The 70,881-nt window shown below is 44.1% G+C and overlaps 4 protein-coding genes and 1 long non-coding RNA gene across 8 annotated transcripts in view; 2 read left to right on the forward strand and 3 right to left on the reverse strand.

The window, feature by feature from the left end:
* Positions 1 to 699, reverse strand: part of LOC130117404 (uncharacterized) — a 5,408-nt gene extending 4,709 nt beyond the window's left edge. Inside the window, exon 1 of one of the 2 annotated variants that reach the window (XR_008810678.1) lies at positions 582 to 699. This is a non-coding gene — a long non-coding RNA (uncharacterized LOC130117404). The remainder of the gene's footprint in view (positions 1 to 581) is intronic. The other variant, XR_008810679.1, reaches the window with a different exon arrangement.
* LOC130117378 (ADP-ribosylation factor-like protein 3) overlaps positions 1 to 4,527 on the forward strand; it is a 5,801-nt gene extending 1,274 nt beyond the window's left edge. Inside the window, exons 3-7 of one of the 2 annotated variants that reach the window (XM_056285556.1) lie at positions 575 to 718; positions 2,183 to 2,299; positions 2,756 to 2,806; positions 3,198 to 3,383; positions 4,055 to 4,527. In XM_056285556.1, coding sequence (XP_056141531.1) covers positions 575 to 718; positions 2,183 to 2,299; positions 2,756 to 2,806; positions 3,198 to 3,383; positions 4,055 to 4,102 — 546 coding nt within the window. In that variant the 3' untranslated portion in view covers positions 4,103 to 4,527. Of the gene's footprint in view, positions 1 to 574; positions 719 to 1,992; positions 2,056 to 2,182; positions 2,300 to 2,755; positions 2,807 to 3,197; positions 3,384 to 4,054 lie in introns of those variants that run through there. The other variant, XM_056285557.1, reaches the window with a different exon arrangement.
* Positions 4,528 to 11,622: 7,095 nt separating this feature from the next.
* Positions 11,623 to 22,525, reverse strand: LOC130109792 (soluble guanylate cyclase 88E-like). Its single transcript, XM_056276771.1, has 18 exons — positions 22,406 to 22,525; positions 22,028 to 22,168; positions 21,470 to 21,609; positions 21,224 to 21,358; positions 20,866 to 20,989; positions 20,649 to 20,768; positions 20,428 to 20,512; positions 19,999 to 20,085; positions 19,588 to 19,705; positions 15,623 to 15,752; positions 15,308 to 15,454; positions 14,903 to 15,049; positions 14,519 to 14,675; positions 14,329 to 14,438; positions 14,011 to 14,100; positions 13,087 to 13,245; positions 12,175 to 12,312; positions 11,623 to 11,769 (listed from the first exon to the last, which is right to left on the reverse strand). Exons 1-18 carry the CDS (start codon positions 22,523 to 22,525, stop codon positions 11,623 to 11,625), a joined length of 2,295 nt encoding a protein of 764 aa, XP_056132746.1.
* Positions 22,526 to 26,451: 3,926 nt separating this feature from the next.
* myoz3a (myozenin 3a) lies at positions 26,452 to 31,663 on the forward strand. 2 transcript variants are annotated; one of them, XM_056282854.1, is made up of 6 exons: positions 26,452 to 26,532; positions 27,186 to 27,330; positions 29,006 to 29,166; positions 29,562 to 29,715; positions 30,254 to 30,434; positions 31,470 to 31,663. In XM_056282854.1, exons 2-6 carry the CDS (start codon positions 27,249 to 27,251, stop codon positions 31,654 to 31,656), a joined length of 765 nt encoding a protein of 254 aa, XP_056138829.1. In that variant the 5' UTR covers positions 26,452 to 26,532; positions 27,186 to 27,248; the 3' UTR covers positions 31,657 to 31,663. The 2 variants fall into 2 exon arrangements, with proteins under 2 accessions (XP_056138829.1, XP_056138834.1); XM_056282859.1 differs by having other exon boundaries at positions 26,457 to 26,532; positions 27,240 to 27,330.
* Positions 31,664 to 32,673: 1,010 nt separating this feature from the next.
* Positions 32,674 to 41,043, reverse strand: rbm22 (RNA binding motif protein 22). Its single transcript, XM_056282845.1, has 11 exons — positions 40,982 to 41,043; positions 39,038 to 39,091; positions 38,226 to 38,255; positions 37,398 to 37,530; positions 37,178 to 37,278; positions 36,863 to 37,035; positions 36,359 to 36,559; positions 35,604 to 35,768; positions 35,369 to 35,457; positions 33,265 to 33,393; positions 32,674 to 32,828 (listed from the first exon to the last, which is right to left on the reverse strand). The coding sequence occupies exons 1-11, from the start codon at positions 41,033 to 41,035 to the stop codon at positions 32,674 to 32,676; spliced, it is 1,284 nt and encodes a 427-aa protein (XP_056138820.1). The 5' UTR covers positions 41,036 to 41,043.
* Positions 41,044 to 70,881: the final 29,838 nt, after the last annotated feature.

Below are 70,881 nucleotides of genomic sequence, written 5' to 3' on the forward strand. Positions count from 1 at the left end.
GTTTACATGCTGTGTACCGCTCTAATTTTTGAAGCGTCTATCTATCTGTTATTTCATGCTGGCATGAAGTCGTGTTGAGAGAGAAAATTGGTGTAGTTATTTCTTTTGCATTGTCTCCTGTTTGATTTGATACATCAATATGTGCAAGTTTAGCACATAGTTTGATGCCATGGTGATCACATTACTGTCTTTTTTTATATATTGTTATAACTCAACCTACTCGTTTATTTTTGCATCATTGCAACCTCTGAACAGAAACACAATAAAAGTACTTTTTCATCTCAAATCACTCATTACAAAAGCAGGTGATAATGCAGGTGGAAGGTCCAGACATGATAATCCTGCACAATATATTCTCACTAAGTGGTAGTAGGCTAGCTCTTCTCAATCTAAAACCTAAATGTAAACGAAGATGTCTACATCTGTGTTGGCCAAAACAACTAAAGAAAGCTGCCAAGAATGTTGTGAGTGAGTTTATGGTCTGGCTTTCTTTTCTTTTTTTCCCCCTCTTGTTTGTTTGTTTGTTTGTTTGTTTGTTTGTTTGTGTAATCAAGTTGCACCTCCCCCCATGCAGGGCTTACTCTCAGTCATTCAAAAGCTGAAGGGTTCCACGGAGCAGGAGCTGAGGATAGTGCTGCTGGGATTGGACAACGCCGGAAAGACCACCCTGCTGAAGAACCTCGCCTCGGAAGACGTTAACACCATCACACCCACGCAGGTCAGCAGAAGGTGCAGGCTAATAAACACATCTGCATATTCAAAACAGAAAGCACGCACATGCATCCATGCACAGTGACCTCTGCACACACACAGCAACACACACACACACACACCCATTCTCAAACACACAAGCAAAAAAAATTTTTTTACTGGAAAACACACACACACACACACACACTCCATCAGATCAAGAAAGGCCCTCTGACGCTACTAAAGAGTGAACCACTTCTATATCTATCTATCTATCTATCTATCTATCTATCTATCTCTACATGTATGTGTGTATATGTGTGTGTTGCAACAACAATTTTCATGACTTTGAAACACACAATATGCACTCTTTTTCTGTACCAACCAACAACTTCAGTTTCTACCAATTTTCCAAGGATAACATTTACTTTTAAATTTCTGTTGTGATTGCGTTCGTTTTTTTGGTTTTGTTTGTTTTTTTGCACTACTAGTACTACCGTTAAATATCTTTTATGCATTATTTATGGAAAAATAATTCTGTCTGGTCTTGCCGAGACCCGTTGGACCCGGTATATGCTCTGACCTAAAAAAAAAAGACGAGATTCAAATGACCTTTTTTCTCAACACTGTTTTTTGGAGATATCTTGGCCTTACTACACAGCCACTTTAAGTGCCGCTAATGAAACGGGATAGCGATGTTAGGATCGTAGCTCATCGTGTTAAACGTTAAACAAAGTGTTATTAGGAGGAGATAAACCATATACTCACATGGTACATATTACCTAATATTTGATACGATTATCCATCACCCTGTAACGGAGCACAGTTGAGACGAGCTTCTGCTCAGATAGACGCTGCGCTGCAGAGGACGGCGGCCGCGGTTACCACAAATCAGTCAAACTTCACATGTAAACACAAACAGTGCAGTTGATCCCGCCGGCCTCATCCTCAGATCGGCTTCTTAGCCCGCCTGCAGGATAAAGGCATTATACAACGTCGTCCCGCTAAACCAGAAAGAAACGTGTTGTGGGGAAAAAGGGGGGGCCGCGGCCTCAACGGATGCGTTGCTATCGAGTCAACACCGAGCAACACACAACACATCCGTAACGAACACATCCGTGGATGTGTCGCTAGCGAGTCAACACATCCGTGGTCCTTACACCGTTACATCACTTTCACAGCATTTCCGTCGATCTCCCTGCGACCGCTGGGTTTATCGAGTTGCCTGTAATGCTCTGAGTGATTTTAAGTTCAGTCATGCAGTTCATATGGCCAGGGGCTCTTATTGTGAAGGGTGTTCATGACGCTCGGTTACACCGCCGTCAACGCGCTCAGCAAGTGAGCCGTGGTCACAGAAACGTTGTGGTAAAGTAGCGTCACAGACTTGTCAGAATTGAACATCGCCTTCCTGAAAGAGACCCGAAGGTGCTATAACGAGTGTTAAAACCAGGACAGTGACATGCAGTAATCCCGGCTTTGTATTTGACCCCAGGGCTTTAACATAAAGAGTGTGGCCTCTCATGGCATGAAACTAAACGTATGGGACATCGGAGGGCAGAGGAAGATCAGACCCTTCTGGAAAAAGTACTTGGAAAACACAGACCTGCTGGTGAGTGGAGACTGTTTAACATGTGTTTCAACCTGCTCCTCTTCACTTCCATTTTAGAGGCTTTCCCTGGTTCAGACAGGGAAACGATGAAAACACCCAACGGAAGTACAATGAAACACATGGCAAGGCAGCAATATCGTTGCTCATCAGTGCAAAATACTAAATACCAAATCAAGCAGCACAATTATACCCGAGTGAAATCACTTGGTGTGTGCAATATCAACGTTTCTGGTTATGTTTTTTAAAAAAAAGAGTGGTCAAACTCTTGTCTTGTACTTTAAACAACTTCTAACTCTCATTAATTTGTCATCTGTGTAAGTATAGCTGCATGGTAGGCCCAAGAGACCCAGATACCTTGAGAGTTTCACACATCCACAGTACGAGTAGTAGTAATGAATGTGAAGGAAAACATTTTTTTATGGAAATTAAGTATGATTTATATATTGACTCTTTCAGATCTATGTCATCGACAGTGCAGACAAGAAGCGGTTTGAGGAGACGGGATTGGTAAGCCCTATCTACAATTCTAATACCAGTACGCAGACAAACAATGACAATGATGACAAGTGAAAATTCATCCCTAGCAGAATTCACATTATGTGAATAACATTTTGAGATTGCTCTTCAATTTGCAAGGGCATGGCCTTAACTGATGAATCCAATTATGTGTGTGTGTGTGGGGGGGTGGGGGGGTGGGTGTGTGTGTATGTGTGTGTGTGTGCATTAGATATATAAGCTGTCATTCAAATCTGGGAGGATGCATCTTGTTATATGTATTAGTGTGAATGTAGACTTACACTTACATGTCACTTTCTTTTGTTGGTGTGTGTGTGTGTGTGTGTGGGGGTGGGGGTGGGGGTGGCATGCATGTGCATGTTTGGGCTTCATTTATGTGCAGGAACTTTCGGAGCTGATCGATGACGAGAACCTTAAGGGCGTACCGGTGCTCATCTTTGCCAATAAGCAGGACCTGGCCACAGCATCACCGGCCAGTGAGATTGCTGAGGGACTGAACCTGCATACGTACAGGGATCGTGAATGGCAGATTCAGGCATGCTCGGCTGTGTCAGGCGAAGGAGTTCAGGTGAGGTAGTGTCTTAGCTTTTGATGAAGTCTCTGAGAAGATATGAAGTACTTCATTTCGAAACTCATCAGCGAAAGCATGTTCCTTGGTACTTGAGTTTACATTCATCCCAAAACATGCAATTAAACTTGGCAAACATTTTGTTCTGTTTGGGCATCCGGGTGGCGTGGCGGTCTATTCCGTTGCCTACCAACATAGGGATCACTAGTTCGAATCCCCGTGTTCCCTCCGGCTTGGTAGGGCGTCCCTACAGACACAATTGGCCATGTCTGCGGGTGGGAAGCTGGATGTGGGTATGTTTCTTGGTCGCTGCACTAGCGCCTCCTCTAATTGGTCAGGGCCCCTGTTCATGGTGGAGGGGGAGCTAGAGGAAATAGTGTGATCCTCCCACGTGCTACGTCCCCCTGACAAAACTCCTCACTGTCAGGTGAAAAGAAGCAGCTGGCAACTCCACATGTATCGGAGGAAGCATGTGGTAGTCTGCAGCCCTCCCCGGATCAGCAGAGGGGGTGGAGCAGCGACCGAAACGGCTCAGAAGAGTGGGGTAATTGGCTGGATACAATTGGGGGGGGGGAGAGGGGAACAATTTGTTCTGTTTTGTTTTCAACTATTCCCTAATGGTTTATCAAGTTAATTTTGATACTGATGTTTTCCTTCCTTTCTCCCAACAGGATGGCATGAACTGGATTTGCAACAACATTGTAAAAAAGAAGAAATAAACCAACATCCTTACCTGCATCGACCAGAGTGAAGCAGAGAATCGGTGTCACCCTTCAATTCTGCAAGGTGTGCTTGTGACATTCTGCTTCAGTGGAGGAAGACCGTACCCCCTGTTCCAAATTTGAATGATTGTTTGTTTTTACATTACGTTTTTATGGACATTTTCGAACATAGCAACTCAAGTCAAATTCTGTAGCCACAGTACCCGATTTAGACACTAAGCTCTTAGTGTTATCTCATCCGAGTCATATATGTTTTGTCTCCGAAGACCTTCCTCTGAAGAATATGTGTGCTTTCTTACTTATCTTACTCTATGGGAGAACCAGGCTGTAGACACACTGAGTCGTTGGATGTAAGCAGTCGTGTAGACGTGAGTCCAGTGTGAGTGTAAAGTGTGTGTAAAATGTGTTTATGTGTTTGGAGATTTGCGACAATAAAATGATTAGTCATTTCTTTTCTTTTGCCTCTTTGTTTTCAAACACACTATCCCGCAGCAGTTTGCAATGAACACATTTTGATATAGGATAGTGAAAAGCCTATCTATCTATCTATCTATCTATCTATTTGTCTGCATGCCTGCATTGTTATCGATTTGTTTAACTTTTTATATAGATTCAAGCATGTACACACAATTAACATAGTGAACATTAATTGTTAAAACAGTTAATGGAAAAAACCTACAAAAATGTATTTTATAATATATATGACTTTTATCATATATATATATATATATATATATATATATATACTGCTCAAAAAAATAAAGGGAACACCTAAAAACAATATAGACCTCGATGAATGAAATATTTCAGCTGAAAATCTTTATTTATTAGACAGAGGAATGTGTTTAGAGCAAAATAACCTAAGAATGATCAATGGAAATCAAAATCATTAGCCCATTAAGGTCTGGATTCAGAATCATACTCAAAATCAAAGTGGAAAATGAGAACATAGGCTGATCCAACTTCTGTGGAAATTCTTCAAGATGATTCAAAATGAGGCTCAGTAGTGTGTGTGGCCTCCACGTGCCTGTATGCACTCCCTACAACGTCTGGGCATGCTCCTGATGAGACGACGGATGGTCTCCTGAGGGATCTCCTCCCAGACCTGGATCAGGGCATCGGTCAACTCCTGGACAGTCTGTGGTGCGACATCACGTTGGCGGATGGTACGAGACATGATGTCCCAGAGGTGCTCGATTGGATTCAGGTCTGGGGAACGTGCAGGCCAGTCCATAGCATCAATGCCCTCGACATACAGGAACTGCTGACACACTCTGGCCACATGAGGATGAGCATTGTCATGCATGAGCAGGAACCCAGGGCCCACTGCACCAGCATATGGTCTGACAATGGGTCTGAGGATCTCATCCCGGTACCTAATGGCAGTCATGGTACCTCTGGCTAGCACGTAGAGGTCTGTGCGGCCCTCCAAGGATATGCCTCCCCAGACCATCACTGACCCACCGCCAAACCGGTCATGCTGGAGGATGTTGCAGGCAGCAGAACGTTCTCCACAGCGTCTCCAGACTTTCTCACGTCTGTCACATGTGTTCAGTGTGAACCTGCTCTCATCTGTGAAGAGCACAGGGCGCCAATGGCGAATCTGCCAACCAAGAGGTTCTCTGGCAAAGGTCAATCGGGCTGCACGGTGTTGGGCTGTGAGCACAGGCCCCAATTGTGGACGTCGGGCCCTCATACCATCCTCATGCATTCTGTTTCTCACTGTTTGAGCAGAAACCTGCACATTAGTGGCCTGTTGAAGGTCGTTTTGTAGGGCTCCGGCAGTGCTCCTCCTGTTCCTCCTTGCACAAAGGACCAGATAGCGGTCCTGCTGCGGGGTTGTTGTCCTCCTGCGGCCCCCTCCACATCTCCTGGTGTACTGGCCTGTCTCCTGGTACCTCCTCCATGCTCTGGACACTGTGCTGGGAGACACATCAAATCTTCTTGCCACAGCACGCATTGATGTGCCATCCTGGATGAGCTGCACTACCTGAGCAACTTCTGTAGGTTGCAGATACCGCCACATGCCATCTCTAGCGGTGAGGGCACTAGCACAATGAAAAACTAACCAAAGATCGGCCAGAAAAGATGAGGACAGGCAAATGGTCTGTGGCCACCACCTGCAAATCCATTCCTTTTATAGGGGTTGTCTGGCAAATTGTCTAATTTCCACCTGGTGGAAATTAGACAATTTACCAACAGGTGAAATTGATTCACAAATCAGTGTTGCTTCCTAACTGGACAGGTTGATATCTCAAAAGTGTGATTGACTTGGAGCTACATTGCATTGCTTATGTGTTCCCTTTATTTTTTTGAGCAGTGTATATATGTGACTATAAATAGAATTCTTTTCTTGTTGGAAGTAGAAAAAAATAACGTGGTCCACCTTTGCTCAGCTGCTTATCTCCTCACCATGAAGTGACCAGTGTTTACACTGCACTGTCTCTCCATATTTCACTAAAATAATCCAGAATAGTGGATTTGTCCATGCAACAAGAGGAAGAAAATGTGGATATAGAGAGAGTATTAGGGAGGAAGATGGCAAGGCAAGATATCGATTTGCTCTCAAGGTACCATACTGTTTTGAATCTAGAAGTAATGTATGATAGATGTTGCAAGAAATTGCCACGTAGAAGAGCCTGTAGTGAGTTTTTATTCCCCCTCAAATTCTTGTTTACTTTCCTAGCTCTTCTAGCGATGTGTGCAAACTCAATCTCTCAACACCATTTATCAGGGTCATTGGTTCATCCGTATCCCCGTTCACAGAGGTACTTGGCTATGTCACGCACCGTCTCGTTGACCATCTCACCATGTGGTCCATGTTTTCCTGGCAGAAATACTAGCGTCTTGATAGTCAATCAAGAGGGAAGTGCTTTCTTTTTCTTTTGTCTTGAGGTCCATAACGGGAATGTCTCTATTCGGGCCCATCATGTAATCTGAATGACTGCGACCTTCCTCTCTCAGGCTGTGAACCCTGTTTTCAGGAAACTTGCTCTGTCTTCCACCGCAAGGTTTTCAACCTCTCCTTGGGAGATAGCTGCCAAAAGCCCCCCCAGTCTTGGAGGCCCACACAGCTCTTCTATCATGGAGGAAAACAATGTTGGCATCCTCCACATTTTTCCCTAAGAACAACCCTTTACTGAGTCATTTTGGCTCTGCTTAGCTACAGTTGGTTTTAATGGCTCTATTGTTTTCACTTTCCAAAGCTACAGTTAATGGTCTGAAAGCACTCAGCAGTCCCAAACAACTCTTTTACATGAAATTATGCTAATGTATACCGTTGTGTTTTGTTTTCTGTTATTTGGAGACAAGCAAATACAAAGCTGTTATCTAAATTTTCCTGCAATTGTGTTACCATGGCAATACAATTTGAATATATTTAGAATAATTGAGTAATTTCCATGGCAACAAAATTCTGGAAGTAATGCTACATTTTTTTTTCTTTTCTTTTCTTTTCTTTTCTTTCTTTTTTTTTTTTTTTACCAGAAATCACCTACTATTCAGGGAGCATGGCAGGGGGTGTGAGAATTAGAACATCTTGCACCCAAGGCTATTATTCCAAATAACTTTCACAGTCAAGACTGCACAAAAATGTGACTTACGGCAACGTGTTACTTTGATGTTGTGCACCATGTTTTACCGACAGGTGGCAGTGTTAGAAAGCCTGAAAACCTTGGCGTATGCGATCAACGTGGCCCCTCTCTTGGTATAAAAGATTTGACATGCACAATTGTGTGTGTTTTTTTAAGAGCTTTTTCTGCCATTCCAAAGCTCGGGAATGAGTCTTTACAGGTGCAGCAGCCTAAAATTTCCACCCTATTATCTACCCCCGATTTTCTAGCATCTTTATCAAATTCTCCTAATGTGAAAAAAATCAGCCTTTGATATGAAGAAGAAAAAAAAGTCCCTGATTATTTGCCAATGAATGAAAGCGGTAGATTTTTCCCTCGGTTCTGTGTAAGATGATGTCACATTAATGGATGCGGCCCCTGAGTAAGGGTTGCCATAGCAACCCTCCGTTATTCTTGGTCCTCCAGCCTCTCTCTCCTCCAGTCACTCCCTCCCTCTTGTGTTCTCTTTTGCTTTACCACCGCTGTGCTCATCAAAAAGAAACTGAGTGGTGTACAAAGAGTCTGGACACCTTTGTATAAAGACGTTGCTGGTAAGAACAAAGAAAATGGCCTTGTTTAAATGTTTGCTCTAAGACAGAGTTAAGCTGCCTGCTTTAACGAGATAGCGGCGACGCAGCAAACAGGAGGATTGCACAACACTGCCCACCGGCTTATCATCTAAATTGTACTCCGTAGTCGATTTACCAAGTGTTTTTGCTGTGGGAGACTGTTACTGACAAAAATCTATGAGTGTTTTAAGACAAATGTATCTTCTAAATATCACATATATACAATCTATCAAAACATGTTCCTTGGTATATATACCAAGGAACACGTTTATATATTGTATATATGTTCCTTGGTATATATATCAAGGAACATAATCTATCAAAACATAATACTGTTGACTCTACTTGCAGTAACTCACTTTTTTCTTAGCAATCTGCCTAAGTGAAAGCAAGACACTAAGTGTTTAATTGAGCATGTGGAGTTACATTCCAAATATCTATTTTGTTTTGTCTTCTTCGCAAAGTAATTTGCAGCTGGACTGAGAAAAGTGCTTCCACCGGGAGAGGGTAAAAATTATCCCATCATGTCTGAAGTTCCCTACCTGGTCTCCAGGGTCGCGGGGTCACCCACAGTGACTCCTAACCCATATTTGACCCCTACCTTGACTTTTGGCCTCATACCCACTGCTCTCGCCCCAAGGGAAGATGGGTACATGCAAGTGCATACAATGTTGGTCGTCATAATGTTTTGCATGGTTTGCTTCCTTCTCCTTGTGGCCTTCTTCTACGCCTTCTGTCTAAGTTGCTTAATTGAGCAAATACCGAAAGACTCACAAGCAGCCTCTGGATGCAGCCTTGAACGTGAGGACGCCACCTTCAGGCGCAGTTCCTCTGACGGCCAGTCTGTGGGAAACGTGGTATGACTGACATGATGGGCCAGGTTAAGTCATATTTTTTCTCTTTTTTTAAAATTTTATTTTTCCCTCCCCAATTGTATCCGGCCAATTATCCCACTCTTCCGAGCCGTACCGGTCGCTGCTCCACCCCCTCTGCCGATCCGGGGAGGGCTGCAGACTACCACATGCCTCCTCCAATACATGTGGAGTCGCCAGCTGCTTCTTTTCACCTGACAATGAGGAGTTTCGCCAGGGGGACGTGGTGCGTGGGAGGATCACGCTATTTCCCCGGCAGTAAGTGCAGGACACATACCCACATCCGGCGTCCCACCCGCAGACACGGGCAGTTGTGTCTGTAGGGACGCCCAACTAAACCGGAAGCAACACGGGGATTCGAACCAACGATCCCCGTGTTGGTAGGCAACGGAATAGCCCGCTACGCTACCCAGACCCCCTGGTTAAGTTAACAGTGAAGTGCGGTTACTGTAGCTGTGCTATGACTACACAGTAAATGGTAACTGGACCAGATTAATTTGTGAGACTGTATCTAAAAGGTTTCTAGTCACTGAGCCGTAGCCCAAATGTAAGCAAACTGTACACAGCCATCTAAAAAAGCATGCATTTTAGGATACGACAGACAAGACTCTAGATTCGTGAATAAAACATGGTCTCGGATTATGTAACGTGGTTACTTGAGTGTATTGACAGAGAGGCACTCATACACACAAACGAGGGGCGTCCGGGTGGCCTGGCTGTCTATTCCGTTGCCTTCCAACACGGGGATGGCCGGTTCGAATCCCCGTGTTACCTCCGGCTCCGTCCCTACAGACACAATTGGCCGTGTCTGCGGGTGGGAAGCCGGATGTGGGTATGTGTCATGGCAACTGCACTAGCGCCTCCTCTGGTCTGTCGGGGCGCTACGCCCCCTGGCGAAACTCCTCACTTTCAGGTGAAAAGAAGCGGCGGGGGACTCCACATGTATCGGAGGAGGCATGTGGTAGTCTGCAGCCCCCTCCGGATCGGCAGAGGGGGTGGAGCAGTAACCGGGAAGGCTCGGAAGAGTGGGGGAATTGGCCGGATACAGTTGGGGAGAAAAAGAGGGAGGAGGGAATCCAAGAAAAAAAAGCATGCATTTTAGGACACGACTGACAAGATTTTCGTTTCATGGATTAAACGTGGTCTCGGATTATGTAACGTGTTTACTAGAGTATACTGACATGACAGGCATTCAGACAGACAGATTGTTAGATGATAGGCGCACACACACATCCATGTTCACAGAATAAACATGTTTATCAGATCAGTGTTGAAAATATGATTTATAAAAACATGGTTAATGAAAGAAAAGTATGAAAACAAACATGTGTAAGTGTATATGTGACTGTAAATCCAAACGCTGTTGTGAGTGACATCAGAGACAATAACTAGCCGAACCACACCTGCTCAGCTAGCCTCACTTTATTTCCACAGTGAACTGACAAGTGCTTTCACAGTGAAGTGGCTGGGCATCTGACAAAACTAACATGCACAAGAGGATTCGACCTCACTAGAAGAGGGCGGAGAGACTACTGTCGGAGGGGACGAGTGGATATATGGCAGGTGTCTCACAAGGAAGAGCAACATATTTCATATATATGTCCATTTGTGCAAACATTTGCAGTAATTAATGACCACAGAGGCTGTCTGTGACAGACACTTCAGTGATGGATGTAGTAAGCTCGTGTCCAGCTGAACCATCTGGCAGTGAACACATTTTGGTCCCAAAAAAACATTATACCTGACACTTAATGCAAATAAAACGAAATTTGTGGTTTTCTCGCGATCCAAAAACATGAGACTACTGTAATACTACTGCATATCTCTACTGTCAACGGTTCACATATAGACTCATGAATTCTCTTGCAACGTGACCTAAAACTGAATACTCTTATACCTCCTGGTCGCTTTAAGAATGTACTTAATAACCGTACATTACCTGCTTGTAACTGTTCTAACTGACTTTGTTGTTGATTTGTATGGTTGTATGTCCCATGGTAACTATTCTAACTGATTTTGTCTGTTGATCTTGTTTATCTGTATTTTCCATGGTGTAATCTTGGGCATCATTGTAAATGAAGGTCACCCTCAACGATCTCTCCAAGGATCTTAAATAAAGATTGAATGAAGCTTTGGTTAAAAAGAATAAAATTCTATTTCTTGTCTTCTGACAGCAACACAACAAAATGATAACATGAATGGCCACTGGAAACCTATAGTTTACTACTCTATTTACAATTACCGCATGAATGGGTAATATCATGCAATGGCCAGATCAACTCTTGGCACAACTATTGTTGATGGATATGGAAGGAGCAACTGCAGAAAAGAAAAAAAAATCTCATTTAGCATCTATCTTAGCCTTATGTGTTATATATAGACCTTTATTGAGGGTAACATTACTGGTTACTATTTGCCTTTAGCATCAGAAGGTATATCTTGTAGAGTGTCTGAGATGTAATGGTTCATGACACAGAGCACATGACACTTTTCTCAGAGCAGTGGGAGCCATCTGGGGACTCCATGATGGAGTCTCTACCGTCAAATTCTGGGGAGTCCAGCGCCAGGTGGGGATCCTGGAGACCATCTTGCAAAGCATCCTTAAAGTGGGACTGGAGACAATGGGAAAGGTTAGAGAGTGGAAGATAGCAGGACATTTTATTTTTGATGATTTTCAATGAACCATCAACCTTCAAGCACATATGAAGATGGTTCCCTGGATGGACGGCATAAAACTCTTGCCATTTGAAAATTTGTTTGGCAAACATAAACCAGATTCCAAAGGTGACTCCAACTGTAGATAGCAAATACAAAAGTACACAAGCAGCATGTGCTCACATCAACACAAGTAGAAACATGTATAGAGAGCTCAGAGGCAAAGGGAGTGGTTCAGCATCTAATACGATATAATATGACATGTATAGAGAGCTCAGAGGCAAGGGGAGTGGTTCAGCATCTAATACGATATAGTATGACAGCTTCGCAGACAGTCTAGCTGGAAGTTCTCTCCATCTCACCTTGTGAACAGACATCTCCTCCACTCTGCATTCCTCTATCGACTCCTCCAGAGAATGGCCTGAGATCTCCATCTTGAGACGATGGAAGCGGATGGACTTGACATCATCCTCGTCCTCTCCTGCTACAAGTGGGAAGATCTGGGCATATCAAACAGACTGTGTCAGGGAGTTCGCAAGGATGGTGACTGGGTATGGGGCATATGAGGGGACAAGAAATGCTTAAACACACATTAATATAGTTTCTCTGATTGTCGTGCTCCTTTTTTTGGGAGGGGGGGGGATTTTCCCTTTTTCTCCCCAATTGTATCCAGTCAATTATCCCACTCTTACGAGCCATCCCTGGTCACTGCTTCACCACCTCTGACAATCCGGGGAGGGCTGCAGACCACCACGTCTCTTCCGATACATGTAGTAGTCGCCAGCTGCTTCTTTTCACCTGACAGTGAGAAGTTTCGCCAGGGGGATGCAGCGTGTTGGAGGCTAATGCTATTCACCCCAGTTCCCCCTCCCCCCGAACAGGCACCCCGACCAACCAGAGGAGGCGCTAGTGCAGCAACCAGGTCACATATCCACATCCGGCTTCCCACCCGCAGACACGGCCAATTGTTTCTGTAGGGACACCCGACCAAGCCGGAGGTAACATGGGGATTCGAATTGGCAATCCCCGTGTTGGTTGGCAACAGAATACACCGCCACACTACCCAGACGCCCCATGCTCCTTTTTAACATAAACCTCACATGCCATACAATTGACATCACCTTAGAAAAAGTTCCATAATGGTAAAACCTGACACAGCTATACACTTAACATGATATATATTTTACATATTCTTTTACTTTTGCGAATCTTACCACCCGTGTGGAGTTTAAAGCAATGTGTTGGATTAAAGGATGTCTTGGCTATTGCCTTACCAGTCCCTCCTCATCTCCAGCGGCCTCCGGGGCTGAGATGGTAGCCTTGCTGATGGCCTTACTGATTGTCTGGGTCTCAAACTGAGGACATGCTGCTTGGGCGTTCCCATCCTTGTCCCTCTTCCCCTTCAGCCAGTAGGTTTCAATTTCTACATTTCCCTAAAAGATGGCGAGCGGCAGGTGAGGAGAAATATACAGAGTTTTAGTTGGAAAACGTGACGCCTGTGATACAAGCACACACACGCACACGCACACACACACAAACACACACAAAGCACCACTATACACAGAAACCAGCTGGTCTTTGATGACCAAAAAGCCTTTGACAGCAGCATGAGTCACTGCAGCTTTCTAAAGCTTAGCACCTGTAATCAGGAACCCCCCTCCAGGGACCATCAGGAGACATTACCATTATCATTGGATACACAGACTCTACGTTAAGACACAGTCATGATGTAGACTGGCAAATCAACAAGCCAGATGTAATTACCAGACGTACACACTGAGCGTTTTGGTTCCCTAGGGCCAAAACATTGTTGCTGTTTTTAAGAGTCACAAACATTTATCTCGAAAAGATGTCCTGCCTCAATTTTTGTTATCGTCCTAAGTTGCAAATTTGTCTGTGGACAACAACTAAATGTTGACAGAATATTTCATTTCCCATGCACACATACCCCATTAACACTGATCTAAATGTAATGACAAACAGTGCCACAACACTGGGTCTCAGCTAGGTCGTGCATGGTGTGCTGATGGCGTCTATTCTCTTCTGAGAGGAGACAACACAATCTCTGTTGCAGCCCTGAGTGACCCTCAAACGTGAAAATTGTGATAATCAATTGTCAGTTGCTATGGCAACTGGGTTAATGAAGCTAAAGTGATGGACATGGGCACTATATTGACAATTATTTGCTGACCCCTGACCTTTATCGTGATGGTCCCCCTCCTTTCGAATATAAAGTGACTTCCTTTCAGGTGCTCATATGTGGCACTGCTGAGCTGGATGTGCATCTCCTGTTTGGGACAGAGATTATAATTGATCACAGTGAAATCATAGACATATTTCTAAACTGCGGCATCACTTTGTAGTGTAGGCAATAGTCATTCAGTCATTAAAATGACAGACAATATGGTGATTTTGCTCCTCCTTGTTCTTTTAATCTTTTTGTGAGTCTTGTTCCCTCGCTCAATTTGAGTTGCTTTTTGTTTATTTTCTCCCTCTTTTTCACCCTTCGTCCTTGCCTTGCCATTGCTCTCCATGGCAGATGCAGTGTGGACTGTGTCACCATGGAGACCGTAACGTGGCATCTTATGGCCTACCACGCCAGCCACCACCATCCCAGAGTGGATCCCTGGAACCAGGCCAAAGGTCAGTCCAATCACAGAGGTGCATGGACATGCACACAAATGCACACAAATGCACCGAACTCACCAACGCGAATCTGTATGTTGTTGCCATTGGAGGGGTCTTTGAGATGGTCTATGGAGCGCACCATGTCCAGAGCCATGTCACAGATGTTATGGGCATGGTACTTGGTCTTCTCTGGTGCTCCTGCAACTACCATGTAGGCATCTCCAATGGTCTCAACCTGGAGGGATCAGTAACAATATATCTATCATTTTTTAAGTTCATTCTTAGGTAGGTTTTCTATCACTTCATTCTTTCATCAATCACAGTATCAGAATATGCTGCGCTGCGCATATAGAAATAGGAAAGTAAAAAAGATAAGTTAACAGCATTATAAAAGGTTTTAGCAAACCAATATTATTCATATATAATGCTTTTCTTATACAAGAAACACACATACAAACAAACCTTGAAGACACGGTGCTTCTCACTGAGCGTGTCAAAGAGAGTGTACATGGTGTTGAGCATGGACACCACCTGCATGGGAGTGATGTGACTGCAAATGCGGGTGAAACCCACAACATCGCTGAAGAGAATCGTCACATCAGGAAATACCTGAGTAGGGAAAAGTAGGGTCAGGCGTAACCAGGTAGACTGACTCACTGTTCATTGCCAACATCAAGGTGAAAAACCTTCTCACAAGAGAATGAACCAAGAGCAGGCCATTACAACAGTAATGTCTATGTTGTTATGGATCATTGAGCTGTGACATTAAAATTCTGCGATGACATTGATCCATGATAAACATGTGTGTTAAAATAAGTTTAAATAAGGCCATGAACACCCTCTTGTCCTCCGATCTCTAAACCTGACCTCACAGGTATTGACGGCAGGCTCTCCTTTGCGCAGCCTTTTGGCCACTGGCTTTGGTATCATTCTGTAAAGGAGGTCATCAGTCTTCTTCATCTCATAGTCCAACATCTTCATGCTCTCCTCCAACTTGCTGGACTTTTTCTGCTCCTGCTCTCACACCAGGGAATGAGAGAGAGGAGCTTGTTGGATTATGTGTTGATAGCTGCCCTCCCAATTTGGTCAACACATAACAGAGCACCTTTGTGTCAAGCACAGTGACAGGTGAGTTTCTCATATACATAGCATGCAGGGGCACAACTGTATATGTAAGTATACCTGTAAGAGCGCTCTCTTAAGCTCCTCTGACTGCTGTGTGCCTGCCAGCACCAGGTCTCTGCTGGAGTCATGCATGCTCAGGTCATTGATGTACAGGCCTGTCTTAAACATGGCACTCAAGCTTTCCATCCTACACAGGTAAATATGCATGCATATACATGTATACACACACACATATGAACATAGACACACGCAAAGAGATACACACACAATGCAATAATGTCAATGGAGATCTCATCATAGCAAAATATAATCAATGAAAAAGTCTGAAAAAGAACATTTCTTTAAACGTTACTGTGACTCTAAATGCAAATGCTGTCCTGAGTGACATTTATGATAATAATAATAATAATAATAATAATAACTATATTTATATTGCACTTTTCTAAAACAATGTTACAAAGTGCTTTACAAAGAAATAAAACCAGACAAGGTAAAAGTGAAAATAAGGCAAAATAAGTAAAAGTAAATATAAAAACAGTATGAATAAATAAAAACAAATATCAAACATTTGTAAAAGCTTTCACAAAATGAAAAGTTTAAGACTTGATTTGTCTTAGTTCAATAGGAAATGAGTTCCATAGTGTGGGAGCTCTAACAGCAAAAGCCCGATCACCCTTTGTGACAAACCGAGACCCAGGAACATCCAGCAGGGCTCCATCTGCGGCTCTTAATAGTCAAGAGGGTGTATACCAGGTCAATATAACAGAAATGTATGTAGGAGAAAGACCATTTAAGGGCTTAAAATCAATTTGAAATATAACAGGGGGCCAGTGTAGGGAGGCAAGCACAGGATTGGTATGGTCATGCCTCTTTGCCCTGGTAATGAGCCAAGCAGCAGCATTTTGTACCAGCTGCAGACGGTGGAGGGAGTCCTTGCTGATACCTGAGTAAAGTGTGTTTCAACAGTCAAGCCCAGAATAGAAAAAGCATGCACAACTTTTTACAGATCGACAATTGATAAAAATGACATAATTTTGGAGATTATCTTGAGCTGGCGAAAGTATGACTGAACAACATGTTTGATCTGATTATCAAAACTGAGGTTATCATCAAATATTACCCCAAGATTCCTAGCAGCCTGCTTAACACTACCTGACAGACCACCAACATTAGTAACAAAACGGCTGATGGAAATTGGGGGATCGAACAGGATGACCTCAGACTTATCATTAAATTTAAGAACATTTTTGGACATCCAGGATTTAATGTCAGAGAGACAAGTTGTGAAATTTGCTAGGGCACTAGGATCTGTGGATTTTAGTGGAATGTATAACTGGGTGTCATCAGCATTAAAATGGTAAAACACATCGTGATTTTGAATGACCTAACCAAAAGGCAGCATGTTTAAAGAAAACAGAAGGGGGCCAAGAACTGAGTCTTGAGGGACACCACAATTCAACTGAGCCATTGAAGAAGTAGTTACCCAGAACGACAGAAAACATTCTGTTGGTGAGGTAAGAGCGTAATAAACTAAGAGCCAAGCCCTTGATGCCAACCCAAGTCTCTAAGCGATGTTAGAGGATGTTGTGATCAACTGTGCCAAAGGCAGCACTTAAGTGTAAAAGAACTAAAATCGAGCAGTCACCTCTGTCTGCAGTCAACAGTAGGTCATTAGTGACCTTAACTAGAGCTGTCTTGGTACTATCAAATGCTCTAAACCCAGACTGGAAACTGTTAAAACACAATTAGTGTTCACAAAAGAAATCAATTGAAATGAAATTACTCTCTCCAGAACCTTAGATAAAAAAGACAATTTGGAGATTGGCCTGTAGTTACTTAGGGACAGGGGATCTAAATTTGGTTTCTTGAGCAATGGGTGAATGATGGCATGCTAAAAACTGTCTGGAAAAGAACCAGAGGCTAGAGAATTATTAAGAATTTACAGAATAACAGGGCTAATAGTTGAAAATACCTCCTTGAGCAGCTCAGTGAAAATGATGTCTAATATGCAGGAGGAGATCATATTGGAGACTGTACTCTCTAACACTGAAATTGTAATTGGTTGAAACTGGGTGAAATAGGCAGAATTAACATGGGGAATGGAATGAATGCAAGGGCCATGGCTGGATTTGGGACCTGATATTCTCCACCTTAGTTACAAATGAGTGAGAAATTTTCCAGACAACTCAACATCAGGTTCAAAAAAAGAAATGGAGGGACCATTAATAACAGAATCAGTTACCCTTAAGAGAACTTTAGGATTGTGGTTATTTCTTGATATTAGTTCAGAGAAGTATGCTGATCTCGCATCCTTAACTTCCTTCTGGTAAATTAACATTTTAAGGGTGTTACGTGCTAATTCTGACTTGTTGACCTTCCATTGTCGTTCTGATTTTTTATAGTCTTCTAAGGGCACGAGTGTGATCGTTCAGCTAGGGGAGGTTATTTGATTTTTATTTCCTAGTTTTAAATGGTGCAATTTGGTCGAGGATGAATAGGCACTGATCATTGAATGAATTTAATAGTGCATCTGGATTAAGGGGGGGTATAGAGGGATTAAAGGACAATGAATTAAAAGCATCACAGACTTTAACTGCAGAGCCAGCATTGAGAATGCAAGAGTGTGTTTTAGGATAGTGACTAGGAGTAGCGAGCTGTAGTGGGACTTTGAAAATTACAGCTTTATGGTCAGATACAGGCATATCCACCAGATTAAGACATGAGAGAGAGAAACCAGATGAGAGTACAAGGTCTAAGATGTGGCCTTTGGAATGTGTGGCCCCTTTAACAGATTGAATGAGGTTAAAAGAGTATAAGATACAAAAAATGTGAAGTCAGGGAATGGGAAGGACAACGCACGTGAATATTAAAATCATCAAGAATCAGCACCCTGTCATATTTTGGAATGACAATAGATGGGTCAGAAAACTCGGAGATAAAACTGACTGAATTAGGGGGCCTATAAATTAAGATGCGGAGTAAAGGGTGAGGGCAAGTGATTAAAAAAAACATAAAACCTCAAAGGAGATAAAATTACCAAAAGTAACGGGATAAAACTTAAGACCTAACTTATAAAAAACAGCTAGGCCACCCCCTCTTCCAGAGGGCCTGGGAATATGAAAATGTGCAAAATCAGGGGGCCTAGCCTCCATCAGGAGAACAGTGTCCCCTGAACATTAGACAGTAACAGTACAACTATACACATAGGAATACATGCCACACATAAAAATACATACACACACGTACATACGTACACATACCATACACATGTACACATAAACACCCAAAGCATATACATACATACATACATACATACATACATACATACATACATACATACATACATACATACATACATACATACATACATACACACATACATACATAGACCCAAATTACACACACACACACACACACACACACACACACACACACACACACACACACACACAATCATATACACATTCACAGAGAGTGAAACAGAGAGCAAAAACATGTCAGTATTATTATCAACACAAAACAGAACAGACATTTGGACATGGAAAACAAGACAGAGAATGGAAATATCATGATAAAGTATCTAAGCTGTCTAGTTTTACTATGTGAAATGCATTTATTTGGGAAATGGAATGTTTTGGAAAAGCAAGGAGCCGTTTTTGTAATTTATTCTTTGGAAAACACTCATTTGCAAATGGGCTCCCATTAGGCTTACAAGAGCTGTACTGCCTGATTACAAGCTAATTAGCAGCTCATTTCATGCATGGTAAGTGCTGTTGGAAGCGGTCCCTGATTTGATTCACTGCAAAGGCTTCTATTTCTAGCCTTGAAATTTTGTTTAGGCTCCTTCTCTGACTGCTTAACTTTTAAATTGGAGCGCTGGATTTCAATTAATTTATCCTATTCATGCGGTGGTGTGTGTGTGTGTGTGTGTGTGTGTGTGTGTGTGTGTGTGTGTGTGTGTGTGTGTGTGTGTGTGTGTGTGTGTGTGTGTGTGTGTGTGTGTGTGCATCTTCGAGGCTTACACAGGAGTTCCAAGGAAGATGATGGACTCCCACTCAGGCATGTATCTCATTTGTCCCTTTAGTTTCAAACAGCGGCTGCCATCACCCCAGCTCTCCATGGCATTTGCGCTATTTCCATCTTATAGAGGGGACCAACCATCAATTACAAAAACACAAATGATTTATTTCCTACAAATGAAGTCCATGCACTTTAAAACATGTAAGATGTCAATTTTGCTCAATAGTTTCATGCACATGTGTATCCAATGCCACCCTAATGTACTTTGTTGCTATAAAGCTTTCAGAATTTGATTTCCTAAAATATGTTTGTGTCTTCAGCAGTTTTATTTGTGTCAATTAGTCTGACTAGCGTCCTGTCTCTGCAATCAGTCCTTTGTGTGTGCCATTTGTATGTGCCAGAAAGGCAGTGACCTTTGTAATCATCTCCAATGATGGACTGGAAGGCCATGAGCTCCACATCTACATCAGCAGAGCGGTTGGGGTTCTCATAGTCAGAATCTGTAGTACAGAAGGTTAAAATATCAGGACTATGAACATTAACATCCATACCCCCCATGACTACCAGGGCTGCGTTCAATTCCCTTCGATTCAATCACTTCAACATGAGTATAGAAATTGATTTAAGTCAATAAAGCCGAAGAGGTCGAGGGCTCCAATGCTAATTTTGACTTTCGGTCTCTCTCATAGAAGTACAGAGGCTAATCTAATGTCATTTGTTTGATATTTTGTGACTTATGTGTTTGCAGCTGACTGGAGTGAAATGGATTTGACCACAGCCCAATGAATCCTAGCCCGCCAGACACACACCCCTGTGAGTGTTTAAATGGCTCCCACTCTTACTCTGGACTCGGTTGTGGAGGTTCCTCTCTCTCTTCACAGGCTCCTTGGACATGATCTCAAACAGGTTGTTGGGGTGGGAGATTATCTGGGTATGGGGTCACATAGTCACATACTGCATGCACGGGCACATAGTACTTAGTAAGCTTGGACTGTCAGTTCCCATTAGCAATTCATGATTAATACTCTGTGTTGCAATATCCAATGTTTATGTGAAGCCTTACCATGTTCCAGGTGAACTCCACTAGGGGGCGAGCCAACAAGAAGGCATCATTGATTTTCTTTCCATCCAGGTCAGGGAAGACCGTAGCCAGCCCCGAACCTACATTATGCACCACCATGTCCTAAAGAATCAAACAATAAATCGTAGCTGTCTGCAGAATAAGAAAATAACCACAGTTTTCCTTTGGTGGGCTTGGAAATGAAACTCAAAACTATTACCTGTCTGAAAACAATGTTGAAGGGGAACACTTCAAAGAAGAAGTCTGAGGTGATGGGCAGAATCTCTTGCTCTTCCTCATCTTCCTTCATGATGTAGCGGTAGGCTGAGTTGTCGAAGTTCAGCCTGTGTAGAGATACAGGGTAATGGACAATGTTCTAGTTACGAGTAGAATGGATTTGAGAAGGAATGCAAGAATTTTGCATTCAGCATGTCAGGGGAGGCCAGATGCAATGAAAAACAGAAGGCATTTAAATATGGAGTGTAATGACGACTCTTTCTGTGTGAATGTGTGTGTGTGTGTGTGTGTGTGTGTGTGTGTGTGTGCATGTGTGTGTGTGTGTACAAGTGTTGCCATACCTCATCGTGACATGGGAGTAGTCTCCCACCAGCTGCTCAGACAGCACCTCTACATGGATGTCCGTGTCATAGAACTGCTTCCCCATCTGCCTCAGTTGACCCATGGCATAGTGCAGGTAACCCTTACGCTTACTCCTGCAGCGCACAGGAGACAATGATAGCTAATGGCATATCCCTCCATCTTTTTCTTCTACTGGCATTCTAATTCTCTTTCCCACCTTCCCATCCATCCCCTTTACGCCAGACCTGTAGTGGAGAGTGACTCCCGTTGCAGACTCCTCCTGGCAGAAGAAGGTTGGCGGCTGGACTTTGGGATAGCTGAAGCGAAGGTACTCGTGCAGGTTGTCCAGGCCGTTGACAAAGTCACGCACGTGACGACCCAACACCTGGGGCAGAGGTACATCATGTACTTTTTACTGACTGAAATGAAGACAACTTCAGCTGAAACTCTTAACTTTTTTCATCTGCCTTTACCTGAGGAATATAAAGACAACATGAGGCAATGCCAGAATTCAGAACATTATCAACAAGTCAAGTCAATCTTATTTGTATAACCCAACAACATCATTACTTTACATTTCATCAATGGATTTCATTATGAAATGTCAATGAAAAGGTGTATGAGAAGTAAATAACATTCAAATGTCAAAAATACACCTTATCACCAGCAAAGTAGAAATATTGATGATCCTAAGATCGTGTTGAAAAATTAATCAACAGCGATGCCAAATAGAAGAAAAAAAGCCCCCCCACACACACACAACTTTTAACAGCTTCTGTTTAAGTTGTTGGTTCTTTTCTCACCTTCAGGATCCTGTCATAGCCGTACTTCCCTACAAACCCCAGGAAGTACACCCCCCAGGAATTCATCAGCTCATTGTAAGGTGTACCTGTCACTCCGCTGGCTGCCTTTGCAATGCGGGGAATCACACTTTCACTGTAAACCTACATGATTGCACACACGTAGAGAAATTATAAACTGAAAAGAAAAAAGTAAACCACTTTGACCAAAGAACCATAGCCCTCCAGACATAAGCAGAAACATACAGCACATGTTCCCCAAACCATGAGCGCACACACAAATAACACACCCACATTATCGCCAGTTCCACACAAGCAGGCTGTCCAAGCAGTTGGATGCCTTCTATGAATTTCTATGGAACGGAGATAAGGATACTATACCTGATGGGTGACAAAAGAGTGCAATCTCACATCAGCTCGCTCTCTGACCAGCTTCCACACATCATCTCCGTATGACTCTTTGATGAAGTCATGAAGGCTTTCACACAGAAGCCCATACATAATGTCTCCCTAATGTAAAGCTCGGGCCTAAGCACTTTCAAGACAGTCTCGAGAATTTTGCCTCCAACAGTCCTTCCACGGGTACCTACAAGTAGATAAGCCACAGAAACCAGAAATGATCAGAATGATGACTTTACTTCGGCACTGCAAGTTGGTTTTCAAGATATTTAAGCCCTTGGCGGGGAGCTGCATGGAACCAAAACCCTGAGTATCTATTACATGATTGTAGCGCTGTGTTTGTTTTCTCATGCACTTCACTGCTGCCCGCTACACTACCTGCTGAGTTTGGGACCTCTGTCCGACTAGCCAGCCAAACAAGGTTTCATCTGCTGTTCCACGTGCAAACAGTTTTAAAGGTGCCCCTCCTTACACAAACTCTTGAGTCTGAATATTTACCTTTTGTCCAGCTGTCACTGTCCGGTGGTCCTGCACCTCTCTCCATGTGACAGGAACACACTGTGGAGGACATCCCTCAAAAACAGGTGACACCAGTCAAGGGCTTTATTGTCCCGTTCAAAGAAACATAAATCGACATTTTTGTCATGTCAGATAAATGCTGTTCATAGCTACTCCATTGTTTCCACTCATTTCTCCAAACCGACAGATTTCAACTTTTCAAGTCCATAAAGAGATATGGACTAGTGTGAGGGACACAGTGGATTTCTATTAATCTTGAGGTTCTCAGCGTGAAGAGATCTTGTGTATTTACATCAGGGGCGTCGACAATAACCGTGGTATTCAAAAAATGAAATACTGATATCATGTTAATAATACACAAATGTCTTGCAATCCGCTCGTCATGTGGCTGGGAGGTTCGTATCCCAGACTCGCCGTAACCGGTCACGGCCAGAGCGTCCACTGGGTAAGGTATTCATTAGGCCACCCTTACCCGAGGGATAGTGGGTGTAGATCGGTGTAGTGTTCGGGAACTCGTCGTTCTCCAGCGACCCCTCTGGCCCACCCGGGCGCCTGCAGCCAAGCAACCGAAAGCATTCTCCCTACGTCTCCTTCGTGGCCTGAGGGTAATGCAATCCATGCGAGGCTTCAGCGTGTAAAACAGCGAGAGCAGCCGACACGAGTTTTAAGGAAGCTGGTGTTACGACTATCTCCTTCCTGTGGAAACGTGAGCCAGGGGAGTTATTCGACATGAGTTCCGACCATATGCCATTGGGTTAATCGGGTGGGATAAGGGGGAAAACTAGAAATACAAAATACAAAAATTACAATTATCCTCTCCTCCTTGGCTAATCAATCACCCTACGGCTTCCCACCCGCAGACATGGCCAATTGCCGGAGGTAACGGGGACTCGAACAGCCGAGCCCCGTGTTGGTAGGCTGCGGAATAGACCGCTACGCTACCCGGGCGCTCGGATTACAATATCGTGTAATTAACCAACGCCTCTTAAATCATTTCCGTTTCTTTCCGTTCTCGCTTTGTCTCCCTCCCCCAAAGCCACGCACACGCACACGCACACCTGATGTGACGCTGTGACGCAGTAACTAGCTTGTGGCTAACCGCTGCCGCGCAAAATGATGTGAAAAATGGAAAGAGGAATAACGTATGTATGGACATGGTAAGTGGACATTAAATCACAGTATATCAGAATGGTTACTTTTCAGCCTGTGGTCTCGCACACAAACTCTGTCCCCCGCTCCCCGCAAGTGATTTTGTTCCAGTTGACATTGTATTGATTGCAGATGTTAGGCCTTGTGGGTATCGGTTCATCTGGTTGCCTTCACTGTCCATTAATTATAATTGTTATTTTTGTACGTTTTTGTACAGTTGTGGTTACAATCTCTCTCACCACCTCCCTACACTCGTATATTGAGCGTAATTCAATTGCCAGAAAAGAGACAAAACACACAATAAACAAAGTTAAAGATGAATTTGACTGATAGCGTGATTTTTCTTTTCAAAATGTTTATAGATATCGCAATAATATCGTTATCGTGAATTATTTTGGACACGATAATCGTGTAGTGAAAAGCTGGCATCGTGACAGTCCTAGTTTACATGGAGCTAGACGGAAGCTTAAATTAAAAGAAGGCCACTAGGGGGCGCCCCGGTGGCTCACCTGGTAGAGCGCGTACCACATAAGGCTGAGTCCTGGGTTCGAATACGGCCCGGGCCCTTTGCTGCATGTCATTCCCTCTCTTCCCCCTCACCTTTCTGTCTCTTTCGACTACTACTACTTTTGGCTGCTCCCGTTAGGGGTCGCCACAGCGGATCATCCGTTTCCATCTCTTCCTGTCTTCTGCATCTTCCTCTGTCACACCAGCCACCTGCATGTCCTCCCTCACCACATCCATAAACCTCCTCTTTGGCCTTCCTCTTTTCCTCTTCCCTGGCAGCTCCATATTCAGCATCCTTCTCCCAATATACCCAGCATCTCTCCTCCACACATGTCCAAACATCTCAACCTTGCCTCTATTGCTTTGACTCCAAACCATCCAACCTGAGCTGTTCCTCTAATATAATCGTTCCTAATCCTGTCCTTCCTCGTCACTCCCAATGAAAATCTTAGCATCTTCAACTCTGCCACCTCCAGCTCCGCCTCCTGTCTCTCGTGACAAAGGTGGAAATTGGCAACAAAAAAAAAAATCTTTAAAAAAAAAGGCCACTATCTGTCTTTGGTTTCTCTTCATTCCATAAAAGACTTTTTTTGTTTTTTTTTGTAAACCCAAGCACACTTAAATGTATCTCTACTGGGTACCAACTATTGAACTTCTATCCTCTCTCAGCAGAAGTCTCTCTCTGACTCAGGATGACTCTGTACTTTCTGTCAGAGACTAAGAGGCTTCTCACCAGGGCAGCAGGGTGGTTTTTGGAGCAGGGCTGGAAAGAAATCAATATCCAATCTCAACAGGGATAAAGAAAATGTATTTTCCCTCCAGGCCCCTGCAGAGTTTTGTGAATCAATATCTGGGGGAAAAAAAACTGTTGGATGAAGCCTAAACCACTTCAAAATGGCAAAACAATTTTACATTAAATGCCATCAGTCCTTGTGCATCCCATGGAGTTAGGATTAATGCAGGGGCAGTAGCAACGGTTTGAGTTTCTCAGCAGTTGGTGAGGAGTCTGACCAATATCAACACAAAAATTCAGAGTGCAATGCACAGGTATTCAGCGCCGTATTATTGAATTGGCGAACATGTAGCGGCACAACGGGGCACCACAGAATCTGGCATCGAGATAAATCTCACACAGTCCAAAATGGAATGGCGATTTGCCATGGACATTGACCATCCATTGCCCCTTGACTGGAAGCCGAACTACCATGTCTTGATCCCAGCGACTTGTCTGTTTTACAGGTCCTCCAATACCACTACCTGTAAATGGGAAACACAGGCGTGCACCCTGACACATAGTAGTGTGTAGATTCATATGTGTTTGTATGTAGTGCGCTTGTGTGCATGTGGTGGAAGAGTTAAGATATTTGGCCCCTTCATCTGAGAGCTTAGTGTCACTGTCTGGATAGGGTCAGCAGCTGTTGTGTGCACACTCGCGTGCACATACACAGACACACACACACACACAAACGCATATGCATGTGAACACACACAAATATGTACATGTACGCATGCACACACATAAACACACACACACACACACACACACACACACACACACACACACACACACACAGAGGGTATCAAATTTTTATCATCACGGATACTGGAGGGCAGGGATGTAAATCTTGAAACTTACCCCCCCCCCCACACACCTTCACACCCCCGCCTACCCCATTGCTAATCCTACTTTATACACTCCCACGGGCAGTCCCTATGTCCATCCTCACTCTCTTATCCCTGCTAAAATAGCCCGGTGAAGTAAGCACACGAGGCACCCAAGTGGGAGTTCCATACAAACTGTCCCCACTCTGCCGAAGAGTGTCAGTCACCAAAGAAGACCCCCACCCCCCACCCCCCGCTCCAGTACAGCATAAACCACACCAGTCTTTCAAATAAGCTCCACCACCCATCATATAGACAGCAAAGAGACACAGGTAAGCAAGTGTCTGTTGGGGCAGCATGGGCTATTTACGTTCTAACTGTAGTATGAGCAGTGGTCACAACAGAAGTGTTTGGTTTAGAAGACAGCAGATTTTTTTTTTCTTTTCTCTGAGTACTTCATAGGGAATTGGTCAAATCCTGAAATAAGAAATCACAGAAGGGTTGTAATTGAATAAGTTAAATGCACTGTGATTTGGCTTTGGCTCAAATGTTGAATATTTGTTCCCAGTCATGAATAAAAATGATGCCAACGAGGCTGTTGGTGTGTGAATTGTTTTGAGAGGCTTGTTGGAGCGTAATTTGAAAAACTCAATCAAATTTCAAACAAAAAAACTGCTCTATCCCAGAAATCCAAGTAATTGGATTGTAGCCCCTTTCAGGCTAAATGAGAATGATTCTGATTAAAGGATTGGCATTATGTGATAGGGTTTAGATTATAATCTCTTTACAAAACTCTTATTTAATTTGAACGTTTGATCTAATTAACAACACCTTTCATTAATATGTATGTAAATCAGAGATTAACTGGGAAAAATTTGTAAATAACGTGGCAGTAGTGTCGTGCAGTATTTCGACATTTTGAAGCATCTTCAGTGATGTTTAAAAACGTGTGAATGTTAATGTGAATGTAAATCTCTGTCATTAGCTTGTTGACAAATACTACATTTGAACATCCTGGTGCTACATCTGTGTCCGTCAGAGGAAGAAGATGATGATGCATCCAGGACATGATGACCTTACCAAGCAGAGGATGCTGCAAGCTAAGGCTCTGTGCAAGGAGGCCAGGGGAGGTACTTTTACTTCTTTTAGACTGAGTAAACTGCATTTTTTTTTTTGCCTCAGAGTAGGATATGGGGACACATAATTGGCACAGGGATAAAAAAAAAACATGTAGAAATAAAACACTTTTAGTCTCAACTTGGTATCCACTCGTGTATTTACGATGATAGTTTGTCATCACAGCCGTTGCTGTCAGATGTAGTTGAGCCAGACATCAGAACTAGTTTGCTGCCTTGAGGACACACGGGAGTGTTGTAAAGACACATCTCGGGAGCATCCCAACATCCATCAAGGGACATCCCAAGTTGATTTGTTTGTTTGCTTACCAATGCTGCCTGCCAGCCACTCCTTCCAACCAGGTCCCCTAAACTCAGCGAAATATGAGCGCCAACAAAATGTAATCCTCTTTTTACACAGGTCCGTCAACATCAACACCAATGCCAACAGGGTGATATATATACACAAACATACATACACAGAGAGAGAGATAGATATAGATATATATTTAGATAGATAGACATACAAAGAATTCTAGTTACCCTCATTGAGAATATGAAAGTGCGTCTTACTTTTTTACAAGAGCTCTTGTGTGAAAAAAATCCTATCTATATGCTCAGTTACCCATGCAACTCTACACCACAACAAATATTGTACACCCCTCAGCATCATTGCTGGGGCTATTTAAAGCCCCTCCTCCATCTAATGATATGAGACGAGCAGAGACTGATTCGAGACTAAGCCGAGTGACTTGACACTTAGTGATGACGGTCTGGGGTTGGATATACGTGTCCTATGCAGTTACTCTCAGGTGATCACAGCTAAAAGTGAAAACCAAAGATTAACTGTGAAGTGTCTTGATCACCTCCCAGAGACAACACCAGCCCACAGGGAAAAGAGATAAACGAATCTGCCAAAACAGGCCTCCATTAACTTGAATTCATTTCCATATATTTCCAAATCTCTTATTAAAGTTGTTACAGTGATAGTCTTTTTATCAAAAGCTCACTATTTTCATTCTAGTGCTTCTATGTAGAATTCCCTGTTTGTGTAAAGGTGGAGTCAACATGTATGAACAGACTGAAGGTTTCATTTCGTTTTTTTTTTTTAGAAATCCCCCCCCCCCTTTTTTTTTCTCCCCAATTGTACCTGGCCAATTACCCCACTCTTCTGAGCCGTCCTGGTCACTGCTGCACCCCCTCTGCCGATCCGGGGAGGTCTGCATACTACCACATCTCCTCCGATACGTGTAGTCGCCAGCCGCTTCTTTTCACCTGACAGTGAGGAGTTTCATCAGGGGGACGTAGCACGTGGGAGGATCACGCTGTTCCCCCCAGTCCCCCCCCCCGAACAGGCGCCCTGATCAACCAGAGGAGGTGCTAGTGCAGTGACCATGACACATACCCACACCCAGCCTCCCACCCGCAGACACGGCCAGTTGTGTCTATAGGGATGCCTGGCCGAGCCGGAGGTAACATGGGAATGCGAACTAGCGATACCCGTGTTGGTAGGCAACGGAATAGACTGCTACGCTATCCAGACGCCCCTGAAGGTTTAATTTCAACAGGGAAAATAAACCTGGCTACTTTTCTTTCAACTTTTCTCATTGTTGCCCATGTAAAGAGTGTAGGCCTAGTATAATCCCTTGACTCATTAGGGTACCTCAATCTGTGTGTTGCTTTGTGCCAGACGGTCTGAACCTGGGAAAGAAGATCAATGTTCCTAAGGATGTGATGATGGAGGAGCTCAACCTTCCCTCAAACCGAGGCTCCCGCATGTTCCAGGAGAGACAGAAGAGGGTGGAGCGATTCACCCTGGACAACACACCCAACAGTGCTTATGATAACAACGTGAGGGGCTTACAGACACACACACACATAGAGCACATGCTGAATCTGCAAAACCACTAGGCTAGGTGAAACCAACATTCACCCCAAATCATTAGCCTGTCTTCCTGACAATTACATACTGCATATTCACATATTGCTCGTGGGGTAGATTTACGAGATGGCTGTAATCCACTCCCCATTGTCATTTTCTGCTGTGCAGTTTCTCTAAATTACAACAACCAGGAAGAGACATGTCTCATTCCAGGTGCTGGAGTCATGCCTGCAAAATATTTGCCTGACAATGCAATCCATTACTGCACAACAAAACCATAAGCAGAGAGGTTTTGTTTGAATAACTGATTCATTTACTGAAAGATATTTCAAAGAAGTTTACAGTAAATCCACCCTTTACCCAGATATTTCCAGAGGCTCCTTTCCCCACTCAGACCATCGCAGAGCCACAGGGAGGAAAGGAGAACCAGGCTTTCGCTGTCCCTGGTAAGCATAGCCTGATCATCAACCTACAGAAGACTGTAGCAAAGAAGGGCAGTCCTGACATCCTTGCACCAGGTAAATGGACAGTGCAGTGAGGGGAGGATTGCCACAGACTCCCACAAAGCATATGCAAAACCAACGCTTTAGGCAAAGCCAGTGTCTGGACAAAGCCATAGCTTGGGAATGGCAATGCCTGGACATAACCAGCGCTTGGTCAGGCTTGGGCATTATATTTCATTTTTCTCTGCTTGTCTTTACACCAATGGGATGGAAATTACTGGTGCTAAAACTGGCTTTACAATTAAGCCTAGTTGTCGAAAATTATGCAACTTGCTGCACAGTCGGTAACAACAGAAAAACACAAAGTAATAATCTATCAGCACCTTTGCTAAAAGCTATTACGTATGTGCCTTGACGCTAGTTACACAGACTGACAATGAAGTAAGCTTTGTGTATTGAGACGGGCTGACTGAGATAAATATACTATGGCTGCTATTGTTGTCTAGGGCATCGAACAAGCTCATATGCATATTAGATATGCGACTACTCTGTAAGACTCTATAACAACTGTTAGCTGTGGGTCCAGCTGATTGACCTTTAACCTTTCTGCCAGGGTATTCTGGCCCACTGAAGGAGATTCCTCATGAGAAGTTCAACGTTACAGTTGTCCCAAAATCCTACTATTCCCCATGGAGGCAAGCTCTGGGAGCCAACGAGTTCCTCAACTCCCTCAGTAGCCAGCTGCCTGAGACCCCACAAAGACTACAGCATGCCAACTATAGGTGCTTCAACAGGTAACACCTTGACTTAAAACGCTTTGTCTTCCATCACACCTTAGTAGGTCCAAATAGTTCAGATGACCCTTCAAAGGTCGAAGACACTACCACAAAAAGATGGAGAATATACAGCAATAAGTCTACCAAAGACAAAAGTTCAATGAAGGGTAAAGAGAGCTGCTGCCTCAGGTCCTCAAGCAAGGATATCACAGCCTGGTGCTTTTGGTGGCACATTCAGAACAAGCTTAGAGACTGTCCATCTTCAAATAGACGCACAGATGACCAATCCATGTTATTACAGAATCCAACTAGGTTCCTTTTGGCTTCCATCCATGTTTCCACCGTTTGAAAATGAATCTAGTATCTGGCTTGCAGCTACATGCACTGTGGTTGTGTGATGGCTATTTTAACCTTGACTCTAGTAAGATGATCCGCCAGGGGTCTGGAGGCCTTTCAGCCCCCTCAAGACAGATTGCACACCAACGGGGTCATCTTACCCTTTTGCTCATAAGACATTGCATCACACTCACTCACAAGAGGCAGTGTGTAGAACAAAGGGTAAACTTGGCTACACAGAAAGACATACGGATAGTGGGAGTTAGAGAGAGGAGGTGATAAAGAGAGAAAAGCATCTCTGACAAAACTTAATTAGCTCACTGTCAATCACTACAAGCCTGCTGGTCAGGAAGTAACTGTATCCTCCATGGGAAGGATCAGTTCACCTTTTTAAGATTGTTCATTATGAAATTATGAAGTCTTAATTAAATTTGAACTCAGCTGATACATGCATGCCAAATCCCAAGTGTTTTTCTCAGAATAACCCTTAAGGACTTAATATAATATCTGGGATATGACCACACTTTGCATTGTATGAATGACTGGATATCATGTATCATCGAAAAGCTTCCTCCTTTTTATGGTAGTGTGATACGGTGGTAATGTTTCGTAAGAAACTTTTCACGTATTTGCCTTCACACCACTGCCAAGACACAGCATAAAAGCCTCTCCCATTTTAATTAGCTCAGGGTAAAATATCTTATCTCTGTACGTTAGGTCTGCCATGCCATTCGGGGGTTGTGTGGCCACCAGCAAGAGGGTGATCCCAGTGATTGACTTCGAAGCACTGGAATCCCAGAACCTGCCAGGCATCGCCCTAGATCGCATGTCTCGGCGGCCCAACTTCAACCGAGCACCCAGGGGATGGGGCATTAATTACTGCCCTGAATCTAATGAACTGTGAGGAGGCCTACTGCTGACCTTTGACCCTAAGCCCCTTGTGATTTTTGTGAAGCCACAAGCTAAAAGGCCAAAGCGCTGATGCATGCCCACCCCTCTCCTCTTACAGAGATGGTCCCTCTGCTAATCAGCGCCCACCGTAGGGAAACAGGCTTGTCATTGATATAATGGTTTTCTAATGGAGGCCCAAAGGAAGTCAACTGAACCAATAAACTGTTTATTATCCAGGTTGAGTCAAGGGCAAGGCCACCCTAAGCCAGTTGTGAAGACAGATGATCTTCTACCTCCTTCCCTCTCTGCTTTCTCCTACCTACTTGCCTGCCCAGTCATTCTCATATCCATCTTCAGATGCAATCTGTCCACCTCTACAGATCATGATACGTAATACATTAATATTTTTGGATATGCACTCTGAGATGATAATTGACAAGATAATTGTTTTAATGACAAGTGAATTAAACATACAAAGAAAACTTACAATAAACCAAGAATTTTTGTGAAATATTAAGGTTGTAGCAAAAAAAAAAAAAAAAAAGTAAGTGGAAATCAAGATGTCTAAAACTGCTCCTCAGAGATCGACTCCGTGGGATACTTTGCTCACTGACTAATACAAGTTTCATTCTAGGGATACATCCTAATACAGAATATACAATGGCGCCAACCGCTTGAACCCTTTAAAAACAGGAAACCTTTTTATAGGGGGGGGGGGGGGACACCTCCCTTCACTGGGAAGCACATCAAAATTGGATATTTATATTGTTAATCATCATGTTTCACTGCTAAGAGGCTGTTCTTATGTTTTTTACAGAGTAATTAATAATCCTGATAATGTTCTTTCCGGAAAGAACCAGTACTTGTTCAGTCCATCTAAAAAACACTGCAACAGCCTTTTGAATTCAACAACAGTGTTCTGCAGGTTTCAATATTCCCCAATTTATGAGTGAAATTACCGCACCCTGGTTTGGCACAGGTGAGGCAACGTACAGGAATAATGCCGAAAAACAGTTTATCACTCTAGCCTTTAATCGCCATGGCGGGAGCCGTGTGCTGCATGGGCACCCATCCGTTGGGGGTCCTGGGAAGGATAGTGGATGTGACCGGGAGGTCTCATGCCCATAGGTGGGGGCATAGGAGGAGCCATGGGACCCATGGGGTGAAACATCGGAGGGCCGAAACCTACAGCAGATAAGGATAGGGTGAAATGACTGTATACGATATTCATTCATTTTTTTGTTTTGACAGCTTAAATCAAACACAAACCTCATAAAATACATGACAAGCATACCATAAACATACTATTTTTTCTAGCTGGAATACATAATTATTTGTCCATAATTGGTTATTTAAAAGTTAATTTGTCTAAAGGTTTGTTCTCACACTGGTTAGAACTCAACAGTGGTATCTATGCTATTCACAATGTCTAATGAAGTTAGAAGTATTCAAGATGATATAAAATGCTGAAATCACGTTAACTAAGTTAATCCCGATTAACATTTTAGACAATCATTGTAGCCCTGCTTTCCATAAATGAAACTGAATGTTAACATACATTACATTTAATTCCCGACTAATCTGCACTATCTGCAATATGGAGCACCAGCTAAGATTCTACCTGGAGGGGGTGGATTGATGCCAGGGGGTGGGGGCAAAGCAATGTTCATCACAGCAGGAGAGGTACTTGGGTCCAGGTTGAAGTAGTTTGTAGGAGCCTCCTCATCTAAAGCTGGTGGAGGAGGAAGAGCTATAGCACAGAGGGAGAGTTAGAGGCCAAGCTTGCACACGTAAAAAGACCAAACTAAATGTTGAGAAACTGAATTGCTTCTTCAGTAATCCAAACCTGTTTTTTTTATCCTTATATTCACCCTTTGCAGACACGCCACAATAATCACGTGACGAGGGAGACTGCGTCATGACGGACGGCAGTAAGTGATAGACCGGGAAATTCAAAAGCGAACAACAAAAACAAACAAAATATTGCGACGGATGAGTAGCTATTATAGTTTAAATTTAAGTGATGGCTACCAATAGTCAGAGTAATGTTATGGAGTTCTCCTGTGAAGTGAGTCACCTTGTGGAGAAGCTAGCGATAGCAGGGTTAGCTACCGACCCGTACCTTCTTCCTACCGATGTGTTCACGGATCTAGCAAAATCGTCCAGTCTGCCCGAGTTCAATCCACACGATCTGTACCACTATGTTACCAACGGAGTGTCCCCATACACAGGTGCTGACCTAAAAGCATACAAAAGTCTGGATGCTTACCAGTTCTTTGTAGCTGGTTGGGTTAGAGAATCACGGAGCTACGCTCACAGCAGGGGGATGTACCTCATAATGGCAAAGGTAAGACATAGCTAGCCAGCTGTGTATGTTTTTAACCTGTTTCCCCTAGGATGCCATCAAAACTCAAATCGACTGTAACCAAAAGCAGCTCATACTTTCCTTGCCATTTCATAGTAGGTTACACAGTCTTGCCATCTAGCTAGCATTTGGGTCATTCCATAGAAAGTGTTAAGTTTGAGTCCACAACATTCAAAGGGGACAAGGAGGCATAATAAAACTGTCAGTAATGTTTTCAGTGTCTGAAGCCACTGATTCAAGTGTACTGGTTAGCATGAAGCAAAATACAATTAAATAATAAATATACAATTTGTATATTTTTAGCTGTTTTTGTTAAATTACAATCATTTTCTCATGTCCACTCTGACCATTTCTCACATTCATGTAAGGTAACACTTAAAAAATATCACATAAATCTCAGACTTTTATTGTTCTTATGAGCAAAAATACTTCCCTCTTCATATGAAATGTGTTAATTAAATTAAAAATACATAATTTTTGGTTAAAATATATATATTTGGTTATGATCAAAAACCTCAAACTTCCAAAGTCCAATCTTAACACTTTCCATGGAATGACCCGCCTGCACTATCTGTAATTTCAGGTCCATCAGTCAGGCTCTGTCTGTGACCCAGCTGAAACCATGGGTGTCTGTGAAGAAGGATGGAACCGTTGTGTGCGGCCACTGCACATATAAAGCAGGCCTTGGAGAGGTCCGCTCCCACATCACGGCTCTGCTGTATGCACTAGACTCCGCCGTGAAACACCTGGAAGACAGAAGCTGCACTGATGGGCCACACCTGTGGGGACAGCCTCCGTTGAAACCAGGCAAAGCTCTGTTCGAGGAGGCGAAATCGTTTGATTTCTCAAATCCTGCTAAGAAGCACTGCAGTGTACAGTACAAACGGGTCAGTTCAGGTTCAGGTCCATCTGGGAAAAAAGTAGATGTGTCAACGGCAGCCATAGAAAAATTCTACAAGGATCTGGACAATGCAACCCCAAACCCTTCGGAGAAGAGTGATCTCCTACGCATATTACCGCAGTACAGTCACCAGTTCCAACCAAAGGTGGTGTCTCTGGGTCCACCACAGCCTCTACTTGAGTTGTACAGCGCTCAGAATCGTAAGTCTTCTGCCATCCGTCATGGCGTTCATATTCCCCGTGAGTGGGACGTGACGTCACATGCAAAGGGTGAATAGACCATTTCCCCTAAATCCACAAATGGGCTCAAAAGCATGAAACAATGTTGAAATGTCGTCTCTTTAATTAAATATTATTCGTGATGTCTGCGAACAGAATGCAAAAACAAAATACTAGAATAACAACACAAGATACACATGCATGTGCCATGTCCAAACTCCACCTGACTTGGTAGACTCACCTCCAGGCAGTCCAGGTACAGGGTCTAGTCTGGTACCCATCTCACTGACCCCATCCTTGATTGCCTCCTTTCCCCGTGCTGCCTGGGACCTATCCAGATGGTAGTTTGAGTAACAAAACAATTACTTAAAATAAATTAGTCCTACAGTGCCAAGGATACAACAGGCAGGGTAAATTTCTGTTGTGTTGCAGCTCACACAGAGACTCAACCTATATTTTGTTGACCATTGACATACCTGCCCCATTTAACGGTGAGCCTGCGTCCATTGATGATAAGTTTGTTGAAAGACTTCTCAGCGGCCATCTCAGCTGCCTGTCGTGTAGCAAACTGGATGAAGGCACATTGCTGCCTTTGGACAATGGTAATGGTACGAATCTCACCAAACTGGTAGAAGTGGTTCCTACAAGAGTAAACCAACACCAAGTATCAAAAAAACTTCAGAACACGATTTCCATAATCTTAAGCAACATTTCTAATAACCACCAAATTATGACAGTTAAAACAGATCTTAAAGTGATGCTGAAGTTTGGTAGAACCTTGGGTTGTGTGTAAGAATCGATCTGACTGGTCCAAATCCCCACATCCACTTCTGAAGCCTGCATTCATGACAGAAGCTGGCTTGCTAGCATGCTATGAGACATATTAAATATTATGTGAAGCTACGCAGAAGGAACAATGAAATAATACTTTTACCAATAACTGTAAATAGATGCCAAAACATAAGCATCAGTGCTTGTTATTAAATATATTGGTAGAATTCGCCTTGTTTGTGTTTGTTTATGTGTTAAAAGTGTGACTTTGAGACCTGTTTCACAGTGCAATCAAAGCGAATAGAGAGGACCCCCCCCCCAATATTTTGGATTATCCATCTGGGGTGCAAGGAGCAACTACTGAAGATATTTTGTGATTAATTGGACTTATCATGGCCAGGTATCTACACAACCCAAGGTTCTACTAAACTTTAACATCACTTTGAAGGACAATCCCTACTTGAGATCTGCATCTGTGACTGTATCTCCAAGTCCTCCTATGTAGAGGGTGCTGATTGACTTATCCTCTGGTGGGTCCAACCGTGGCATGGTGGAGGCCCGCTTAAGCAGCTTGTCTGCTACTGGGTCATTAATGCCGTAATAACGGTCCTTAATGTTCTGGTCGGCCAGGGGATCATCTGGATCTGTGGGCTTCTCGTGCCTGAATGTGTGTGTGTTAGGAGGGAAACACGGTTAACATAAAAAAATAAAATAATGATAATAATAATAATAATAAAAAAGAAATCACCCAGAAGGAATTACTTTTAGTTATGACCACTGCAGCTGTTCTGTCCAGTAAATCAAATGACGTATACACAGACTAACTAAAAAATGCTTTAGGTCAAAGCAGCCACTAGATGCAAAAAAAAAAGAAGAAAAAAGCATATTACTTGCACCACAGCACCACCAAGTTTGACCTCTGGGACACTACAACTGTATGCTCATTGAGCGATGTTCTAGTCACCTGTAAGGGCACTCCTCTCCTCTCTTACACTCTCCCTTGACCCAGAAAGAGCAGATGTGTGGACGGTTCCTTTTGTAGTATGGCGTGGTACGGGCCAGCTTCAGTAACATGTCACTGGAACTTGGGGCCTTCCCTAACAGGCCAACTGGCCGTGACCCATCAGAGTTGGCTATCTGATGACACAAAGGTAGGGCATGACAATTAAATGGGAGCAAAATGCCAAGCTTGGCTGGATATATTTATCAGCCTGACCTATTGTATTTTCATGACATGCAAAAGGCAACAATATGCATATGACAAAGCCTACAGACGAACCTCTCTCTCCATGTTTTGCGTGTAATATTCCTTATTCACATCTGACTTCGGAATTTCATCTTTGATGGCCAGTCCAGTGTCTCGTACCTGAATAGGCAAACCTGAGGAACACAAGGGGTGGGGGAAAAATTGGTTACTTAGATAATATAATCTATCTGTTGGAGTCATCAAACGATAAACCCAGAACACTATGGAAGGGAGAGGAGACAAGAAGACTAACCATACTCCAGGTCAAGCAGGCATGTCTGGCAGACATTCTTCATCTTACTGCAAGTCTGACAGACCTCTGTCTTCTTAAAACGCATGCGTGTCCCTGGACACCAGCGGAACACAGTGAAGGGACGAGCACAGATCTGACAGGGGGAAAAAACAACAACAAAGAAATTTATATGAATGTAATGACTTCTATTACAAGCCTATTCAAGCTATAGTCAAGGATCGAGTTTTAATGTTACACAAGTCAGTTTTCCACATACAATTCGACTTAGTGGGATGCTAAATATGAAGACCATATAGAACCAAAACAATTTTCTAATAAAAAGAAGGAATATCTAAGAATATCTTCGTACCAAACAATATTCAAGTTGGAAAATTAATAAAGGGTAATAAGGGAATTGCAAGCATTTATTGTATGATGTGCATAAAGCAAAAATTAACAGCTTCATGTATGAAGGAAAAAATCTGCATGAAGTTGGGCTCTATTGTAAAGTAGACATAACCTTAGTATTACAATGTTAACATTTTCCACCGATTAAAAAAAAACATTGACACAGGCATAGACGGAGAGAATATTGACTTAAGTGAGTGGTATAACTGGTAGGTAATATACAATATATATGCAGTATAGGTTTATATGATATATACCAACTACTGTGTACAACTGTCTAGACTAGCTATTTATTGGTAATCTTCCAGGTAGGAATGGATGTCAGTGTTGGATGTCACTATCCTAGTCTAGTGTCACTATCACTATCTACATGCCCCTTCATGGTGCAATACAGCAATATGTTGTATGCAATGAAATTCAAAGTATAAAGGCGAAAGGTACCTTGCATTCTTTCCCATACTTCTCCTTGGTCTGTAAAAGATAACACAAACAAACTTAAATTGGCCTTCCCCTGATGTGAAGCAAAAAAAAAAAAAACAAAAAAAAAAATCAAAAAAAAAAACACTGTGCTGCACTTAGGTCTAGATATTAATAAGGTAGAGCTTAAAGGATATAGCTGGTTTTCTTTACAACCTGAGTCTTATTGTAGTTTTTTCTCTGCACTTATCAGTTATATCATGTAACTCAATGGCTTCTTTGTCAAAATTTTGAATACAGGACTAAAGCTGGACTCTGTTTTACTATTGTCTTATGGGGCAATGGAACATGAGCATCAGACATATTTGCAAAAGATAAACAATCTAAACCATGATTTGAAAGTGAAAACAAAAGTGCAAGTTAAAATTCATTACCAGAAGTGCCCAATATCAATGTTCAATTGCACTTCTGAGCTACTACTTGCTGGTTCAACTTGTAGGAATGACCAGCCTATACTTACCGTATTTAGTAGTACTCATCAACTAATCGCCCAGCACAGTTGCGAAGTCATAGATAATTGGAAATCGTGCATACAGCCTAAATGGGTTTTTTTGTTGTTGTTGTTGTTGTTGTTGTTGTTGAAAGGGCAGGTTTGTAAGGCTTACGTTCTGTTGCCCTATATTAATAAGGTAGTCATAAAGTTTTGTCTAGTTTGGGTCCCGTGTCCAAAATTTCCAAAATGCCAGCAAGTAAAAGGATATACTCAATATGCACGATAGCAAAAACTATAAAGACCCAGTTTGTAAAAAAGCAATATTCCCAAAATGCTTACTTACCATTCGAATATAGGGGTTTTCTCCCAGACATGTCTGACAAAGAATTGGGAAGTCCTGGATAATAAAGAAACAAGGAAATGATGGAAAAGAAGGAAACTGTCTGTAGCCCTCTGCGAAGTGCTACAGGATAATTTTTTTCTTCTTTTTTTTTGGCATTCAGGACTACGCATTCATTCACCTCATTACAATCTTGTACTGGCATTTGTGTCAACATACTACATTAGTATTTCTACATTATATTAAGAATGGCATTTTCACACTAATATTTTATTTTGGATTCTATGTTTTACGCTCTTCATTTTCTTTCTCTGGGTCTTGTCTTGGTGTTATATGTGAGCAACAAACCAAAGAAAAATCCTCGTTTGTAAGAATATGCAATGATTCTTAAATAAAGCCCATTTGTCATCTTTTAATTTCGTCATCTTAACAACCTTGTGATGTGACATCTCTGTGATCACTCACTTCGCACTTACGATCTCAAATGTACTTTTCTGAATACTGGCCAAATTTCGTGTTTAAATATAATGATTGCTCGTCGGTTTGAATAGCACATACTTTGCCATCTGTCGGAATATGCAGTTCAGTTCAGGTTTGAGCTGCTGGAAGAGCCCCAGCCTTATTCCATTACATTTCCATTTTAGCACAATAACTTGACGGCTAAGCTAGTTATACTGAGTTGTTAAATCAACTCTTACAAAGCCAAGTGTCAAGTGAAAAGGGCATATATGGCCACGATTTTAAAGGCATATTAACCAATGCAGTGACGGCAGGCTGTCAAAGAGCTATAGCCCTATCTATATCACTCTACTTTTTACTATTCGAGAATAAAATGTCCTGCTGCTGTTATCCAACGGGAAGATTAAGACCTATATAAGGCGACCAGACAAGAACAAAGTTAGCTTCAACAAATCAAAACTGACAATTTGTTACTACTCACGTAATGGATACAGATCGGCTACGTTGTAATATGGCTTAATGGTTGCACAAATAAATGATGACGAACAAGTATTGCTGAGACCATTAACAATTTATTTGATGCACTTTCCACCAAACCATCTGAATAGACGACTAGGCATGCGGTGGTTTGTGCTGTCTACATCTCTTGATCGTTAACTTATGTCACACAGGCTAGTGTCAACTTCATACTACCCATCTCGGTCAATGATCTGGGTGATTGGTTCTGTCACATTGAATCAGCTTACTATAACCTATCTTGCAAGTTAACTAAAACCGACGCTAGATAGCGTTAGCTAGTTTAGGCCAATGTGCGTTATCTTCACAAATAAATGATGACGAACAAGTATTGCTGAGACCATTAACAATTTATTTGATGCACTTTCCACCAAACCATCTGAATAGACGACTAGGCATGCGGTGGTTTGTGCTGTCTATGACTCTTGATCGTTAACTTATGTCACACAGGCTAGTGTCAACTTCATGCTACCTATCTCGGTCAATGAAATGGGTGATTGGTTCTGTCACATTGAATCAGTTGAATATAACCTATCTTGCCAGTTAACTAAAACTGACGCTAGACAGCGCTAGCTAGTTGAAGCCAACGTGCGTTAACTTCACCAGATCATCGCCGGGTTTGCAACGTAAGTTTGTTACAAACATAAGCAACAGTGTTAAATATCCATCCATTTTAAGTCTGAATGGGAAGTTCCAAGTAAGCTGTAATGTGGTAAGTTGTTAGGTACACTACCGTGAAGCCAATAGCTGTTAGGTAAAAACCGTAATTGTGCTTAACAAATGTAGCTAGCTGGCACGCTTCCGCTAGCTAACATCACTCTTGCTAAATCGCTATCACATTTAGAGATCAGCTTTTAGCGGACCAGTTTTATGACCACATCGTCAATGTATCGTAGGCGAAAACCCTTGCCCTTGATTGGTAACTCGATCTGACTATACTATATAATTAATATTTTACAAAGACAAACATACCGCGTCTTCCCAGTTTTGTCTGTTGTACGTGTTAGCTCCTAGGGACGTCGCCATTTTGACTAAGAGTGTAGGCAAAATGGGCCAAACAACAAACGCCGACAGTATTCCGATCCCACAATCCAACGCACACGTAAACCATCTTTCACCTTTGGGTGTCGCCCTATTTCAAGAAATTATTTTACTTGATATATAATTTGACCATCTTCTTTTCCCCTGTAGCAACAGACCTGTAAAGAAAAGTAAGGTTTGTCTTCAGCCTGCGACAAGCATTCTGTTTGTCACAGGCTGAAGACACAATCAACAAAGAGAAGTAAAGTAGTATCTTAAGGAGCAGCCTCAGCAATTGCTGCTTGGGCTTCTGGTGGTCCAAGTTTATACTAGCTCTCTTTGTATAATACAGCTCAGATGAGAGGGGAAAAAAGTATCAGAACAAATGCAATGGAAATATGAAAGAGAGTTAGTGCATGTGTGTTGTGCATCTGTGAGTGAGTGAGAGCGAGAGAGCCAGACGGAGAGACAGAGAGCGAGAGAGAGAGAGAGAGAGAGAGAGAGAGAGAGAGAGAGAGCTAGTGTAAGCCAATTCTGCAGGCCTAGTCCATTTACAGCTGTCCACCTGTTCCCATTCAAGTCTGAGCAGTGGAAAAGTCCAATTAGAGAGGTGAAGGATGTTAGAGATTATGGATCCGCGCTAATAAAGCCATAAGCCTCTAATGTTTATTCAACGTTTGGGAGCAGGCTGTGTTTGGTCTATACAAAAGGATTATATCCTGATTTAAAGATTGTCATCTGCTGGAATATGGAATCCCTGACATTCGGGATGTCATGCAGGAAGGCCCAAATGTGTTTCTGGTGACATTCAAGTGCATAGTTCCCAGTATGTAGTTTGAAGAATGAAAGAAATTGGAGGTATTAGCCTCCTCAAGCCCAAGGATTTTTTTTTACCTCATTGCTTTTTGGATTTGAGCCAAAGTCAAATAAAGTGGCATGATGAGCTATGAAGTACTCATCAGATAGTGTTGCTTAATGATCATTTTGGGATTCGTGCTCTCCAGACCCTGTATGTCTGTGTGAAAATAGGGGTTAAGTTAAAGACCCATGGGCCAGCCACTGTTTAAGTTCCCCTGTTTATAGGGCAGATAGACTGTCTGTCAACCTTGTATCCAGTGGGACACCACAATACATTCTTTGGACATGGCCTCCCCTGTCGTGTCTTTGCAGTGAGTCGCGTGACCCCGTCTCCCCTATCATGTGATTTGGATGAGATAGCCAAAGCTGTTTTGAAGGACGGCTTTGTCTTGAGTTTAGCCCCTTCATAATCAAAATCACCAACCTTGTGTTACATGCTCAGGAGCTGCATGGGTGCACCTCATTCTCCTTCACTAGGTACCTCGTAATATTGAGCCATATTTACTGTTTTCTTTCTCACCAAGTTGTCGATGGCTCCAATGACGACATCATTATGTCTTGTTCAATGGTGGCAAACTGTGAGAGATGGCTGGCCTGGGACGTCTCCCTCAAAATGTAGACCGTGCTCAACTCCCAAAGTGACTTATGCTATTTACATGTTGTGGTGGACACGTATTGGGGACAGAATTCAACCCAGGAACTAAGGGTTAAGTCATGGTTGCCCTGGCAGGTTAACGCAGGGTTAAGTTGTGGTTGTCCAGCCAGTTTTCTGGTTATTCTTGCCACCTCTGCTCAGTCGAGCTGTGGGTTTTGTTTGTCTCGCTGATTTACCGTGGATTAAAGAAAGTTGCCTACACGGCTAAAGTGTGAACCTACGGTCTTCTCCGTTCCTTCGGCTCTACAATGTAATGTTTCACCCATGCTCCACTTTGAAACTACAGTTGGCTGGTGAACTACAAAAGGTGTTTGTCTCTGTGTTCAGTGTCTTGAGGAAGCATACCCTCAGGTTCTGTGTGGTTCTGAGTTATTAGTGTCTGAAGAATGAGTTAAAGTAGAAGTAGAATCACTTAATATGCTTAGTACATTTTACACATACCCAGAATTTGTCCTCTGCATTTCACCCATAGGAGCAGTGGACAGCCAATCTCCAAAGCCAGTTAGTGATTTCTTATCTACAGCAATTAATTAGATAATCATTTTTGGACTCAATTCAAGATTTTCCTTTTTTATGCCCTCACAAATGTGTTGGAACATGAAACCCTATTACTGTCTGCAGTCTCATCTCACCAAATGCAGGACTTAGTTGAAATCCTAATTCTCGTTTGGGGTGCATTTGCAAACGCAAGTGTCCTTGATGAGTACGACGAATACTGCGTAAGTGTCGAAACGGATGGGCCGCGACAATTATCTGCACCCGAATTCTTAAACGTTCATCGTTTATTTACCGCGCACCCATTATCTGAGACAAAAGTGTTGTAACGGCGCCCCCATTGACCATCACGGGATACTGCCGGCGTGTTGAGCTGCAGAAAGAGAGGGCAGCGTTCTCATATTTCTCCCAGACGGAATCCGCCGTGTCGCTTGCGGAACGGGGGCCGATGTGGAAAATCAAGACGACGACGACGAGCGACGGGTGTACTCAGCACCACCATTCATTTCAATTAGCCGTCGCTGTCCCGATTTCACAGTCTCGGCAAAGGTGAGTTTACTGATTCGGTGCTTCGTTTTTCCCCCCCTTGCCCAGTGTGTTTTTTTTTTTTTTAATGAAGACGACCGAGAGATCTCTTGCTCTGCCCGTGCAGTCGCTGAGGCCAGGCTATAGTGAGGAGCGTTGTCTGGCGCAGACGGGGAGAATGCGGCCAGCCTCGCGCGGCCCGATGACTTCTCCGGATCTACATCCAAGCCTGGAAATGTAGTTGAATCCCGAGTTCAGCTTTTACCTCACTGCACGTCGGCGTGCAGCGTTGTTGTTAAAGCAGGCCACGTCGAAGTTCCCCCTTTTTTTTTGTTGTTGCGCGGAATAACGTTGCGTGTGCACGGGTGCTGTACGTGTGATATAACGTCGGAAATTTCTTTATCTGAGCTGAATTCCGTGATGCAGCCCCGCACGACCAATAGAAAAGTGACTTGGGTTTGTAACTTTGTTGGTGCTGTGGTGTGTGGGGTATATTTAAATGTATATATATTTTATATATAGCACTTGCTCCAAGTTTGTGTTGTGTTCAGTGCAACGACGTAATTACTCAAACGAAACAAGAAATGTCGAGGTCTGCTCCCGGTGCTAAGTTGTCTTCGCCTCGTACCAAATGGATGGATGACCCGGGGGGGGGGGCGGAGGAGGCGAGGCGAGCGGGTCTGTAGACCAACTATCGTTAAAGCCCGTCGCATCTGTCTCTCGCCTTAATGCAATAAGGTTTCACATGACAGTGGCGAGAACACCACCGCTGGGCTCGCTGGTGTTCCTAGCGAATTTTTGGTGAACTTGGGTTAATTATCAACACGTCGGGCACGAATTGTGCAATAGCAGCGACACGTCCCTCACAAATCTGTGCAGGTTAGTCGTTTCAAATCGTGCAAGTGTACATACATTCGTTTGTTTTGTTCCCGTATGACGTTTTTACTTGGTTCCATGAAAACCCCAAAACGACAGTGGATATAGCCTCGCCTGAATTAGTTTTCTTTTTTGGAAAACGGTAAAGACAGCCTTTGTGCATTGGCTACAAGGGAAATAATCATTTCAGCTTTAATTGTTTTCATTGATTGTTTATGCGTGTTGTGCTGGCTGTTGCATAATGCGCCAGCGATGCAGAGGCTTGTTTAATATATAGCCTGTGTACTGTGATATAATGGATGATTCGGTGGATTTAATACTATAAACATCTGACTCCCCTCAGTTAGAAAGGGGGCAGTCCAGACCTGCCTGAAATCTGTTGCCTCGGGGGTGAGGGCGCTTGCATTTGAGTGAGATGAGTGAGAGAGAGAATGACTCACACTTAGATTGTGTTTGGCAAAGTCCTAAGGACTTTCCCTGCATTTTGGCCTCAGCTGCAGACAGCATTCCTCCCCCTTGTAACGAAAGAGGTCCCTCTTTCATGTATCATGTAAGGCGCTTTTTCCCCCCTTTTTAATCATTGCTTCACATCGTGAACTTGATGATAAACCACTTCTCATTTTCCCCCCAAAGCAATTGTTTGTGATTTTGCTAATTTTTCTCAGTGTAATTAGGGGAAAAGTAGGTGCTTATATTTCACGAGGCGATTGCATTGAAAACAAGAAGTGGGACAGCTGTCATTCATCTCAGTCAAATTTGTGGAATGTTAACTCTTGCTGTTCTGTTAGTCGGTGCCAACTGTTTGGTTGCTCTAACCCTCCATCTGACTCCCCCACTGCCTGCCAAATATGCTGTGATCTGCCGCTTTGAGTTGATGAAAGCTGCTGCCGTGCCGACGCCACTATTTGATCAAATACGCAGCATCTCCTCACTTAGACGTGTCTTTGAAATGTCATGACTCGGCTGTATTGCTAAGAGATATACTTGGTGGGTGATGAGAAAGGCCGGATGATTTTGGATGTCTTGTATCGCATATTGATTTTTTTTGGGGTGGGGGGGCTGTTTTCTCAGTAAGGTGCATGGTTGCGTTCATCTGTTTAGATTTAAGACTGGGTTACGTTGAGATGTTTTTGTTATTAGATGTTAACTTTTTTTTCCATACCACTGCAATTCCATCTTTAAAAACAAACATACGTCATAAATGAATTTGATGAGGATCGGAGTGTGCAGCAATAACTGTCCTGTCGCATGTAATGTTACGCAAGGTAACTGTAGGCTGATGGGAACTGCAATGCCCAACAATATGCCAGCACTTGTATTTTTCCATGTCAATGCCCCTTGGAGCAATGCACAGTGTGTGGGGGGCAGACCTCTCTTTAGAGTGGGGCTGAAGCCAGGCATCCTTCCAAAACACCAGGCCCCATGACCCTCTCTGCCGGGTAAAGCACTGCTATGCACGACAATACTGTTCCCTATGGTTCTTCTTCATGTACTACTACAACACCAATGGCTCTACTATTGGAATATATTGTAGGAAACTGCACCTTAAGTAGCCAGCCAGTTTTTTTTAAGGGGTCATGAGTTTGCATTGTGTTTAGATTGCAAAAAAATAAAAAATTGCAAGAGTGTTCAAGGCAGATTGTGTCACTTCAGATTGTGAAGTATGTATCTGAGTATGTAGCAGAAAGGGAGTAGTTGTTGTTTTCAGTGAGTCACTCTGCCTGGAATGTAGCTGTAGCTTTTCTGGCTTAGGCTTTGATATCGTTGGTGATATTAGGCTGAGAGAGTGCGACCAGAGTAAATACATTTCAAACAGCAAAGCACAACCGAGTATTAGCAAATGATCTGATACCATCTGTAATCCTCAGGAAAACCTGGAGTTGTTTTGAATGGTGCTAGCCTCTTTCAGATAGTTGGCAGTCACTGGGAATGTCCACATGTGTGACTGGCCGGCTTAGCTAGCAGTATAGCTGAATGCTACAGTATGCAGGCAGATCAGATTACTGAACGATTAGCCATGGCCTCCTATCCCCAGCCCAGGGAAATGATTTTCCACTGTCATAATTCCCCAGACTGAATTACGCAGGCCAGTGACTCAGAAACACTCTATACTTTTGGTCTGGATAGTGCATAGCACAACTCTCCTTGCTCTCTGAAGAGGCGAGATGAGCTGAGGGGAATTGTGCGATTGTTATGCTAGAGAGGACAAAGTGGTCAAGTAAATTAGTTTTTTGGAGTACTGCTGTACATGCATTTGAATTTCTGGTTGTGCTTCAGTGCATATTTTCAAGCATGGCTAGATAGCGTGTCCCCCTCTTCAAGTTGAGCCGGGCAGCGGGGGAAGGTTCAACGGGCAGTTTACCTTCAGGCTAAGACCTTGTGGGGGTTTTGATTTTAAATAAGGCTGCATGAAGTCACAGAACAGCTTTGAAACCCTAAACTACCCCATGCGTGTTTTTTGTTGTTGTCAGATGCACATCAAAAATGCAAGCACATGTCACTGGGGCAATCAAGCAATGTGACTTAAGCACGCCTCTGGTGGAATTTTGTTCAATGGAAAGTTAGATGTGTGGAGGAGGAGGGAGAGAGAGAGAGAGAGATAGAAAGAGAGACACTGCAGCAGAGGTAGGCCCACGTTTCCAAGGTGCTTACCCCCTGAGGCGGGAATCCGATACATTCCAGAGGCTCCTGTATCCAGACGAATAATGGCGACTAGGGTTTAGCATTTCATCAGATGACACATGATTGGAGCAAAAAGTGCTGGGAAAGTTAGAGCAATGTCGTAGGCTCGGTGATAGGCAGCTCTCATTTCCTTAGGGATAGAGAAGTATGCTGGATGAGCAGTTCAGGTTAGTCTATATGGTTTTATCCAAAGTATGACGCTGGCTCGTTCCCATAGTTTGCCTCTGCCTCGAGTATATTATACGCCCCCTACAACGGATTTTGACTCCTAGAGGTAGTAACATTGAATTTTAATTGCCACTTGCATGTCCCTGCTGATCAATTACCATAAAATCACCACAGAGATGGTCTCTGCACTTTTTAGATAGATTTTGGCAGGAAGGTGTCTTCTACACTTGGATTGTTCAGACCGTCTTTCATGAGGGGTGTTATGAATTCATACTGGCCGAAATCATCACCGAGAATGATGCATCTGTTTGGTATCAACAGTAAAGCCTATGGGCTCGATAATCTCTTTTCGAGTTCAGTTTAAACCACCAATCTGTGTTGCTCAGCTTTTCAACTGAGGGTTATTTATGGTGGCCCTGTAGTAAAAAAATACCCTATTTTATTTAGTGCCCAAAAAAACAAAACAAAAAACAAGTTGCCGGATGTTAATAGACTTCACCTCAGCCGTTCCCGTGGACCCTCAGGGCAGAGCTCCTTCATACACTTGGTATGGGAGCTCTTGGAGCTGGCCTGGGTAATGAAGCCATTTTCAGAGATAGAGAGATGCAGTAATGGGAATGCACCACTTCACCGCTGGATATTCTAACCCTGTCCTCATCATAAGGGCTATCAGTTACCAAATACGATTAGGTGGATTTTTTTCCCCCTCCGTTGTCCATTTAGCTAGTTGTGAAACTCATTTTCTGACTCAGATGTATGTGTGTCTCTGTGTGTGAGGGTTTGAGTCTGTGTGTTTGCATGCATGTGTCATTCAGATGTACCTGGCATTTGCATCGAGGAGCTTCAAGTGTGTCAAGTATGTTGATGAGGTGTCTGCTCGCTGTTGTGTTTTTCAGCAGTATGTGTTCATCCAGGTGTATCAGATATCTTAAGTTTAATAGACTGATTTGGGGCAGGGGTGGGCGGGGTGTAACGGCATGGCGAGTATTGGCATGAAGGAACTCAAGTCACTGGCGAGGATTTTTACGCTAGTGGATGTGTAAATGTAAGGTGTTATTGGAATTTGTGAGCAGAGGTGGGGTGGTAGGTTGTATCTTAAGTCTTAATGGTTGATGGTGCCAAAGCTTGTTTCCCTTAATGTGAGTGTTGGGGGGTGGGGGGGGACAGGTGCGAGGGGGCTGTTTGTTTACTCAGTTGTCTTTAGACTCCCATGGGTCCAGCTATGATGCCAATACCACACACATGTTCTTCTGAGGATGGACCTCCATGTATGAGCACATTCATGCATTCCACACGTCCACAATTATTTGGCTTTTAAAGAAGCCTTGATATACTGTGCTCTGCTTGTGATGTTGCGTACGTGGTCTCCTACCATGTTGCAGTAAAGAGGAGCGCCACCATATAATTTACTTAAATTAAAGGTCAGGGATTGGACCTTGGACCATTTAAATAGGTCAGTCCAGGATTCCCAATTTGTTAAGTTGAAATATAGCTGAGCTGTTTGCATGTTTGTTTGCCAAGAAATACCCAGAATTAAATTCATCCTATTACTAGAAAAAAAATCACATTTCCAAACACAAAATATTCTCAATTTTTTGCACTGCAGTATTTTTTTTTTCTCTGATGTGGGTCAGGCTGGAAACTGAATGTTATAATTGCGTCTTACTTTTTGCATTAATGTGTTTTAGAAATGTGAGAAAATAACAATAATATGGGAACTAACCACACATTTTCTATAGACTTATCTTCAGGTTAACAAATACACAACTATGTATTTCTGGAAAAGATTATAATTACATTGTTGTGCAAGTATCGTATCATTATAACGCCAGTATAATTCATGGTCAGTGATGGGCATAATTTCAAAAAGTCACAATTAACTTTGTCTCAGATTTTGACTCCCTTGTTCTAACTGACGTTTAAAGAAAACCACTGCTGTGACTATGTAGATCCAGACAGTTCTCAGTTTTTACACCACTGGAGTATGTATTTACAGTACTGTCATGAGGGGCATAGATAAAGTGAGCTAACCGCAGTGAACAGCTACACAGGGTCACTTAGAGGTTTCTGCTTTCCTGTGTTGAAGAGCATCGTTACCCCATGTCACAGCATCACATAAAAACAGGAGCATCTGCTGCACAGTCTCTCTGTGTTTGCCCTCCTGATGTTAGGTAGCAGGCCAGGCCAGGACAGAGCATCATCGCATCCCACCAGGACACGCAACAGAGTAAAGTGGAACAGGGCATCTGGTGCCCAATGCCCCGGCTCCCCTCCTCTCCCTGTCTTCTAGCCCCAAATCAGACCTCGCCACCACACCATGGTGAGGCATCTGGTGTCCAGTCGGCTCCCATCTGTGAGTGCATGTGGCCTCACTGCAAGCAAAGCACTGTGGCGTGCAAACGACCCGCAGCCACATCCAAACAGATCAGCCCCACTATCAAGCCTAATCTTTGGGAGGGAAAATTAGAACACATTGCCAAGGTTGGGGGGTCAACTCTATTCAATTCAGTAAATTGTACCGAGGCATTGGAAGATCTACCATAACAAATTGACCCACTGAATGGCATACTTCCTCTTTTTGTTTTGAATTGTTGAGGTGGAAGGAATTGTAATGGCACTGACCCGGGCTTTGCTGCTGGCAGCCCCAAGTCTGCCCTCTGTTGATCTAAAGCAGTGCCACGTCTGCCCACCTGCTGTCGGTGGTCTCATCCATCCTGGGTGGTAGAGGTGTGTGTGTGTGTGTGTGTGTGTGTGTGTGTGTGTGCGCGCGTGTGCGCGTGTGTGTGTGCGTGTGCGCGCGCACGCTGTCCCGGTCTATACAAGGGGGTTGTTGGCAACCCGTAGATCAGCACAAGCCACAGCTGGGGCACCTAGACCAGAGAAAGGCTGTAGATGACAGCAGGATGAATGGGCCTTGTTTTGGGATGTAAGAGGCGGGTTTCTTTCTATTCAGAGGATTCAGCTTAGAATGGGGTCAACTGTGGCAGTCAGGTGGTGCAACGGTTGGCTGCTCTCAAAGAGTTGTGTTAGGGCGCAAACATTTGTTCCTTAGAGGAAGGACTTAGCAATTGTTCGGGTGTAGGAACTAAACTTTTAGTGGACTGTTGGTGGGTTGTGTTAGCCTGCAAATATAAACAGCACCCTCCCTTTTGAAAAGTGTTAAGTGGCCGGATATGTTTGTGAATGGGACACAGGTGTCTGGGCTGGGCCGTGTGTGTGCCTGACCAGAGGTCTGTGTTTACTTTCTGTCCCTAATGGGCCTCTGAGTCTCTCCCACAGCTGGACCAGAGCTCATTGGGTCTCAGTGGGGTGGGTGTGGGCCCTTTTTTTTTGTCAGTGTGGTTGGACTGAGTGGAGAAGGGACCTGGGGCAAGGCCCTGTTAGTGAAATACAAGATGACTTGCAACACATTGTCAAAGCTGCAGATTGAACAAGGCCAGTGGTTCTTACATTCAGTCCTTTTTATTTTCCCTTACATCCCTTCTTTTCCTCTGATCTACCCCAGCAACAAAGTCGTTTGAAGTTGTCCTGGCTCTGGCTTTGCTGTTGAGTCCTCAAAGTGCCCATGTGACAGGAAGAGGAGAGCTGAAGGGGAGTAATATGACTCCCATTATACTCTGCACACTCTCCAGTCTCCATCCTCTGCACACCCTTGTCTCCCAGTCATCCACCCGTCTCACCACCCAGCCACAGCTCCACCCAGAGGTGATGTCACTCCCCGGTGTTGAGTTACAGCCCTAAGGTGTGCTTTAGGGTCTCTCTCTCTCTCTCTCTCTCTCTCTCTCTCTCTCTCTCTCTCTCTCTCTCTCTCTCTCTCCTCTCTCTCTCTCTCTCTCTCTCTCTCTCTCTCTCTCTCTCTCTCTCTCTCTCTCTCTCTCTCTCTCTCTCTCTCTCTCTCTCTCTCTCTCTCTCTCTCTCTCTCTCTCTCTCTCTCTCTCTCTCTCACACACACACACACCTTTAGCCCAGTCAGAGCATAACAGTCCCTCCCCAGGGGGTGTATCAGGGTATGGTAATGGGTCATTACCCTCTCTGCTGCCTCCATGTTTGGATGTTGTACCATCAGCTGTAGCTGCTATCGTCACTCTGATCTCTGACTGTTAGGATAACCCTCCCAATTGCTTTTTAGCTCAAGGATGGTATATCATAACCACACAGTCGAGACATGGCCCACATGAAACTTCCCCCTCACACACACTTTTCTTTATTTTCTCTCTTTCTCTCTCTCTCTCTCTCTCTCTCTCTCTCTCTCTCTCTCTCTCTCTCTCTCTGTCTCTCCCATCACCCATTCTTCCCCGTGAGCCCCACAAATCTGCTCTCATTCCTCCCTGCCACCCTCTGTGCTTTTGTCTCCAGCACCCTTTCCCGAGCGCCCTCTTTTTTGTTTTTTTCTTTATTTAAGTCATCTTTCTAAATTCCAGAATCCATTTCGCTTGCTCCCAGGCGATGAGGGGCGATGGCTAGAGACGGTGTGGCAAATTAAATTTGGTCTCCGTCTTTACTCCCCCTGGACTTGGGCACGACGGGAGCGGAGCAGGAGAATGGAAGAGAGGGACAGGCTGGAGGAAAGAGCCCATTTCTTATGCATTACTGTCTCTTTCCTCAGGGTCTATACTGGAACAACATCAACACCTCGCTCGCTGTTTTTCTTTTTTTTTTCACCCTTTCAATTTCTCTCATCCTCGGTTTTCTCCTTCTCCCCCAACCCGACCCGCTTCTTATTTGCACGACGTAATCTGAAGGTCTCCGTGATCTTGCTGCCGCTGCTACCGCAATCTGACCCAGTTTATTAGTTTGGCTCTAGTGAATGATTAATCGAGGTTATCTAACCGTTCCTGTAACGACTCCTCTGTGACTCAACGTGTCGGAGTCTGTGTGTTCTTACCGTTCAGCCGCCCTGTTACGTCTTCCTCTGTCAAGCATGTCTTGTTCTTTACGTTTTTATTATAATCATCCTGGTGGAAGGGCGAGGGCCCTAAAGCCAGGCTATGTGTTTGATAGGTGTGCTGTGCACTGTAATATGTCTTTGTGTCAGAGCACAATACGAGGCCTAAGTGTACTGAATGCAAATTAATCTTGTGAGAGTGCAGCAGCTGAATAGTGTGTGGTTTTGGGGAAAAAGGGGGCGAGTGGCAACTACAGGGTGAGCAGGGAGGGAGGGAGGCCTAATAGTATTGAAGAGAGCGAGAGCGAGAGAGAGCATGTGAGAAGGAGGAGGAGGAGGGATGTGGGTTGTAGTCATCGCCTGGCCCATTCATCATGCAGTGCCTGCTGGGATGTGCTGGGGTCAGTCCTGCACAACACAATTACAGCCTGTTCTGGTGTGTTGTGCTCAGCTCCACTCTGTTCTGACTGTGTTCTGTTGTCTTTTGTTAGTTTGCTTCTGTTCCAGCGCGCTTGTCCCCCCCCCCCCTTTTTCTTTCCTCCACTCGGTTCAGTGTGCCGCTGCTCTGAAGCAGTCTTTTCATCCGAAACTTATCGCCAAATGTTTCATTACCACTCGTTTAGAACGCCATCTCAATTAACTGACCATTTGTCAGATGTTTTTTTGAGGGCTGCGATTCCTCTCTTTTCCCGGTCTCCTGCCATAATGTGCCGTATTTTGCACTCATGTGGCGAAGCTTCCTGCTAGGCTGTCATGCCACGGCCCTCTTTCATCCCCATCTGAATCCCACTCGCCAGCCTGATTTATATGATTGACAGGCTTGGTGAGCACGGGGGGGGGGGGGGGGGTGATGAGCATTCTGTTTATCCTCTCCACCTCACATTCCTCAATTGAGTCTACAGATGTTTTCCATGAAACTGTAAATATATGTGCTCTTGTGTCCTGAAGTCAGTTGGCAGCCTTTCCAATTATAGGAATATCTCTCTTCCTGTCTGTATTGTCTTTTATGCAGTGCATAGGGTTATTACCATCCATAAACCTTAGGTGGTCTAAAGCCTTAAGTCAAAATGTGAGGCGTTCAAATGCCAGAAAAGGTCATGCTCAGTATTTCGTTGGTTATCCCAGTTATTAAATGTATATGGCGTGTGAATGACTTTCAGACGTATCTTTTTTTTTTCCTTTGCCCAGGGGTTCAAAATCGGTTAAGATAGTCTGGCAAAGGTTGTAATGTGCAATTACTTTACTCAGCCTTCCATGCCTGGGTGAAACCCACCTTACTGGGAACGTTAACATTTAAGCCTGTTTAAAGACAAGAAGTCAAGGAAAACCGCCCATCGCCTTGTACATCTCCGCAACCTTTATCCAAAAGTTAAAGGGATATAAATGTTATAAATCTCAGTTACGGGCACAGAAAATGTCTGATGTGAATCCCCCTTAAGCCAGGAGTAGCTATGAATAAATTTTGAACTCGGAATACCGTTACTCTTCTTGCTTGAGCTTAATTCTAGATAAGAAGCTGATGTTTGTAGGCTGTCTTTAATTAAAATGGCCCTTGAGCTCTTCTATAACCTCTATCATTTAAACCTGGTCATTTTGTTTTATCATGGACTATAGGTCTGCATTGCACCCAATGGCAACTGTCTATTGTACTCGGCACGCCTGTCTAGTATCTCGCTGACCTGCAGTCTGTCATCGACTTGTCTCCTTTGTGCCCATGAAACCCAAGGATATATGACCACAAGTGTCCACCTCTGACTCTGCCTTATTCTTTACTGAGACTGATATTAATACATCCACACTGTGATGGTTGACCTTCCCTGTGTGCCAGGAAATGGTGGACATCATCAAGGAATATGGAACAACTGATTGGAAATGTGTAAGGTTTCATGTCAGGTGAGAGAAATAAGAGTGAACTGAGATTTATTTTTTCTTTCCCTTTTTATCGGAATAGCTCCCCTTGTGCAAAGCTGGCCTTGTATTATTTAGGCATATACTATATGTATTATTCTGATTAATAACTGCAGCCTTTCTGAATATGCACAACTAGGGGAAACCTCGAAATTAATTATGGACTGAAATTGCGCTCACCTCACAAATTGCTATCTTGGAGTTTGAAGTCAAAGCAAATTCAAAGATGCACATCCAGTAAATTGCCTATTGCTAAATCAACGCTTTTTTTTTAAACTTCCGCCGTCCCAAGGAAACCTGTTAGTGAGCTTGATTGATTAGGGCCTGTAGCCACTGGCTCTCTATTAGAGAGAAGACGAAGCTTCAATCTTAACTGCTTGAAAATCAGAAGTAATGAATTAGTGATAAAGGTCTCAAACACAACACCATTAGATGGCTGCCAGGAGGAGGTGGACTGTTTGGGCCTCGTAATTTGCAAAGTATATGGAGTCTTGTGGAGCACAATTGAGCTCTCTCGCTCTCTCTCTCTCGCTCTCTCGCTCTCTCTCTCTCGCTCTCTCGCTCTCTCTCTCTCTCTTATATCCCTCTTCCTGTTTCTCGCTCCCCCTCTGGCCATCAGTGACAGTTGCTCTAACCTCAGATTTGCCCAGCTGTCCTCGTTTGCCCTGGTTGTGGCTGCCACTTCCAGGGAGGGGTCAACCAATTTGCAGCAGTGTTTCACTGGCGCTAATAATGAATTATGACCCCCGACACTGATATATTGAGATTTCAGTTAGGGTCATGAATCATGTCATCCCAACTAGGGCTGGGCAATAATTGAATAATACTGTTTATCGTCTTTCAATGTTATTTTTATTGGGATGAAATATGAAATTCAGATATTACCACATCGTGAGGCACAGTTTTGTTGTCTAAATTGATGATCATTTTCTATACATACGTAGTATTACTCCCAGCCTAATGCATGACTTGGGTTGGGAAATACTATGAATCACTGCAAAATAAAATAAAAAAGATTAGATAATACTGCAAAGTCATACCTTGATATATGGTTAAGTTTGCCAGAGGCCTTGTTTGATATGATTTTGAAAGCTGACCTATTGTCAGTGACACATACACTCCTCATGCACAGTAATGACAGCCATTAGTACACACAGTGCCCATGCCCATCAAGTTACGTGTCAGTATCGGCGACGCTGTGCACTTCCCTGTCTCTCTTTGTCCTTTCAGTAAGAACTGAAACCTCTGCCTTGTCACCTGAGTAATATATGGTGGAAACTCGTGTCCTCGGGGATATGCAGGGCCCGGACTGCCCGTCCATTGATTCAGCTGTTCATGCCTGACTTGTCACTGCCAGTCAACCAGAAGCCATAACCTGCCTTTGTCTCTCTCAGATGAAAGGGGGCAGAATTAAGAAAGGAAAAAAAAAGTTGTCTTGAGTGAGGAAGTGAAGAAGTTGCCCTTATCGCTCTCGCTAGGGTGCTGTTGTTTCCACGATGTGGGAAAACACAGATGGAGTCACAGAATGGAGACATAAAAAATGGATATCCGATATCAACAGATATCCATTGGAGGAGATTATAAAATTTATGAAGGAATTTAAAGTAAATTGTCTTCCAACCATCCGTAGCGCCATCATGGAATCCCTGCCGTGCTTCTGAGTCTTTGTTCATGTGACTGTACACATCACAGTGTGCACATGTAAACACATGTGGGTTTGTTGCATGGGACAGAGAAAAGAATGTCAAAGCAACCAGCATCACAGAAGACGACAAAAAAAATAAATAAAAAATAAACGGCTGTTTTGCCATTGTTTTTATTATTGTAGTTGATTACACAGACTCTTTTAAAGTCAAAATGAGTAAAAGATAAAAATCTCAGTTAGAAAAGAGAGAAATTAGGGCATCTGGGTAGCGTGGCGGTCTATTCCATTGCTTACTAACACGGGGATCGCCGGTTCGAATCCCCATGTTACCTCCGGCTTGGTTGGGTGTCCCTACAGACACAATTGGCCGTGTCTGCGGGTAGAAAGCTGGATGTGGGTGTGTCCTGGTCGCTGCACTAGCGCCTTCTCTCGTCAGTCGGGGCCCCTGTTCGGGGGGATGGAATGATCCTCCCATGTGCTACGTCCCCCTGGCGAAACTCCTCACTGTCGGGTGAAAAAAAGCAGCTGGCGACTCCATATGCATCAGTGGAGGCATGCGGTAGTCTGCAGTCCTCCCCAGATCGGCAGACGGGGTGGAGCAGCGACCGGGGACAGCTCGGAAGAGTGGGGTAGCTGGCCAAGTGCAATTGGGGAGAAAAAGGGGGGAAACCCCCCCCCCCAAAAAAGAGAACTCAAGAATGTGAGGGGGGGGGTAAATGGAACTTGTGGAAGAAAAAAAAAAAAAAGAAAAAGCGTTTCGTAGGGCCTTAACCCTCGTGTCTGAGTGAAGTCAGTACATCTTGTTTTGCAGCTTGCTGTGTTCTTGTGCCGGTGAGGACACGTCCCCTCAGAGCCATAAAGAGGTGTGGTTCCTACCTCTAAATGTGTCGTGCCTTAGGGCCTGGCATTGTCATCAGGTTGAGCCTCTGAGGATAATGTCACAGTGATCTAGCAAAATCTCCTCGGCGCACCTCCCTGTCCTGGTACCATTTTATTAGCAAACCCCTCTCTTCCCCCTTCAGAGAGAAGAAGATCTGTCATTGGGTGGTGTGACAGTAGACTACAGGGCAAGCTCGCCTGTCCATGTGAATGAGAATGAGCTCTGTCTGTGACAGATAATGAAGACAAGGCTGCAGAGGTTCTCTCTTCTCTCTCTCTCTCTCTCTCTCTCTCTCTCTCTCTCTCTCTACCCATCACCTCTCCCCACCGCAGCCTCACCCATTGATTTGATACAATAGTGACATCACCCTTGCATAATGGCACCCATATCCTTCCTTTCCCTTTTCTCCGTCTCTCTCATCAGCTGCTTGCTCTAATTAGATGAGGGTGATTTCAATAAAGTTACTGTCGGCCTCACTCCATTAGTTATATTAACGCCCACATTCCTGCCCCGGAGTCGACTATCTATCCTCCTCCTTTCACCGGGGGGAGCAATCCTCGTCTTTTCATGGATCTGTGTAACCTAGTTACTGAAGCCCAGCAGGGGAGGCCAATCAATTAATGAACAAAGGAGCCAGCTCACTGAGCAGCGGCATGAGTGTGGGACTATAAATGGGGCACTCCCAAAACATGGTTTCTGTCACTTTAGCTCTCATGTGATGGATGTTTTTTTTTCTGGTATATAAATGTGTGTGTGTGTGTGTGTGTGTGTGTGTACACTTTTGACAAATGTATCCAAGCCAGTGGAAAGGAGGCCATTTGGTTTCCTAATGGACAATTAGGATATTTGCTACCTGTTTGAAGATGCCAACAGGCCATAAATAAGCAGCTGTTTTGTTGAGTGAACCCAAGAGTTAGATTTGAGAGGACCCCCCCCTCTCTCTCAATATGCTCAAATAGCTTTCCCTCACCTTTTTTCAAAAATCACACTTTACATATGAGTTAATGGACCAAGGCGTTTTCCACCGCTATTATGTGAAGGCGAAGAGCCAAATGACTTTGAAATTTCAGCTTAGGGCTCCTCTTGGAAACCGACGCTCAGCTCATGCAAAGTGTAAAATGCATTAATTCCCCTGAACTAATGCATTGTATGTCAGAGGTGCATTATGTGATCAGCGGTCCATTCTCAGCGACTTGGATCAGTTTCCACTAGCAACAGGCATGTATATTTGGACCGCACTTTCTATTTCGCATCCTTCATCCCTTCCACCTGCGCATTCTCTCTCTCTCTCTCTCTCTCTCTCTCTCTCTCTCTCTCTCTCTCTCTCTCTCTCTCTCTCTCTCTTTTCTTTCTCTCCATCTGTCTTTCACCACTTTCTCATCCCACTGTTTCTCTATAATAACCCTTTTCATCCCATTCACTCCATCTTTCTTTCCTCTGCTCCTCACCTTCACTCTTGGCATCCCTCAGATCTGCCCCTCCCTCCCCATCTCCCTTTCTACTCCATAGCCTCCTCTTTTCTCTCCTCTCTTCCCTCTTAATCCGGCTATTCCTCCCTGGCGCCCCACCACACACCCACCACCACCTCCTCCCGGGGGTCTCCTGCTCTGTCTCCCTGTGTGTGAGATCAGGGAGCAGGCTGTTGTAACAAGCTATTGAATAATGTAAGCGGAGGGCCATAGGCCAGAGGTGCAGTTAACCCTTTGATCTGTGATCACACCGCGAGTGAAGCGGACACATCATAAATGACAGGTTGACAGAAGGGGAAACTAGCCGGTGGTGCCTCCTCGCTTCCTCCTTCCTGCGATTTTTACCTGAAGGCTAGAGTTCCCTCCATCCGGTTCCATTGTTATGGCCTTTGTAGGCAGGAACCAAATGCACAGCCCTAGCCTTTGTTATCCCAACGTTGATTCATTATTAAAGCAGCAGAAAAGGCGATGCTGAATAATTGATTATGGAGCAAAGACGTGTCATGGCATTCTGAACCTTCCCCAGCTCGTCTCTTCTCTTGTATTTTTACTTGTGGTACAGATAAAAGATTTACCAGTTTGTTTGCTTTTCTGGTCATCAGGTTCACTCTTCACTGATTCGTAGTGGCACTGTGCAGCACACTTTCCTCTAATGGCTCAAAAGCTATTATCACTTTTGTACTCAGTCTGCGTCCAATTCCTTTGCGGAATACTGTTAGGTGTTACAGCACCGAAGACTGTAGAATTAGTTTTCACATCGTATTAAATCATTAACTTCAGGCAAGTAGTTTTGTGTGCGTGTGCGTGTGTGTGTGTGTGTGTGTGTGTATGTGTATGACCGATTTATATCAATTAACTAATCACATCATGCTGCACCAATCTATCAAAAGGGTAGCAAGCACACAGGGTCTCATTAACCCTTTATAATCAATACCAATTCCCCTCTACTTAAGTGCTACTCGTTAGCTTTAGAGCCCCATATCCCGGGGCTAGGACATATTGATCTCGCAGACTGATTGGAGGTTTCCCTTCCAGGAGACAGTGAGGGGCAGGAGGTGGGTGGGTGGGGTTGATGGTGGTTGTGGCCAGGGGTCAGGGAGTGGGGTCTTCATGCCTGGATCAGCTTTCTTCTCCCCCCCCCCCCTTCGGCCACCACACCTGTTTTAGCCCGAGCAGGAGGAAAATTATGGCGCCACTCTGCACGTCAGTGTGTGTTTGTGCTTGAACGGTTGTGCACGACTTGGACAGGAGTGGTGTGAGTCTGCACACGTGTGTGTACTCAAAAGACAAAATGGCTATGAGGCGTATCAAATGAGAAATGTGTTACATAGGGCTTATGGTGACGGTTTGTGCCTGAGCCCCGCAGACTTCGGCAGCTGCTGGCACATTACGGATGGGTAGCAGGAGACAGATCTTAGATTTTACACAGTTAGCACACCGCGTGGCAGTCGGCTTGTGCATAGGGAGTTTGCACCCATAGCGCACAACCCAATCAAGCACGTACACATTGCACTTGAATATACACAAGTGCATGCTCATAGACACATGTACACGTACACATAAATGCACCATTAAACTGTCAAGTGGGATGCGTGTGTATGTGCTATGTGTATATGGTGCTGCGCAGTGGCATTTAATCCATAACTGTGACAGGCTTTCCTTGAACTGACAGGGAAAAGCATAGCTGCCTTCCCGGTGCATAAACACACAAACATCTCACCCTCCGTGTGTCCCCCCCCCCCCCCGCTCGCTCTCGCTCTCATTCCTTTCTCTCTCTCTCGCTCTCTCTCCTCCCTCCCTCTCCCTCTCTCATTTCTTTCTGTTGCTTTCTGTTGCTCTTGCTCTCTCACTCGCTCTCTGTCCTTTCTCTCTCTCTCGCTGTCTCCCCTCAATTCAGTTCAATTCTCCCTCTCTCCTTTCTCTCTCTTGCTCTCTCACTGTTGCCTTTCTCTCGCTCTCTCCTTTCTCTCTCTTGCTCTGTCCCTCTTTCTCCTCTCTCTCTCTCTCTCGCTCTTTCCTTTCTCTCGCTTTCTCCTCTCCCTCTCTCCTGTCCCCCTCTCGCTCTCTCCTTTCTCTCTTGCTGTCTCTTCCTCTCTCCCTCTTTCTCTCTCTCCTCTGTCCTTTCTCTTGCTCTCTCAATTCAATTCAATTCAATTAAATGATGCTTTATTGGCATGACTGCATTAATTACAATGTTGCCAAAGTAGGTGACAACAAAACAGGTCAACAGAGTACTAAACAACAACAACAAAACAAAAAAAAAGGAAAAAGAATTCCTTTCTCTCGCTCTCTCGCTCTCTCGCTCTCTCGCTCTCTCTCTCTCTCTCTCTCTCTCTCTCTCTCTCTCTCTCTCTCTCTCTCTCTCACGCTCTTGCTCTCTCTCAAAAAAAGACCCAACTTAATATGAAGCGTAGTTTAAATTTCAAAAGCGTTCCGTCCCAGTTACAATGCAACGTGCAGGCGTCACTCTGCAGGGTTGTCCCTGTACACTGACTTAAGCTCCCCAAGCCCTTCCCCACCAATGTAAACCAACTGGTGTGTGTCTCCCCCTGTTTGTGAGGGTGTCACAGTAGGATACACAGCAGCTGTAGAGAAAAGAGCGCAGGGGGTGTTTGTGGGGGTAGTCAGTAGAACAGACAGAGCCCAGATAGACTTGTCAGCTCTGTGGCGCCCACACATGCCTCACCTGCTTGGCTGTGGTGCGCACAGGGGAAGGGCAAAGGGGGACACGCGTAGAGGCCTTGAGTCAGAGCTGAGGAATCCGTATGTGTAGCGGCTTTGACTTTGGTAGTAGGAGGGTTTTACACTACAGCTATGGAAGAGATGAGGGCAAATCCTTGCAGGGCTGTGTGTGGTTGTATAAAAATGGGTAGATTGGAGCTGGAGCAGTTGGAAATCCAGTTTAGGCTGGATAGATAAAGGAGTGAGGGCTTTGGCCAGGGATGGGGTTGGAGCCAAGGTCAGGTGTAAGACAGAATGTAATTGGACCGACACATTGGAAAAGACAGGTGTATAAAAAGTCAAGTATATTTTTATAGCACAAAACCACAAGGTAGTCCCGAATGGCTTAACAATCAGTACAATATACAACAATATATGACATACAACATAAAGTAGCCTTGAGAGTGAGGCTTTGGTTGTTGTGAAGAGAGGCTAGCCTTTTTTCATAGAAGAAGAAGACATGAGAAGCCAGTCATATGGGAGGGGATCCCATGGAGGAGAGATGGTGCTTGTTATGGTGGAACCTACAGACTCTATAACAGGATGCATGAAATGGGACCAGAGCTTGTACTGGGAGTGAAAGCCTCATTTAGCCTCATTGTAAAGCTAATAGGGGGTTTTCTTTGCGAGTGGAGTTCGGAGGAGAAAATAACAATGGTGAGGGCACGTGTCAAGTGTGTTCTCTTTGTTTATGCAAAACCTATATTACCCTTTAGACATATTATTGCCTCCATACACTTGTGTTCTTACAGCTTTTGATTATGCTTTGAAGGCAGGCTGATGATTTTTAGATGCATCTTCATGCAGGGAAGGGGAAAAATACCTTATCTGTTTGATCTCAAAGGAAAAATACGGGCGGCACAACAGTATCTCCTCTCCCCTTGTGTCAGCTATTCTTTTAACCGTGATATTCCCATGGGAACGCATTTCTGCTTTTCATATCACAGCCAGATCAGTGCGGGCTGCTCCTTATCTGGACATGAAAGATGGGAAGATGATGGAGGAGAGAACGAGGAAAAAGGAGTGAGAAAGCGAAAGAGAAGTGGAGAGGCAGAGCTCCCACAGGGGTGATAATACTCCAGTTGCTGAAATTCGCAGGGCGGCCTCTTAAATCTAGCTCATCATCATTTCATGAGAAGGTATTGTACTTCTGCATATTACAGCTTGAGATACATCAACTGGTCTGTTTCTACACACGTACACGCACACACAACACACCCCAGATTGATTGGGTAAACTTGATGGCCATATTATTTGTGTGAGAGCTTTTGATGGCAGAGAGTTGGAAGATTTCATCACGGTTCTTTTGTCTTTTTTGTTATGTATTGTCCTTTTCCATACCATGTCATCATGAGCATTATTGCTGTTTGACGGTATCTTTGGTTCAGTTCAGGTCAGCAAATCTGTTATTGCTGTCTTGCTGCAGGCATAAAGACCTTAAAGTACCCTTTCAATTGAAAATGTGTTTTTCTAATGTTTGTGTCCCCTAAAATGTCTGGCCTTGAATTTACTGACTTGTTAAGTTTTATCACTATAGCATGTTTTCCCATTCCACAACTGGAGGAGGAGCTGTCTGTGGACTTCCCTAAAATCTGAGATTCAAAAGTACCCTGCGCAAACTAGATTTGGTACGTCACAAATCCAAAAGCCAGTCGCTGTCTAATATGCAAATTCTGGATGGGTAAAGAAATCTGAAACCTCCTGTGCAGTGAGGACTTGTCGGTACAGAGAGCGAGTTTGCATTAGCATAGGGGAGTTTTTGCAGTGAACATGGTAGTGTGCGCAGTTTTAGGATGTAATCCAGACCCTGGAGCTTCCTTCTGCTATCTACCAAAGAATCCCACTATACTGCTGAAATGGTTGGAATTTATTTACAGACATCAGGCTCACACGCCTACAAACCTGGAGGGACTATGTATCTGCAATGCTTATTTCAGTGAGGAGTGTTTCCATAACCTGATGTCAAAGTCACTGGGTTTTCACAAGAAATTAGTTTTGAAGTCTGATGCTGTGACGATTTATCTCTGGACTGCGAGAGTGGGAGTCGTCATGCAAGTTATGTATTTATCTTACTTGACCAACAGTCAAAGGAAAATGGACTGCATGTAACATGTTTACTTTGCAACTTATTAGTAGCATTAAAAAGAGTTGCCAACTTTGGTAACCTAGCTGGAGTGAGAGTTTGCGCGTGTGCGCTTTCATTCATTTAATTCTTCTCTGGTCAGTTCAGCACTTGATTCATCCACTGCTAATTAACCTCTGCATTATATTAATGTGCTCTACCCCCCCTTTTTTTTTTTCTCCCAAGTTGAATTTTGGCCAATTACCCCACTCTTCCGAGCCGTCTCGGTCGCGGCTCCACCCCATCTGCTGATCCGGGGAGGGCTACAGACGATCACATGCCCCCTCTGATACATGTAGAGTTGCCAGCCGCTTCTTTTCACCCGATGGTGAGGATTTTTGCCAGGGGGATGTAGCATGTGGGAGTATCATGCTATTCCCCCCAGTTTCCCCTCCCCCCTGAACAGGAGCCTGGACTGACCAGAGGAGGCGCTAGTGCAGCAACCAGGACACATAACCACATTCGGCTTCCCACCCACAGACATGGCCAATTGTGTCTGTAGGGATGCCCGACCAAGCCAGAGGTAACACAGGGATTCGAACTGGCGATCCCCGTGTTGGTAGACAATGGAATAAACTGCTACGCTACCCGGACACCCCTTGTGCTCTATTTTTTTAATCGGCTGTCCTTTGTCCTATAAAACCTGTGTCCCCACGTCTGTAAATTGAACCCACTGTAATATCTAGCTGTGCACATAACATTAGATAGCTAATGTAAACTAGCTGGCTGTTTACAGAGCATTTATTCAACACAGGGATAAGCATCATGCACTAATCAGAGAGCAATTTAAGATGGACCTCCATGTTAAAAACCCACATAAGAGACCCCGTTTTCGAATACTCGGCAGTCCTCTAGAGTCAATGTTGTTTGCTTGGTTTAACCATTATTATACCAGAAAGACTTTCGCTTTTTCTTGTTCTTCTCTGTTGCTGTCACGGTGTTTTGGCGTGAGATTTGCCTTGATGTCGTGAGAGCGTCTCACACCAGATGCGTGAGAGTTGGCAACCCTGAAAAAAGCTAACGTGTTACGTTTAATATACTTAAAACTGGGCACACGTCTCAGTTGGGAGCCAGCTTGTTTATTCCGCAATATGAACAGAGCTATGGGTGCTGTGTAGGGACAGAACAGACTGCAGCTATGGAAGGCAAACACAATATGTTACATCTCCCCTCTTAAATGAAAAGAAACATTCATTGACCTTTACTTGTGTCAATAAACAAAATACCTGTTTACGTCTAAATGTGATTCAACACACAATAACTTGGAAGGAATGTTTACAAGTGCTTCACAACTCTGCTCCACCTAGTAGTAAGCTGTTCAGCTGGCCGGGCTTGAGTGGGGCTCAAAGGTATTTTAGGTGGTGAGTGTGGCAGTTCAGGAAGAGCTGGAGGTTGTGGCTCCTTCTCAGTTAGTGGATCTGATAGTTCAGTCCAAAGGTAATCCCGAACCCAGGACGGTTGGCGGCTGCGGTGCTTTTGCGGAGGTGTTGGCTGTTGCGGCGGTACTCCTTGTTACCAAAGTCCACAACTTAGGACTGCAGCGCACTGTGTGGTTTCTGGGGACCGTTTATGGTTGCCAGGATAAGGTTGCATCCTAAACTCATCCCCAGGCTTAAGGGTAACACGAGGTTTGCCTGCTCTCTTGCGGTCATAGTAGAATTTTTGGATGTCCTTACTTTTGTCCAGCAGATGTTTTACTTTGAGAGGGTCTTACGCTATTGGTGCGAGTAGCACACAAGCAGTAGGCAGCTTATTATGTGGCCTCCTGCCCATGAGCAGTTGAGCCGGTGACAGTCCTACTGACTCAAGTGGAGTAGTTCTGTAGTCCAACAGCGTTTGTCTGGTGCTTTACTCCAAACCCTCGTCACAGTTTGCACTGCACACACTACTTCACCACTGAGTGTGGCGTGTGTGGTGACGATGTCTTGTGTGAAATACCATAACTCTTGCAGAGGTCTTTAAATTCCTCTGAAGAATACTGCGCACCGTTGTCTGTCCGTAAAGTGGCAGGGATGCCATGCCTGCTGAACTGGGCTTTCAGAGTCTGGTGGTGCGACTGCGCATGTCTTTCAGTTCATTAACTTCAATATATTTTGAGTAGTGATCCACTAGGACGATGTACTTTTTGCCTTCAAACTCAAACAGATCTGATGCCACCTCTTCAAATGGCAGCTCTGGCGTTTCTGTAGGCTTGAGTGGTTGTGTGGGCAGTTTATTTTGGAAATCGGCACACTTGCTGCAATTTCTGACTATTTCTTCAATTTCAGCACTCATGCCTGGCCAGTATAGCACTTATGCCTGGCCAGTATAGCACTTCACGGACTCGCTGTTTACTCTTCACTATCCTTAAGTGTGGTTGGTGTGTAAGCCTTAGCATGTGCTCTCGCATGGTCGGGGGGCACTACTATACGTAGTCCTTTGTATATAACTCCATCAGATAACACAAGCTGGCTTCTCGAGTCCCAATATGGCTGAACAGAAATTGGCCCTTCCCCATGCTGAATTTCTGTTGGAGACAGCTTAGCTCTTCTTTTGTGTGCTCCTGCAGTTCTGTGTACTTCTGGTCATGAACTGCAACAAAGTTGAGCGTGGAGACACACTCTAGGCCATCCATCTCAGGCATGCTCTCTGGAAGCTGTGCTCTGAACAGTGTGTCAGGCAGCTCCATGTCCTTTCCTCTCCTGTACCTCTCCTGTACTTCATACCGTTGTAGTCAAAGACACATTCTCTGGATGCGCATGGGAGTAGACAACAGTCATTTTTTAAAGATATCTTCAAGAGGCTTGTGGTCATTGTATACTGTGACATGTCTTCCAAATATGTAGTTATGAAACTTGACGCAGGCATGAACAATGGAGAGCATCTCCTTTTCAATTTGTGCATAGCACGTTTCTGCATCAGTCAGTGACCTGGATGAGAAGGCAATGGGGTGACTGTCCTGCTGCAAAACTGCTCCTAGTCCACTGCTGCTGGCGTCACAGTATATTTCGACAGGCTTTGTTGGGGTCGAAAAATTTCAGCACTGGAGGATGCGTGCACAACTCCTTGAGTTTGTCAAAAGCTCGCTGCTGTGCTGGCTGCCATGCTGGCTGCCATGCAAACTCCACATTGCTCTTGGGGAGCTGATGCAGCGGCGCATCCTCTTCATTGAGGTTTGGTATGAACTTTGACAGGTACGTTACAAAGCCCAAAAAGTGGTGGACACCATCTTTGTCTTTTGGCGGTGACATGTACCGTACTGCCTCAACTTTCGCAGCGTCTGGTTTCAGTCCATCTGCTGTTATTAGATGTCCCACATAAAGTTGAAGTTGTAGCTAGATTGTATCTCGTTGCTCTCTCGACTACTCTGCGCAGGATTGCATCATGCTCCTCCACTTTGGGGGCTGCTATGAGAATATCATCCATCACACTGACGGTTCTTCCGATGCCCTCGAGCAGTTCATCCATGATACGTTGGAAAATTTCCAGTGCACGTTTTAGTCCAAATGGGAGTCTCAGCCATCTGTACCTTCCAATCGATGTATTGAAGGTCGTGAGAAAGGATGATGCTGCATCCAGTGCTATCTGAAGAAATCCAGATTTAGCATCCAGGACTGAGAAGACTTTGGCACCAGGTATTGTCAAAACAACCTCCTCTATGGTGTGCATGAGGTGGTGCTCCCTCTTTATGACTTTATTCAAGTCACTTGGATCTATGCAGATTCTTACCTTGCCGTTAGGCACTACGGCTACCATAGAGCTCACCTGCTCTGTAGGTTGGTCAACTTTAGTGATGTAGCCATCTTTCTCCATCTCATGTAGTTTCTCTGCTATCTTTTCTCTGAGTGCGGCTGGTTGGTGGCAGACAGGATTGACCACGGCCTTTGCATCTGGATCCATTTTGATTGTGTATGTACCTGGGAGGATTCTGGTGATGCGTTTCAGTTCTGGGAACTCAAGTTCAGCTGGTACACTCTGTGTTAGAATGGCGACATCAGTATTGCTCGATTTAAAAAAAAATAAATAAATTAAAAAAAAAAATTTCTCAGTAGTGTTTTTTTTTAGTGAGTGCAGACAAACAATCAGGCCTAAAACCTCAGCTGTATCACCGCTGAGTACATTTTCCTGTGCAATGTCCACGATTTCAAACTGCGCTCACTTCACGCTTCTTGTGTTTGAGCAGTAGATCAACTGCAGCGACAGGCTTTAGCTTGTGGTTGGAATAAGAGCAAAGTACTGTGCTAGAATTTTAGCTCCCCTGTGTGTATGAGGAACTGGTATCTGTCTAGGGGTCAGTGTATTGTATTTGGCACCTGTGTCAATCTTGAACTGCACTTACTGAAACAGAATTTCCAAGTTAACGTTCCATTTGTCATCTGCAGGACTATCAGTCTGTGTCAGATTTATGTGCAGAATTTCATCAACTAGCGAATCCTAACTTGGCTCAACACTCACTGAATTTACTGCACATTTGTGACACTCAGCCACCTAGTGATTTGGTTTTTTTTTATAGTAGGAACATACTGAACCTTTAGATGGGCACTTTCCTTTGCTCCACTTGTGGTGGGGGGTCTTTTTCACAACTTGGGCAGCTTTTGGGTTGGTTGACTGATGCCTGCCTCTGATGTGTGGGTTTTGACTGTCCTTTACTGTACGTTATCTTATTAGGTGCTGTGTACTTTGCTTTGGCAGACACTACTGACACTTGTGAATCATCCTCTCTGATGATTTTTATTTGTTTCTGTGACATTTCAAACTGCTGAGGGATTTCTGTAGCTTTAGGTATTGTCAGCAGTCCAGCAGTTTTTCTTGGACCCTTTTTTCTTACTCCCGTGGTTATGGTGTCAATCAACATGTCATCTCAGTCAGCGTACTCAAAATCCTTGAGTATGAGTCTCAAATCCTTAACAAAGTTATCAAACCATTCACTTGGTCCTTGTTTCCTTTGTTTGAAATGATGCCTGGCTAGTTGCTTATTTTTCCTCGGTCTGATGTAGCTGGCAAACATATCCAAAACTTTACAGGGATCCTCTTTTTCACCATCAGCCCAGTTTAATGTCTGGTAGATTTCTCTACCTTGCTCGCCGATCCACGTGCCTAGCCAACCGGCTCGCTGTTTAGCTGTTAGCTCAGAGAGAGGACCATCGAAGACGAACGTGAGCATTGAGTCCTGAATCCTTCAAACTCATGATATAAATCAGGAGCCTCCCAGTCGATCTTGGGGTGTTCAAATTGCGAATATGCCACTATTCTTAATTTTCTGTCCTTGACAGACTTCTGACACCATGTAATGTACTTAAAACGGGACACACGTCTCAGTTGGGAGCCAGCTTGTTTATTCCGCAATATGAACAGAGCTACCAGTGCTGTGTAGGGACAGAACAGACTGCAGCTACGGAAGGCAAATGCAATATTGCTAGCTGCTGCTAGTTGTTTGGTAATAGTAAATCTAAACTATTTAGCTAATGTTTTGAAGTTCAGCCATATCAAACGACGTTATTGCCATGAAATACGCATGGTATAATTAACGTGTTTGCATAAATTATATGCTTTATGGACCCTAGCAAAATCTGAGGTGCGTTCAAATTAGCAAACAAAACGCAAACATTTGTGAACATTTTCAAATTGTTTTTCATTTGCTTTGAGTTCACGTTTGCTAACACAGAGGTAGCTGAGGAGGTCATTGTTGGCGAACAATCATGGACGCTTGACCAAGGGCTGAATGTAAAATCGTCGTAGGTTGTACAACTTCAGTTACGTAGCCCACTATTCTCTTTGCATCGGTAAGTTTATTTTTCTTTCTCTTTTGCCAGAGACTTCCTATGGTGTTCAGAGTGTTTCATGCTAACAACGCATCTGAATATTTATTTTTATTTTTGGATTTTCCCCCTTTTTCTCCCCAATTGTACCTATCCAATTATCCCACTCTTCCGAGCGGTCTCTGCCTCACCCCCTCTGCCGATCACGCGAGGGCTGCAGACTACCACATGCCTCCTCCGATACATGTGGAGTCAAGTCAAGTCAATTTTATTTGTATAGCCCAGTCATCAGCCGCTTCTTTACACCTGACAGTGAGGAGTTTTACCAGGGGGACGTAGCGTATGGGAGAATCATACTATTCCTCCCAGTTCCCCCTCCCTCCTGAAAAGGCGCTCTGACCAATCAGAGGAGGTGCCAGTGCAGCGACCAAGGCACATACCCACATCCGGCTTCCCACCCACAGACACGGTTAATTGTGTCTGTAGGGATGTCCAACCAAGCCGGAGGTAACACGGGGATTCGAACCGGCGATCCCCGTGTTGGTAGGCAACAGAATAGACCGCTACACTACCCGGATGTTCTGAGTGTTTATCTTTACAACGTATATAACTCGTCAGAGCTGGTGAGCAAGACCAAGGTTTGTCTAACATTAGAAACACATTGTTAGCTGACTGATAACCCGTCTGATACATCCACTTGTACGCAACTGTGGCAAGTCTTTTGCTACGAGGGGTTTTGGATAGAGGGATGGAGGAAAATGTCGTCAGTCACATATATTTATTACGACACATACATACAGAAACGAAGAGTAGACTGAGGCGGAGAACTCTCCCAGTCTTTCCCTGGTGCAGTTCGTGCCCCTTCCTCCCTCCCCCGGCTCCGCTTCCTCGCAGCGGCCCCACCCAACATGGTGTGCTGTCCATGGCACATTCAGCTTCTCCCTTGATCTCCCTCCGTCTCTCTCCCCATTCGTGCCAGACTACCGTCTCTCTCGTCTGTCTTGGTCGTCTTGTACATTCACCTCCGCCCAGTGGCAGTGGGAGTGAGGCTGCACTTGCCATGCTGGCACAAAAGGGTGAACCGGTGGCTCAGCGGGGAGTATAAAGGCTCCACAATCATGCCAACCAACTCGCCGCCTCCTTCCCGCTGGCGCAAACAAGCCACAGCTACCCTGTCCAATTTACTCTTCTTCTTTGGCATCGGTTTCCAGTTCGAACATGTATGGCTGAATTGCTCATATGTTACCACATTGTGTAGCGTACAGTAGTAAGCAAAACGGAAGGCAAGCAGAAGTTAGTGTTTGATGGGCAGAGTCAACAGTGAGCAGGTATATGCACTGCAGGCAGGCGGTGGAAGGGAGGGGGATTAGACTTGAAAGTGGGGATAATTTTCACAGATTAGATCATAGTCTTGTATTCTGGATTCCCCCCTCCTTTTCTCCCCAATTGTATCCGCCTAATTACCCCACTCTTCCGAGCCTTCCCGGTCGCTGCTCCACCCCCTCTTCCAATCAGGGGAGGGCTGCAGACAACCACATACATCCTCTGATACTCACCTGACAGTGAGGGGTTTTGCCAGGGGAACGTAGCGCGTGGGAGGATCACGCTATCCCCCCCAGTTCCCCCTCCCCCCAAACAGGCGCCCCGACTGACCAGAGGAGGCGCTAGTGCAGCGACCAGGACACACACCCACATCCATCTTCCCACCCACAGACACGTTCAATTGTGTCTGTAGGGACGCCCGACCAAGCCGGAGGTAACTCAGGGATTCGAACCGGGATCCCTGTATTGGTAGGCAGCGGAACAGACCGCTACGTTACCTGGATGCCCACATTCTGGATTTTTTTTAATGAGGGAGAAGGAATAGATGTGATTTTCAGGGTTTTAACAAGATGAATGAACATATTTTTTTGCAGGAAAAAAACCTAAATCATTTATTATATCAAGCAGAGCATTTTATGTCTTATAACTGGAGGGAAGCCCGTGCACTGCAGACACAGGTACATACATCTCTGATTTATAAATGGTATGATTCTCTTCTCTGTTTGTGCATGCGTGCATGTTCGCGTGCGTGTATTTACTTGTGTGTTTATAAGGAAAGAGTGATCAGCAGTCTTCTGTTCCGATGGAGACATTGTGCTGCTTGTCGTGGCCCTCGTCCTTCATCGGCATCCCGAGATGACAGTGAATAAACAATGGGAGCAAACAGTCACTCCCACCAGCAT

This window comes from Lampris incognitus, chromosome 1 (genome assembly GCF_029633865.1).
Source record: "Lampris incognitus isolate fLamInc1 chromosome 1, fLamInc1.hap2, whole genome shotgun sequence".
NCBI classification, from domain to species: Eukaryota; Metazoa; Chordata; class Actinopteri; order Lampriformes; family Lampridae; genus Lampris; species Lampris incognitus.

Coding starts and splice junctions, on each gene's coding strand:
- LOC130109792 (XM_056276771.1), bottom strand. CDS start 22,525: ATGTATGGGCTTCTGTGTGAAAGCCTTCATGACTTCATCAAAGAGTCA. Junction 22,169..22,405: donor ACTCTTTTGTCACCCATCAG/GTATAGTATCCT, acceptor GCAATCATGTAG/GTTTACAGTGAAAGTGTGAT. Junction 11,770..12,174: donor AGGAGATGTCTGTTCACAAG/GTGAGATGGAGA, acceptor CATTGTCTCCAG/TCCCACTTTAAGGATGCTTT.
- myoz3a (XM_056282854.1), top strand. CDS start 27,249: ATGATGATGCATCCAGGACATGATGACCTTACCAAGCAGAGGATGCTG. Junction 27,331..29,005: donor GTGCAAGGAGGCCAGGGGAG/GTACTTTTACTT, acceptor GCTTTGTGCCAG/ACGGTCTGAACCTGGGAAAG. Junction 29,167..29,561: donor ACAGTGCTTATGATAACAAC/GTGAGGGGCTTA, acceptor CCCTTTACCCAG/ATATTTCCAGAGGCTCCTTT.
- rbm22 (XM_056282845.1), bottom strand. CDS start 41,035: ATGGCGACGTCCCTAGGAGCTAACACGTACAACAGACAAAACTGGGAA. Junction 39,092..40,981: donor GACAAAACTGGGAAGACGCG/GTATGTTTGTCT, acceptor TTTATTATCCAG/GACTTCCCAATTCTTTGTCA. Junction 33,394..35,368: donor TGTACCTGGACTGCCTGGAG/GTGAGTCTACCA, acceptor TCTGTGCTATAG/CTCTTCCTCCTCCACCAGCT.